At 34.8% G+C, this 72,089-nt stretch overlaps 4 protein-coding genes, 1 long non-coding RNA gene and 1 other non-coding gene across 52 annotated transcripts in view; 4 read left to right on the top strand and 2 right to left on the bottom strand.

Annotated features, from left to right (window-relative positions):
• Window positions 1-10,516, top strand: part of LOC133781654 (uncharacterized) — an 11,578-nt gene extending 1,062 nt beyond the window's left edge. For 6 of the 47 annotated variants that reach the window (XR_009870198.1, XR_009870187.1, XR_009870190.1 and 3 more), the window contains one exon: window positions 1-3,654. This exon is cut by the window's left edge. Coding sequence is in view for 4 of the 47 variants with exons in the window: in XM_062220709.1 (XP_062076693.1) it covers window positions 832-889; window positions 2,391-2,575 (243 nt within the window). In the remaining 43 variants the exon portion in view is untranslated. Of the gene's footprint in view, window positions 3,655-7,574; window positions 7,847-10,239 lie in introns of those variants that run through there. The other 41 variants (XR_009870202.1, XR_009870194.1, XR_009870195.1 and 38 more) reach the window with 30 other exon arrangements.
• LOC133787355 (small nucleolar RNA R71) lies at window positions 4,930-5,036 on the bottom strand. Its single transcript, XR_009872382.1, has one exon. It is a non-coding gene; the product is annotated as a small nucleolar RNA R71 (small nucleolar RNA).
• An 18,161-nt stretch (window positions 10,517-28,677) lies between the features above and the next one.
• On the bottom strand, window positions 28,678-29,599 carry LOC133783795 (uncharacterized). The gene is made up of 2 exons (XM_062223418.1): window positions 29,486-29,599; window positions 28,678-29,403 (listed from the first exon to the last, which is right to left on the bottom strand). Exons 1-2 carry the CDS (start codon window positions 29,576-29,578, stop codon window positions 28,678-28,680), a joined length of 819 nt encoding a protein of 272 aa, XP_062079402.1. The 5' UTR covers window positions 29,579-29,599.
• A 2,245-nt stretch (window positions 29,600-31,844) lies between these two features.
• On the top strand, window positions 31,845-58,005 carry LOC133784695 (receptor-like protein 7). The gene is made up of 5 exons (XM_062223982.1): window positions 31,845-33,795; window positions 33,939-34,188; window positions 36,030-36,116; window positions 57,626-57,905; window positions 57,997-58,005. The coding sequence occupies exons 1-5, from the start codon at window positions 31,845-31,847 to the stop codon at window positions 58,003-58,005; spliced, it is 2,577 nt and encodes an 858-aa protein (XP_062079966.1).
• A 9-nt stretch (window positions 58,006-58,014) lies between these two features.
• On the top strand, window positions 58,015-58,546 carry LOC133783794 (uncharacterized). The gene is made up of 2 exons (XM_062223417.1): window positions 58,015-58,238; window positions 58,326-58,546. The coding sequence occupies exons 1-2, from the start codon at window positions 58,044-58,046 to the stop codon at window positions 58,536-58,538; spliced, it is 408 nt and encodes a 135-aa protein (XP_062079401.1). The 5' UTR covers window positions 58,015-58,043; the 3' UTR covers window positions 58,539-58,546.
• A 1,069-nt stretch (window positions 58,547-59,615) lies between these two features.
• LOC133783793 (uncharacterized) lies at window positions 59,616-60,382 on the top strand. The gene is made up of 3 exons (XR_009870964.1): window positions 59,616-59,806; window positions 59,927-59,993; window positions 60,224-60,382. It is a non-coding gene; the product is annotated as an uncharacterized LOC133783793 (long non-coding RNA).
• Window positions 60,383-72,089: the final 11,707 nt, after the last annotated feature.

The following is a 72,089-nucleotide window of genomic DNA, read 5'->3' as shown; positions in this document are numbered from 1 at the left end:
TTTGCAAAAGAAATTTGCTAGGAAAACTATGAACAAGCTCACTCTCTGTTTCTTTGTCTATCTTCTGAAATTTGGGCAAATTATCAACTAGAGAATATATCTAAATATAATTAGTATTAGTAGTAATTAAGTTCTAGTAGCTTCAGTAATACCGATTCATGTCATTTATTTTTTTATTAGTGTTTGGGTGGAAGGATTATTATATGCATATATCTCTCTTATCTTTTAGTTTAGTTCTAATTGACCTACATATGTTTATATATATAAAGGTATGTACATACATATATATATATATTTCTTTGGCTTAGTGATACTAAAAGTACGGTATATAAGTTATTATCCTTGCTTGTTTGAAACTCTTTGTATATGTTTCTTTATTAAGATTTTTTAAAGGATATGACATTGGGTGCTGGGAGATGTTATTCCTTGTAAGGATATGACTACTCAGGCTCAATAAAGTAATTATCAGTATTTGTTTTCTTTTATGCTCAATAAAGTAATTATCAGTATTTGTTTTCTTTTATTGATTAAGTAGCATTTATTATTGAGTTCTTGTATCTCTAATGAGATTCATTGGACCAATTTTGACTTTTATGCTCTTCCATCTTTCCTCTACCTCTCATATCTCTCCATGAACGCAAACCCATTTCAGCTCAAGATCTGTTCCATTTTCAAGTTTGTATTTTTTTTCTACATTTTTATTTCTACTCTCTTTGTCTCTCTCGGCTTCCTCTCTCTCTATCTCTCACTCTTCTCTTTTTTGCATTTCTTAACTATATTTACTTTTTTTTTTTTTGTATTAACTTGTTCTCTGTTTTTCTTATGTGAAAGGGGAAAGCTTTTGGTGAAAATAGCTTCTCTCTCAGATGCTCTATCTCTCTCATATCAGGTATGTACGTATGTGTGTTTTGGGATGGGCGGTGCGGGTTTTGACAGAATAAGTTCATTAATTCATTTATTTGTGTTATAAGCTTATAAGGTTGAGTTTATGTCTGATCTTCATTCCAACCATTTGTTGAGAAAGTTTTAGAGTTTGATTTAATTTTTTGATCTGTATTGTGATTTGGAAAATATTTTTTAAAAATAAAATAAAATTTATATATGGTTGTTTCTTGATATAATGTTACACTTGATGAGTACGACTTCTATTGTTGGGATTTTAATGAGACAATTATAGAACCTGGCTTCACATTTATGACTGCTAATTTTGATGGAATACTTGGACTTGGATTTCAAGAGATCTTGGTTGGAAATGTTGTTTAGGTAAATCTATCTATCTCAACCTCTAAACATGCCGTAAAACTTCAATTGAATCTTCAATCCATGTTGTAAAATGTTTAATGAGATTTATAACCTCCTAATGATAAATTATTATAACTTAACTTGTGGATTTTTCTTAGCAGTTAATTGCCCTATTTCTCTCTTTTGTTAAATGAGATTTATAACCATTTATTTAGACTTATCTTTTGTTTTGCAATAGGAAAGGGGTGACTAAAGTGTGATAAGTGCTTTTATGAGTGCTTTTTCTATATACACATATTAGGTCTACTTGCACCCACCATTTAATGTCAAATTAATGATATAAATTATTTACTCTTATTATAGCTGACATCTAACATATAGTATTGTAATTGATTCTCTTTGCAAAATGGAGAAAACTTAAAGAGTTATATGAACTGATGTTATCGAACAGGGTTCTACCAGATTCACTTTGATCAAAGGCTATATGAAGGTTGATAAAACACAAGTGTTAATACTGAGTTCTCATCATATAGTTTATGTTCCATAATTAGCATTATACAAATTAGGTAATAAGTGGTTGCATTACCCAGTTTGATTGTGTTGTGTGTACCAAGACATGAGAATTCAAGTACAACAAAGGATAACATATATACTGAGTTCTTAACTTAGATTGATTGATCAACATAATTAGTCCTTAGTTAATTTAATTATTTTTGTTAGGTGGCTATACTCACATATTTGAATGTACATCAAAGCTGCCCATTTACACTTAAATGTGCAATTTTCATTTCGAACTCCCATGTAAGTAATAGTCCAGGTCCTCTAAATAATACTCTATTGAATTATGTTCTCTATAGATTAGCTTGTGTACATGAATGAAAGACAACATATTATTAAATATATTTAGGTGCGATTCTAGTAGGTTAATGAAATTTTTAATATATATTATGATTTTTAATTAAGAACTGAATTATTTTGAGAAGCACGAGAACTGGAAGTTGTACAGTATTAGAATTTTTTCTTTCTACATATACATATGTGAAACAGCTACATCTACTTGTTGTAGTATCATAAGGAAGAATAAATAGTAAGTTTCTTTTTCTTGTGTGATGGTTTTGATTGCTGGTTTTGATTCCATGTCAGTTTAGCTGCTGAAGCTGAACATGGTGATGCTTTTAGAAAGGAAAGGTCCTTAGTTCAAGGTGTAGAAAAGGTAATTAATACCAAACATGTTTCATGTAATTTGAAATTGATTGCAGTTTTACTTTCATATATTTTAAAGATTTTTATTAGAGCTTATCTGAGTTTGAATTATAAAAACATAGTTTCCTAGTTGAGTTAAGACTTCCTATTTATGGCTATTTGTCAAATACTTTTGTACTTAGTGGATTTTGAATATCTTAGATATTCATCCGTAGCTCTTGATATCTATTTTTAAACTTAGAGTGGATAATGTCTTATTCTGAGTTTGTCTCTTAACAATAGAACTAGTAATTGATTGGGTAATTATGTTTCCTGTTAGGTTCATTTTAGGTTTGTTTTAGAGGTCGTTTTAGGTTGTGTTTTTAGTTATTTAGGATTGTTTAGTGCAGATTTATGCTTGTTTTCTTTTTGTTTCAGGTTTTAATGGTCAATTACATAATATGGAGTGAAATGAGAAGAAACAAGTTAAATATGATAAATACGATGGATTTTGTGTTGATTGTGGAGTTTCAAGACATTATGTGTGAAAAATAATACATTGAAGATGCTCAACACACGTCATTTATGCTCTATAACGCAAGTCTGAAACTTCAAGCCACATTTTTACCATGATGTATTCACTTTCTGGAAACACTTCTAGAAATAAAAGTTGTAGATATTTCTCTTAGATTTCCATATCTTTTTTAATCATTCAATTCGGAGTTATATCGAAGGAGTTATGATCAAAATACTATGAGCTAACGCTGCAGGCTGTTCGAACCGAGTTTTGTCAATTCTGACTTTAGCGATACAGCGCCATAATAAGAGCGCTACAGCGCTAGTGCACCAGATTTTGAGGTATTTTGCCACTGTTAATAGCGCTACAACGCTCCAGAAGTAGCGCTACAGCGCTAGAGACGCGATTTTCACAGATCTGATCATTTTTTGATGGGCAATTTGGTCCTTTCACTTGGAATTTGGTAGGGATTTTTGGAGAAACATAGTGTGCGACTAGGGAGGCTAAACGGAGGAGACGACGGCTGAGAGTGGAGAACCCCATTGGAGGATTCATTCTTGTGTTTTTCATCATCTTCTTCAATTTTTATGTTTGTAATTGAATTCTCTTATTGCCAGAATGAATATTATGGGCTAATTTCTTCTTTAGGGCTATTATGTGAATCTTTTGGAAACCCTTTTTATAGTTTAATGCAGAATTGATGTTCTTCTTCATCTCTTTCAATTCCTTACAATTTGTGTTACTTGTACAATTATTGATTGATCACCTCTAATTGTTATTTCATGAATCAAATTGAAATCTGAAAAGTGAAATTTGATATGCTTTGATTGTTTAGATGCAAATTCAATTTAGAACGAAAGTATCTAAATTGTTTGCCTATTTTTCTGAGTTGCGTGTTTAAGGTCTTCTTCATGATTCAACTTACCATAGAAATATAGGAAGTTTTCATTTAGATTGAATTTTGTAAATCTTAACCAGATTATGAATTGTTTTTGCAACTTGTTCTTGAATAGGGAGAAGGGGATATAATTCTTGCATTAGGAAATAAAAGGGTGGAAAATAGAGGATCATAATTTTCCTAATTTCATTCTCTCTGTTATTTTGTTTAAATTTTCATTGTGCTTCGTTATTATTCTTCTTTGTTTGAAATCTCTGAAATTGTTTAATCAAATAGAATTAAAAAGATTGATTGATTGGTAATTGATAAATCAGTCATTGAGGACGATACTTGGTTTTTACCATTTTATTACAAATTGCGACTGTGTGCATTTGCATAGCAAAAATATCGCAACAAGTTTTTGGCGCCGTTGCCGGGGACTGAAAATAATTATCAATATCAGTCTAATTAATTTTTATTCTAATTTGATTTTAATTTCTCTTGTTTCTAATCTGTTTAGTTGCTTAATTTGTCTATCTCAGGTGAACTGTGTTATATGCGTAGCAGAAGAGGAAAAGACAATCTGGTTCCTTTGAATCCTGAGATTGAAAAGTCGTGCAAGCAAAACAGAAAGAACAAGAGGGAGGCCCAGAAATATGTGAAGATGGCACAGAATGAAGGGGATGGCAGGAATGCTTTAATTCCTGGAATTGTACAAGGGGGTCAGGCTCAGAATAATGTTGAGAGGAGCCTGAGAGATTATGTACTGTACACTCTGACGGGAGTACAAAACAGTATACGTCCACCAGCTGTAGATGCCAACAATTTTGAAATCAAGCCAGCTATTATACAAATGGTGCAATCCTTTGTGCAATTTAATGGGTTGCCTTCTGAAGATCCTCACACCCATTTATCTAATTTTCTGGAATTGTGCGGAACCTTCAGATACAATGGGGTGAGTGATGACGGAATTAAGCTTAGGCTTTTCCCATTCTCTCTGAGGGACAGAGCTAAAAGTTGGCTGAACTCGTTGCAACCAAACTCTATTGTCACCTGGCAAGATTTAGCTCAGAAATTTTTGTCTAAATTCTTCCCTCCGTCCAAAGCTGCTAAATTGAGGGGAGAGATTAATAACTTTTGCCAGAATGACGGAGAGTCATTGTATGAAGCTTGGGAACGATTTAAGGAACTCATGAGAAGATGTCCTCATCATGGCATTGAACAGTGGATGCTAGTATAGAATTTTTACAATGGTTTATGTCCTACAACCAGAACTATTATTGATGCTGCAGCGGGTGGTACTTTTATGAGCAAGTGTGCAACTGGTGCTTATGAGCTGCTAGAGGACATGGCCACAAACAATCATCAGTGGTCTGAGGAAAGATCATCAGGAGTCAGAAAGGTAGCTGGGGTGCATGAGCTGGATGCTATTACTGCTTTAACAGCTCAGGTAGCTACACTCACTAAACAATTACAGCAGAGCACTGTATCTGCTAATGCGGTTCAAATGGCAGCCAGGTAAGAAATCTGTGGTGTTCCTCATTTTTTTTATCAGTGTCCTACCAATGTTAATAATAACATTCCGATGGATCAAGCTCAGGTTCAAGCGGTGGGAAACTTTCAGAGGCCAGTAAATAATCCTTTCGCCAATTCTTACAATCCTGGATGGAAAAATCATCCTAATTTTTCTTAGAGGAATAATCAGGGCCAGCAACCTCAGTTTTAGGGCCAATTTCAGAATAATATGCCTCAGTAACCTATGCATCAAGCCTCTTCCTCACAACAGCCTAGGCCTCAACAATCAATGAATCAAGCTCCACCTAAAAGGCCTAATGAATTACAAGCTGCATTATTGACTCTCACCAACACTCAAACACAGTTTATGACAGAAACTCGCTCTTCCATCAGGAATCTTGAGATGCAAGTTGGTCAATTGGCAAACATGTTACAAAATAGGCCTCAAGGAAATTTGCCAAGTAATACAGAGGTGAATCCTAAAGAGCAGTGCAATGCAATCTCTTTGAGGAGTGGGAAGAAGTTGGAAGAGCCAGTTAAGAAGTCTATACCTGCACCAAAAGTTGAAGCTGAGAATGAGGGTAAGGTAGAAGAAGAGGTTATTGAAGACCTTGAGAAGAATCATTCACCAGTGAGTTATGAGCACCACATCAAGATTCCATACCCTCAGCGACTTCAAAAGATGTAGAGTCCAAGAACTTTACTTAGCTAATTGTTTAGTAGTATTATAGTATGTTTAGTATTATCTTTGTAACTGTGGATTTTTGGTTCAGACCGGGAATTATTTGGACACTCATAGTAGTACTTATAGATTTTCTAAGTTTAACCTATAGTTTAAGAATATTAAGTATAACCTAAGGTTTGGTTATATGACTGATAATTAAGGATTATATTTATTATACTATAAGGTTTAGATATCAACCAATAGGATTTTAAGCACATGTTATGAATGGTGATTAAGGATTAAGTATTTTTTAGGATTAAATTTAATAAGGAGTAAAGTTTGAATGTTATAGGGTCAGTCAGCAGCTTTGAATACGTTGAGGGCTTAGTCAAGGCTGTTTACTCCATTCAAACTTAGCTAAGAATGTGTAATTTCGTGTTTAAATATTCAGCGTGTGCCGATATATCGCAGCTATAGGGGGCGATATATCGCAGCACGTTGATACGGAAAACACGAATCGATGCACGGTCGCCTCAGGAACAATGGTCCAGGCGATATATCGCCTATAGGGGGCGATATATCGCCTCCTCCAGCATAAATTCAAACATTTTTGAATTCTTTTCCTTTCAGCCATTCAAACTTCTTCAAAAGTCCAGCATCTTTTGAACGAGTCTTCAGCCTCTGCTGAACGATTATTCAAATGATTTTCACCTAAAAAGCCATTATTTTTATTCAAGTAAAATCAAGATACTTTCATTCCCAAACTCTATAAATAGGACCTAGTACCCAGCCATTATTCACCTTTTGCTCTAAGTTCAGAAGCTGCTAGTGCTAAGTGAGTGTGAGAGTGTAAACACCTGGTTTGGGAAATCATAAGCTTAAACATCATAAGCTTATCAAACACTTTGGGAAGTGAGGTTCTATAATATTTCAGTTGTGGTATAGATTGGTCTTTCAAGTCTTTGAGGTAAACCAAAACTTTAGTTCATTTGCTTTATGTTATTTCCTCTTTCATAACCTTCTACTCAGTCCCCTAACCTCATTCTTATTTTGGTTAGGGAATCCAAGTTCTTAAGCACATAAGTTTCGGTAAGTATGTTTTTCAATGGTTTAGTCTTTCCATCCTTTTCATTTCTTCTTCTTCATAAAGACTCACTCTTTCTCATATGGTTTTAGGAGTGTTCCAAAAAGTCCCAACTTAGTCCACATATCCCGGTAACTCTGGTAAGAAAAATAGGATAGAATCTATATGTGTATTGCTTATGTTATCTTATGTATATGTTATGAAATATGATATAAATGTGTATGTTTGTAGGCTTGGGCTTATGCCCTATTTGACTAACAAGACCCCAAAAAGATTATGGGCATATGCCTACTTAGCTAGTAGGACCCCACTAATCTCATAGGCATAAGCTTGTTTAGTCTATGGGACCCCAAGTAATAATGGCCATTATAATAAGTGTATGTATTAAGTGTTATGATATGTCTTTACGTTTATTATGAAATTTATGTGTATGACTATGTGTTAGATTTTCCTTGCTGGGCATTAGGCTCATTCCTTTTTGTTTTATGTGCAGGAAAATAGCTTTAGAGGCGGTAAGATTCGTGACGCTTAGAGGATGTGTATCGATGGTGAATGGAGTCAAGGGGCCGAGCGTTATTCGATTCGAGGATGTAGTCTCATTTTATCTTTTATGGTTTTACATGTATTTTCCGCATTTTCTATGTAACTCTTTTCACTTTAAGTTATTTTTGTTTTAAAGACAATGGGTACCCATATCCTACTTATTTTTATGAAAGTAACCTTTGTTTCTACAAGTTTATAATAAATTATGGTATTTTCGCAAAATGTATGTTTTAGTAAGAATTTGTATGTATAGTTTGATAATGGTCCAAAAGTCTAGATTAGTGGGTCATTACAAAAGAAGACTCTTGACAAACAATTTTCGAAGTTTCTAGATATTTTTCGAAAGCTCCACATTAACATACCTTTTGCCGAGGCACTTGAACAAATGCCAAGTTATGTGAAGTTTATGAAGGAAATACTGTCCAAGAAGAGGAAGATGGAGGACTATGAGACGGTGGCACTCACTGAAGAGTGCAGCGCCATTCTGTAAAGGAACCTTCCTCAGAAACTGAGAGATCCATGGAGTTTCACAATACCCTGCACTATTGGGAATTTTGAGAGCATGAATGCTCTATGTGATTTGGGGGCGAGCATTAATCTAATGCCGCTTTCTGTGTTCAAAATATTGAAGCTTGGGGAAGCAAGACCTACAACAGTGACTCTTCAGTTGGCAGACAGATCAATAGCACATCCTCGGGGTATTATTGAAGATGTTTTGGTAAAAGTGGACAAGTTCATCTTCCCAGCAGACTTTATTGTACTTGATATGGAGGAGGATGCCAATGTCCCAATCATTCTTGGAAGACCATTCTTAGCCACTGGACGAGCTTTAATTGACGTACAAAAGGGGGAGTTAAGGTTGCGAGTCCAAAATGAGGAAATAAGTTTTAATGTTTTTGCAGCAACTGCAATTCCTACCTGTTGTAGAGTTGATGTGGTGAATGATGGTCAAGATTCAATTGGTAAGAAGAAGAAGAAGGCCAAAGAACGATTTTGAACAGTTCGACGTCGTATGAAAATATTATTGTGTGGCAAGTTTGAAGGTTTCGATGACATTGGGGATAATTTCAATATTCTCAACAGTGGAAAGGAATTCTCTTCGTATGGCACGATGGCTCTTAAGGATGCAAGGGGTGGCCACCACCTCTGCCATCCCGAACTCAAGCCCCCATCTCCTCCGCCATACTGATGTGGCGTCAGGTAAGTTCTCTTCCCTCGTTCTTTTCTTTATCACATTGGGGACAATGTGCATCTTAAGTTTGGGGGGGAGCTTATTTTGTTTTGTGCGTTGTTTAGTTTAGCTCTTAGTCTTTTGTGTTATTTTCTGTGGTTGTTTAGTGTAACTGTTAAGCCGTCATTCTTGTCTGTTTTTTCTTTGTCTTGCTCGTGAAAAGGAAATTGAATTCAACTGTGTGCTTGGTTAAATTGTTTTAGAGTTTAATTTAAAGGTTTTGTGGGAAATTTTAATATGTTTTGAAAATGCAACATTTTGGATTTTATTATATATGTTTGACTAGGGTTGGTGGTATGACAATTTGAATTTGATAGAACTTGCATTATTTGGCATTTGAGGCGAAATCCTTGATGACATGCGTTTTGAAAAGTGATTTAGGCAATTTTATTGGATCGATTGTGCTTTTCAAGCAAACCTTGACTTAATTTTCCCTAGATATCCTCTTTGAGCCTAAAAGTTCACCCTTTATTGTTAAACACTTGTTTTGAGCTTAACCGAATACCTTATTATTTTTCCATTCCTAGATTTGCACCATGAGCTTATAAAATCTAATAGGGGATTGATTTATAATCGGTGTTACTCTTGTGTATTGGTGTTGGCAATAGAAAATAATTCAAGAAAAGATTGAGAAATAATAATAATAATAAAAAAAAGAGATTTGAGAGAAGCTACTTTTCTTTTGTTGTCCCCATTAAAATGCATAAGTTTGGGGGAAAGGTAGTATAGATTAAAAAAAAAAAACTCTCTAGTGTTTAAATTTCTCAATCTTTGGAAATAAAGAGGATCTTTGGGTTGTGTTAAATTGTGTTGTGAATATCAAGATTGGGTGTAAAGTTTATATGCTTATGGTAATGATTGAGCCTAAATGACAATTTCATCTACCCTTGCCTAAACCTAACGCTATAACCTGTGAAAGCCCTTTTGATTTCAAAACACGTGTTATTGACATTAGTGGAGAAGGTTAAGTAGTGAAAGCATATTGAAAAATTGGTTTGTGGAATTGTCTGGATTGAGTTGAGCATATATGATAGAGTCCAAGTGTTGCAGTCATTTTCATGATATATTATTGATTTCCCTAATTGAACTTTACAAATTGGACTTTAAGGCAATTGAGCTAAAATTCTGGTTACTATTATTGCAATTGAGATTTCACGAGTTTTGGCAAAGCAGTGTAGATGGTAATGATGGTTTAGCTTGTTCATTTTGTGTTTGTTTATTTTTGTTAGTTTAACTTGGTCTTTACTCGAGGGTGAGTAAAAGTTAAGTTTGGGGGAATTTTTTAGGTTCATTTTAGGTTTGTTTTAGAGATCGTTTTAGGTTGTGTTTTTAGTTATTTAGGATTGTTTAGTGCAGATTTATGCTTGTTTTCTTTTTGTTTCAGGTTTTAATGGTCAATTACATAATATGGAGTGAAATGAGAAGAAACATGTTAAATATGATAAATACTATGGATTTTGTGTTGATTGTGGAGTTTCAAGACATTATGTGTGAAAAATAATACATTGAAGATGCTCAACACACGTCATTTATGCTCTATAACGCAAGTCTGAAACTTCAAGCCGCATTTTTACCATGATGTATTCAATTTCTGGAAACACTTCTATAAATAGAAGTTGTAGATATTTCTCTTAGCTTTCCATATCGTTTTGAATCATTCAATTCGGAGTTATATCGAAGGAGTTATGATCAAAATACGATGAGTTGACGCTGCAGGATGTTCGAACCGAGTTTTGTCAATTCTGACTTTAGCGCTACAGCGCCATAATAAGAGCGCTACAGCGCTAGTGCACCATATTTTGAGGTATTTTTCCACTGTTAATAGCGCTACAGCGCTCCAGAAGTAGCGCTACATCGCTAGAGACGCGATTTTCACAGATCCGATCATTTTTTGATGGGCAATTTGGTCCTTTCACTTGGAATTTGGTAGGGATTTTTGGAGAAACATAGTGTGCGACTAAGGGGGATAAACAGAGGAGACGACGGCTGAGAGTGGAGAACCCCATTGGAGGATTCATTCTTGTATTTTTCATCATCTTCTTCAATTTTTATGTTTGTAATTGAATTCTCTTATTGCTAGAATGAATATTATGAGCTAATTTCTTCTTTAGGGCTATTATGTGAATCTTTTGGAAACCCTTTTTATAGTTTAATGCAGAATTGATGTTCTTCTTCATCTCTTTCAATTCCTTACAATCTGTGTTACTTGTGCAATTATTGATTGATCACCTCTAATTGTTATTTCATGAATCAAATTGAAATCTGAAAAGTGAAATTTGATATGCTAGGAGAGTGTGAGAGTGTAAACACTTGGGTTGGGAATCATAAGCTTATCAAACACTTGGGAAGTAAGGTTTTATAGCATTTCGGTTCAAGGTTTAGATTGGTCTTACAAGTCTCCAAGGTATTTCCACACTCTAGTTCATTGGTATTATTTTATTTAAGTTCTCAGTCTTCTACCCAGCCTTCTAACCTTATTCTTTATTTTGGTTAGGAAATCTAAGAACTTGAACATAAGTTTTTGGTATGTATATTCTCAATGGTATAGTCCTTCCATTCTTTTCATCCCTTTTCTTCAATTTACTCACCCTATTATAAATGGTTTTTAGGAGTGTTCCAAAGTCCCAACTCTGTCCTCATATCCCGGTATTTTGGTAAGGAAAATAGGATAGAATTTATATGTTATATGTTTTTATATGTTATCTTATGATTTTTATGTTATGAAATATGCTATGTTAAGTATGTTTGTAGGCTTGGGCATATGACCTATATGACTAACAAGCCCCAAATAGATTATGGGCATATGACTTGCTTAGCTAGCAAGACCCCACTAATATAATGGGTATATGACTTGTTTCGTCTATGGGACCCCAAGTAATAATGGCCATTATAGTATGTATGTGATATAAGTGTTATGTTATGTTTTTATGTTTTTTTTATGAAATTTATGTATATGGACTATGTGTTAGATTTTTCCTTACTGGGCATTAGGCTCATTCCTTTTTGTTTTTATGTGCAGGAAAATAGTCTTACTGGCGGGAAAGGGTCTTGGAAGCTTGGAGAATGTGTATTGAGGCGGAATGGATTCAAGAGCCGAGCGTTTCGATTCGAGGATGTAGTTTTGTTTCTTATGGTTTTTACATGTATTTTTCCGCATTTTATTATGTAAATCTCTTTTTAATTATGTCATGTTTTGATTTTAAAACAATGGGATCCCATATCCTACTTGATATTTTATGTAAGTTTAACTTTTTTTTTTCAAGTTTCTTAATAAAGTTATGGTCTTTTCACTTGTAAAGTTTTATTAAGGATTAGTGTTTATGTATAGTTTTCGTTAATGATCCAAAAGTCTAGAGTAGTTGGGTCATTACAATACTGGAGCCTGCACTTCCCAAGCTCAGACTGTTTAATTCAAAGACAATCGATAACGGATGTATCCCGACGTCATGTCATTTCGAACTCAGAAAGAATCCCGTGGTTACACATCTTCGAGGTCGTCATTTTGCTTCGGAGATCTTACAGTTGGACCATACAATGTATTTCATACTTTTTGAGCTCACACTTGACGAGTCCAGTTTTCGAGGTCATAACCTCTGGTCTCGAAATCTGGGTGTAACAACAATGTAAAGGTCTTGGATAACCAGGGCCCTACAAGATAAGCCCGTAAAGAAATTTGGGGTTGTTCTTGCACGAAGCAAAAAAAAAAAAAATATATATATATATATCTAAAGAATGGTTGAGAAAAACAAAGTTGGTAGAAACAAATTCAAATTAACAAATAAAATATACCAAACTTTGGAGAGACATTTATTTCCCTTGAATTAAGTTTAAATAGAATTTTATGACACTCTCTTACTTTGTTGTCATGTCTTATCCTTTCTTTTAAAGCCAAAACCTGAGCCTAACGTTACAACCTTTAAAAGGAATTTTGATCCTTATTATTGTCTATGCCTGCATTAGTGGAGAAAAGAATGAAAATCAAGCCTATGGAGTCATATAAGAAAAAATAATTGAGAATGATTTTTTTTTTACCATGCTATAAAGATCTTATGTCATTAAATGTCTACAAAAACCTAGTCAGGTAATGAAAGTGACTCTGTATGAAATGCACACACAATTTAGGATTTCAACAGGATTGTCAAGAAAGTGTATGAAGCGATATTCTGACTGTTGTAGCATTTGTTTGATCAAGAACCATATACATTATGCAATCTTTGAGGCATGTTTTTGGAAAACTCTTTTCTTTATTTTTACTTTTGTTTGCTCATGAGACTAGCAAACCTTTAAGTTTGGGGATATTTGATATCATATGTTGACACTGTAATTTCATACCTTATAATTTATTGTTTGCTAATATTTTGGTGTTTACTTAATTTATGTGTGTTTTGTAATTTGGTGGGTCATTGGAACAAGCAAAAGATATACAAGAACAATTGAAGAAAAAACAAAAAAAAAATTATGCAAAAGCAACAGTTAGTGTCATGACATAGATCAAAAATTTAAAATGCGGGAAACTACTTGATTTGCATACTTTTCTTTTAAGTTTAGACCTAGGCTATACAGGGTGACGAAGAGGCCAACTATACACACTTTTAGAGTGAGAAACTAAATCACAAAGCCTAGAGTAAGAATGAGAAAGAGGAGAATCAAGATTTGAAGATTGGAGGAGTGTCTAACCAAGAGTTTTAATCTCTAAAATACTCCTTTTTTTACTTTTCCTTGTAAATTAACTGCATGATGTTGAATTTAATTGTGATATTTTATATGGTTTAAACTATTCTTTGTTATATTATTTTATAATATAATATTTTAGATTAAATAAATGTGACAAAGAGTGTCACATATTGTAACATATAATAGAGAGTTACATTATTTAGATATATATGTGAAATATCCAAATATGTAACATATTTGGTGTTACAAATTCAATCACAAATTTGTAACTTCCAAATATTACCCATTATTGTGTAGATTTGTTTTTACACAATATTGAGATGAATTTCTTAAAGCCACATGTGAAATGGTTGTTAGAGATGTGATTTTAACTCCCATAATATATATAGAAGTTACAAAATCAAGTGGGAATGAATTTGGAATGTTTTGGCAAATTTAGAAAATTGGTTGCTAAAAAAATGTCTTGGGTCGCGGCTTGAGTTTTTCAGGCTGCGGCCCAAGAGGCAGAAAACATCATGTGCCGCGACCTGAGTGGCTGACAACATTTTCCAAACTTCGGTTTTATCCAATTTTGAACGTTTCCAACAGCCAAGTAACTCCCAAATCTCTATTTTAATTCTATAAACATCTAATTAATCATTGGTAACAACCATAGGGGTTGGTGGAATTTAAAATTCAAAGGGTGTCTCAAAACTCTATAAATAAGAGTTTATTGCTCACTTGAAAGACAACTTTTCTATCCACTAGAGCACTTGGCTAGAAACACCATGAGGCTTGATTATTCCATAAAGCATTTCCAAAATCTGTGAGAGATCCCTTAGTGCTTGAGTTGGGGGTAAATAAGTCTTGGACAAAGGTTTCAAACCTTGTTCAAGTTGGTGATCCCCAACACTCTTCACTTTGGTTGTGTGAGTGAGAGTTTTCTTGTTGTTTTGTAATTGTTCTTATTTTTCTTCTATTGCTTCTCTTCTCATTATTCTTGTTATATTTACTTGTATATTTGTTTAGAGTTGTAATCTTTATTTATCTGGTTTCAAACCCTTCACTTTATTTGGATCTTTTGCTTAGAGTTGTATTTCACTATTCTCTACTTCTGTTTCTTCTTTTTGTTTACTTGTATTTTCAGTTATAGAGTTGTAACACTTTATTTTACCAATCCTTGTCTATTGCATTTTTGCATAAAGTTGTAAATTTCTTACCATTTCCATTGAGGCAAATATATATTTCCCTAACATTCAAAAGCTTATCCCTTGTTTGTTTCAATGGAAGGTGAGACTATCAAGATCATGAATCCAGACCTAGTGAGGTTAGATAGGTTTGATGGATCCAATTAAACTAGGTGGTAAGACAATGTAAGTGTAATTGTATACACTAATTTATATAATAGTGATGAAATTTATTTCATGTATTAGCATGTTTTCAAATGTTGATATATGAATAATAGTGTAGATGTTAACATGTTAATACAATATGAGATACATTGTAACAGAGGTGGCAAATCTATTTGTGAAAGTTAATGTGTAATTCTTAAAAGTAAACTTTTGACAACCTCTAGATATTGTCGGGATTGTTAATCTTATGTGAGACAGTAGTACATACATTTGACATGAAAATTATGTTTTGAGAATTTATAAAGCATGATAATTAGGTAGTTTTACATGCCTATATATTGATTTTATGAATCAATAGTATATATCAATAGTATATATCAATATGTGGATATGTGAATTATTGTATGATATTTGTGATATACTTACAATATAATAATGAGATTCAAAATGCATGCGAATATGATGGATATATGTTGACATTATGTGAAATTTCTTTGAGACATAATTATGTTAATATATAAAAGTATTTTGAAATATACATGAGAATTATCATGATTATTATGGTGTTCCATATAATATGATTGTTAAGGTGATAATAATATAAATATGTTTTATCCTCTATTATTGCAATGTGATGAGTTACCATTTATTTGGTAAATAAAGAGAATTATTTGAGAAATTAGAATTTCTCATTTAAGTGTTGATCATCTCAACTTATGAGATAAGAAAAGATGAACCTAGGGGGTCACATCTTTTGATATGTGTCTTGCTATTGCAAGAAAAAGGATTAAGGGGATTCAAAATTATGGGATGACATATTGACCTATAGGCTTGGAGACTAAAAGTGTAGTCAAAAGAGAAAACATTTGAGAATTATTTAGTGACAATAATTCTCAAATATTCAATGTCTCCATGAGGTGACATTAAAAAATTGGAGAAGCAATTTTGAATCTTTATACCAATAGTGAATAAGGTTGAAGAGAATTTTATTCATTATTGTTAAAGATTGTGATATGTTTTAAATTGGTCTCAATGAGGAGATAATGTTAAACCAAAGCATTAGAAATCAAAGTGTTTAAATAAATCATTGATGGTTTATTTTCTTTGATTTAAGTATTTAAAATTGACATCTTCAAATTGATTTTGACGAGAAAATCAATGGATGTCAAAATGATGTTTTCAAAAGAATGTCAAAGAGACTCTTAGAAAACGCACAGAAGTTGTTTAAGTGACTTTGAGATAATTTAGACAACTAAAAGTGAAATTAGTGATTATTTGCTTGAGAAATTTTCACATGGTATTTATATCTCCATATGAGTTATGGAAAGGAAGAAAACCCAACATAGGGTACTTCAAAGTGTGGGAGTGTCTTGCATATAGCAAGAAAAACGAACCTAATAGAACAAAGTTAGGTTCAAGAGCCATAAAGTGTGCTTTTGTTGGTTATGCCAACAATAGTAAAGCTTATAGGCTATTAGACTTAGAGTCTAATATTGTGATTGAATCTAGAGAAGTTGAATTTTTTAAGAACATGTTATGTGACAAAAATTCTCAAGCTTCAACATCACTAAAGGATAATTTGTTATATCAAAACAATTCTCAAGCTTCTACATCCATAAATGATTCTCAAGAGGAGAATTCTCAAAAGAATGTAAAGCAACCCTTTGAACTTAGAAGAAGTCAAAGGCTTAAAAATGAGAAAAGTCTAGTAGTGGATGAGATAGATGCTCAACGAATTTTATTCTACATGGTAGAAGGAAATAAAGAGGAAGTCATTAGGAAAATTCCTATTGTACTTCTTGTTGAGGATGATCCTAAGACTTATAGAGAAGCTATGCAATAAAGAGATATTGCATTTTGGAAAAAAGCTATCAATGATGAGATAGATTCCATTCTTTCCAACAACACTTGGGAATTGGTAGACCTCCCACCAGGGTCTAAGCCAATTGGGTGTAAGTGGGTATTTAGGAGAAAATACCACACTGATGGTACTATCCAAACCTTTAACGCTAGATTAGTAGCTAAAGGGTTTAGGCAAAAAGAGGGTATCGATTATTTCGATACCTATGCGCCTGTTGCAAGAACAACTTCTATAAGAATTATGTTCGCCTTTGCTTCTACACACAACTTGTATGTTCATCAAATGGATGTCAAAACGGCATTCCTTAATGGTGACCTCAATGAGGAGGTCTATATGGAACAACCCGAAGGATTTGTCCTACCAAAATATTAACATAAAGTATGTAGACTTGTAAAATCCTCCTATGGATTAAAACAAGTTCCTAAGCAATGACATGAGAAATTTGATCAAGCCATCATGTCTAATGGGTTTAGACATAACAATGGAGACATGATAACTCTACAAAATAGAGTTATTTTACCACTTTTTATGTGCTAATTGTTGCTTAGTTCTTGAGTTTTTAATTGATTTATTAAGTTTTTAAGTAATTTTGAATTTATTGGGTTCATTTTGATTTTATATATTTTTGTATGTTTTTATAGTTATTTTGTTGTAAAATATTGTAGTTAATTATTTGAATTATTGTTGTTTAATTTGAGGGGGAAAATGTTGTATTATTGAGCTTAAATGTTAAATATAAATTAAGTTATAATTAATATTTTCAAAAATTAACTTGATTTATTTTATAGTGGAAATATTTAATTATGATTTATTTTATGTTTATTTTGTTAGGGAATTTTGTGTATTTTTGTGCTTGAAAGACAATGATAGGAAGCTAAAAAATAAAGGAAAAAGTGGCATTTTCAAGGAAAAGAATTGAAAAGCTTGGCATTTATGAAAGGCCTTCAGCCTTCCCACCTCCTTCGAGCCCGAGCCCAGCACCAAGGCCTACGAAGCTTCTCCCAGCATCTGGCCGCATGTCACCCATGCCAGCCATCTCTTTCTCTTACCGAAGGCCCAATGCCAAGCTCCATGCCCAGCCATACACCACCTGACCCCCTCTTCAGCATCACGCCTCATCTCCATTCGGCCAGCTCCAGCACAAGCCCAGCCATCCCATGTGCCCAACTGCCTAGCCATTTCCTCCTGCCAGCCCAGCAAACAAAGGAAAAAATGTGTCCTGAGCCCAACAAAAGCACCTTTGTCCCCTTTGTCTATAAATGCCACATTTGTTTACCCCACTTTCTTACAAATTTTACTCCAAAAACATCATTACACCTAGAATTTACCCCTACTTACCTTATTATTCTTCATTTCAAATTTAATTTAATCAATTTAATTAATTTAAATTGATTATTTTAAACACTTTTTTGGCTATAAATATGGAGTTGGGTGTGCTAATTTTGGAGGAGGTTACACTTACCACGTTTCAAACCTCTCTATTTTCTTCTTCTTCTTTTTGGTTAATTTTCTATGTATTTTTAGAAGAATAATTTGGGGGTTTTCCCCCAAATTTTCCTAGTTATGTTTGTAATTTTTTTGTTTGTATTTTCTATTCTAGTTATGAGTTTCTAATCTTTTCAAGATTATTAAGGTGATGATAAAACAATATGTAACTAGATAATGTTTATTTTGTATGTTGATTTCTCATTTTGTGCAATAAAGTTTATGGGTTTTCTTTTTCAAATATTTTCTTTCGTCTTAAATATCATGTATTTTTTATTGTTAGCTCATATTTACACCTTCATTAGTGCAAAAACATAATATTTTTTGTGTAAGATGTGTCATTAAATTGTACACATCCAATGCTTAGAACAAAAATATTATGTTTTGCCTTATAAATAATGTTCATTGATTTATTTGTTATTTCAATAGATTGATTTACATTAAATACTTTGAAATTATAATTTTATAAGTAAAGATAAATCCTATATTTTTATAAAAATTTGTGCTGAAATAGAATATCTAATTTGAATAAGTGATGGTTTGATTAATTTCTACTATCACTAGAACTTGGGAATCAATGTACTTTTAAATATTATTGAACTTATATTTTGTGGATTCTATTATCTTAATAATCTTTATTTTACTATCTTGATTTCTACTTTTAATTTAGTTATATATATTGTCTTTAATATCTTTATTATTATCTTTTATTTTATTTTAATTATACAAAAATTTCATCAATCTTTGGGGTTAGGTTAGAATTTATTAATTTTGATTTAAAATAGTTATATTTTTTTATTTTAGACAACTCATTTGGGTTCGACATCCTTGCTTACACGATCACTATTCTATATGAACGATTCGTGCGCTTGCGATATAAATATTTAAAACATACATGTTTTGGGTCCATCAAGACAAGTGTTTGTATTCCAAAACTTGTAAGGGATATGTGATCATTGCTTGCTTATATGTGGATGACATGCTTATTCTAAGTGATAGCATGAAAGGGATAGAAAAAACGAAGAGGTTTCTATCATCAACCTTCAAGATGAAAGATCATGGAGAAGTTGTCACCATACTTGGTATCAAAGTAAATAAACATAGTGGGGGTTTTGCGTCAGGGCAAGCCTACTATGTTGAGAAAGTATTGAACAAATTTAAGCATCTCAAGGTTAAAGATGCCAATACTCCATTCGATCATAGTGTAAAACTAGAGAAGAATGAAGGAAGAGTGGTGGCTCAATTGGAGTATGCTAGTGCTATAGGGAGTCTAATGTACGCTACCCAATGTACTAGACCTGATATAGCATTTGCGGTGAGTAAACTTAGTAGGTTTACAAGTAATTCAAGTGTGGATCACTGGAAGGCGATTAGAAGAGTCCTAGGTTATCTCAAGAAAACCAAAGGACTAAGCCTTCATTACTCCAAATTTCCTTCAATCTTAGAAGGATATACAGATGCAAGCTGGATATCCAATCTTGGGGACAACTTGTCGACAACTGGTTGGGTATTTACACTTAGTGGGGGTGCAATTTCTTGGGGTTCCAAGAAACAAACATGTATATCTCATTCCACTATGGAAGCAGAGTTTATAACTCTAGCTACTACCGGCAAAGAGGCCAAATGGTTAAGGGATCTGGTGGTAGAGATACCCCTAATCAAAGAGAATGTATCCACTATATCGATACATTGTGATAGCAAAGCGACATTGGCTAGAGCATACAGGGGAGTGTATAATGGGAAGTCTAGACACATTAGTCTAAGACATGGATATGTAAGAGAATTGATTCAAAGAGGAATCATCTCAATATCCTATGTGAGAACAAGTGAAAATATGGCAGATCCTTTTACAATGCCACTAACGAGAGACTTAGTAGCTGCAGCATCTCGAGGGATGGGACTTAAACTTCCTAAAGAGATTTACGATTGATGGTAACCTATCTTAACACGAGTTATTTAACTAGTGTTAGGTTCAATAGGCAACAACAAGTCAATCAAGTGAATATTAAGTACTTAAAACAAGTCCCATCTGAGATGTTGAGCACTTGTGAGTTACCAAGTTGAGGATTAAAACAGAAAGATTTTTTAATAGAATTAAGTTTTGTGAAGACAAGTATTTTTGGAAATAAAATATTGTAAGAATTCTACATATATGGACCCAGGGGTGGTGCCACCTCTCATGAGAATTGGGAGTATTCTCAAAAACATCCACGAATGGAAAGTACACAGGGCCATTAACGGTGCAAAGCGAGACATAGAGGTCTTAAGTGAATATCGCAATGGTGTGTGTGTTATCACCGATTTGTTATCATGAAAAGATGGTTCAATGCCTAGTGCAACCAAATTTTTGACAAATTTTGTGATAATTAAACTATAGTAAAGTTTAAGTTGAAAAACACTTTATTTTATGCACCAATGCAATGACTCCTATAAGAGAGAGTTCTTATTTAATCAAGTGGAGGATATGTTATATTTTAAAATATAATGATTGATTAAATATGTGTTACAATAAATAACTATGTAATCTAGTGAGGGAATGTTGTATTATTTTATAATATAATGTAATATTATATTATAATATAATGTTTTAGATTAAATAAATGTGACAAAGAGTTTCACATATTGTAACATATAATAGAGAGTTCAATTATTTAGATATATGTGAAATATCCAAATATGTAACATATTTGGTGTTACAAATTCATTCACAAATTTGTAACTTCCAAATATTACCCATTATTGTGTAGATTTGTTGTTACACAATATTGAGATGAATTTCTTCGAATCATATGTGAAATGGCTGTTAGAGATGTGATTTTAACTCCCATAATGTGGGAAGTTACAAAATCAAGTGGGAATGAATTTGGAACGTTTTTGGCAAATTTGGAAAATTGGTCGCTGAAAAAACATCTTGGGCCATGGCCTAAGTTTTTCAGGCCGTGGTCCAAGATGCATAAAACATTGTAGGGCGCGACCCATGTTATTTATGTCGCGGCCTACACGGCTGACATCATTTTCCAAACTTCGGTTCTATCCAATTTTGAACGTTTCCAACAGCCAAGTAACTCCCAAATCTCTATTTTAATTTCATAAACATCCAATTAATCATTGGTAACAACCATTGGGGTTGGTGGAATTTGAAATTCAAATGGTGTCTCAAAACTCTATAAATTGGAGCATATTGCTCACTTAAAAGATAAATTTTCTATCCATTAGAGCACTTGGCTATAAACACCTTGAGGCTTGATTATTCCAGAAAGCATTTCCAAAATCTATGAGAGATCCCTTAGTGTTTGAGTTAGGGGGAAATAAGCTTTTGGACAAATGTTTCAAACTTTGTTCAAGTTGGTGATCCCCAACACTCTTCACTTTGGTTGTGTGAGTGAGATTTTTCGTATTGTTTTGTTCTTGTTCTTATTTTTCTTCCATTGCTTCTCTTCTCATTATTCTTTTTATATTTACTTGTATCTTTGTTTAGAGTTTTAATCTTTATTTCTTTTGTTTCAAACCCTTCACTTTATTTGTATCTTTTGCTTAGAGTTGTATTTCACTATTCTCTACTTATATTTCTTCTTTTTGTTTACTTGTATTTTCAGTTGTAGAGTTGTTACACTCTATTTAATCAATCCTTGTCTATTGCATTTTTGCATAGAGTTGTAAATTTCTTACCATTTCCATTGAGGCAAATATATATTTTCTTGACATTCTTATGATGAGCTAATTTCTCATTTTAAGAATGCAATTGGAACTCAATATGTATAGCTTGAATTTATTAATTGATCTTCAGTCTAAAATCAATATTAAGTTGGTCATTTTATTCTATGCTAATTGCTTTTGATTAATTGGTCATTAATTAGGTTGATTAGAAAAACCTTAAAGAAATTGGGAATTTATAACTACTAAATAATCGTGTGCATAATGAATTTTATGCTAATTTGATTATTATAGGAATATAAAAATAATTGATTAGATATAAGATATTTTTTCATCACAAGAGGCTTGTGAATATTTGTGGATGCTTAGCTAACATAGAATTAAGTAAAAATAATTATGTTGAAGTTAAATATTGAGTGGACATTGTTTCTATTATGTCATATGTGCCATGTGTCACGGGCTGACATTTTGACAGCGGAAATGCCCATGCCGCACCTTGACTTCTTTGAGCCAAGGTCAGCCTTCCAACCATTCGAATAACAATGGGCACATTTTTCGCACAACCGTGTGCCTCGCACACTTTTGTCTCTCGAACAACTCTCACTGAGTCATGCTCTCAAGCATCTATGAGTGCAACCATGCATCAAGGCTATCTAGCCAAGATACTCACACGGTCCATAGGTTCTCATTTATGGCAATGCAAATCCCAAAACCGATGCTCACCCAAACATTCGCAAGCCAAGGTACCATGTGTGGCCAAGAGCCAACACCAAGCTGACGTGCCAACACCTCTCCTCATGCCCCATTCGATACTATTCGATTAGCTCACGTCTCAGACCAAGGACTCCTATACGTCCATGGTCCAATCCTCAAGGCACCATGCCTTCACGCATGTTGGCAGGCCCTCGAAACTAGCTACCAGACTAGTAGCACACACTGGACCTCTGTCCTACTCAAGCATAGTGCACCCTCCAATGCTTGCATGCTAAAGTCCCATGAATGACTTCCCATGCTATCTCATGTCGAGACTCATGGCCATGGTGCACCACGACGTCTCTCGAAGGTTTGGGACACGTTCCATGCAAGCGGCATCCCTCCAAGCCAAGGGAACCATACCCCTAAACCTCTGGCAGCACACTTTGACGCACTACTGGAGCGGCCCGATAATGTCCATGAGTACTCCAAGTCATGGAGACATATGAGTCCCCTCGTGGTCCTCATATGCCTGCCCCTACTAGTCCTCCCAACTAGTAGTAGCTCACTTGACACACCTGCGCCAGGGGGTGGTGGGAGCAGACACCAGGTGCTCCCCCTACAAAGAGCCTTCTGAGCTTTTAGCCTTCTACGAGGAACATATATGATTTTTGCTTGGGAGACATATTTGGCTCTCAACTCGCCAATTCTTTGAATCTCCCAAATCTGATCTCACCATTGCGTTCATTGACCCTTCAATATAGAACCTACCAAGTCCCGTCAATTTTTGGGCAATATTGAAGATATTTACGAAAATGCCACTGTTGTACAAACTAGGCATCGACATGCTCTCTAGCCTGCACCCTCGCGTGCGCATCTGACCGAGCACCAACCTAGCTTGTAACATTCCCTTAAGGTCGGCATGTTACACCATGCAACAATCTAAAATCTTTCCAATTAGGCATGAGAAAGACATTCCGTGATTTCGACTCCGGCTCAACATCACAAATGGGACAAGTCGGTGAGGAGGATAGAACAACATGACCATGAAGACTCTCCCTAATTTTGTAGAAATTAATTTTGTTTATTATAATAAGTTTTCGTGTTAAATTAAAAGTAACTTTTTCTTTCTTTCTTTTTAAATAGACAGCAAAACGAAAAGAATTTAAGAAGAAAAGCCTTTTCTTTTCTAAATCACTATTAATCTTTTACAATTTAGTATTTGTGGCTACAAGCTTTGTACATATTTTGATCGTTAAATCTTATATCCAAATTAAATTTTTGCTTTAAAGAAAATTATTTTATCACCTCAGTCATAGTCAATTTTCCAAAGCATAAATTAGTGCGATACTAATACTTTAGAGAAGAAAAAGATTGACTGGTGAAATAAAAGTTTACGAAGCTTTATAATCACTACGATACTTCTTTTTTAAAAAAATGTTACAACGTAAAAGATAATCCCATCTCTTTTTGACCAGTCATCCTTGAACATATTCCCCAACAAACAAAGATATTTGTGACAACTTTTCAAGAAATTTGTATTTAATTTTTAATAATTTAAATTTATTCGTATACTTTTAAAGATTAAAACTTATAATACGTTTGAGACAGGATATAAAGTGCGATACTTTTAAAAAGGAAAAGTTATAGTGAGACATGCATATTCCGAACAAACAGAAAATGGACTCATTTCAATGCTCTTTTTTGACTCCTTTACATTATGTAAATACCATCACAACAACCCAAATTTGACTCATTCTTTTTTTATTTTCTATTTTTTTTGCTTTAACAGGCTATTTTGTTATTGCATTATGTTTGGTAGAGAGAAAACAAAGTTAGAACATTTTATAACTATTTTTATACTTTTAAAATTATTCTTTTAATCCCTCAAAAAAATTATTCTTTAAATAATTTAAAAATGATATATTCTTTAAATAATTTAATATTATCTTCTATTTAAAAAAATTAATTCTACTCATTTTTTTCCTAATTTAAAGAATAAAAATATGGTAGGACCCACTTCATTTTTTTTCCACTCCCTTTTCTATTCTACTTACTCTCTTTTCTCTCACACTAAATGTATATATTTTTTTCCTTTCTCTCCACTTTTTTTCTTCAAATTTTTCTTTCCTCTATCTGATTTTCGCTTATTTAACTCTAGTTCATCTGAATCTATAGTTCTCAAACTTAAACAATAAAAGTGATCGACTTGTGAACGTAAGTCAAATTTTAGGTCAAACTATTATATTATTTTATAAATAATATAGTATTTTGATTAAATGAATTATGTGACAAATAATAGAGTGTGAAAAATGTTATTTTGTCAATAGTAACATATACTGTGGAATTACAATTTGAGAAATGATGATCATAATAAGTTTTGTAACATATAGAGTGGAGTTACAATTCCTAAGAAATGATGATCATAAGTTTTGTAACTCTCACAAATATTCATCAATTGATGTGTAAAAGGAGTTACACATCTTGAATTTGATTTTCATTAGCTATAATATTTTATAGTTGTTGTGTTCATGTTTTCTAACTCCCAATGGGGTTGGATGGCATTAGAACATCAAATGGTGGATGATAATTCTATACATAGAAACAATTTTGCTCACTTAGATGTAATGTGTGAATGTGAAAAAACACACTACATAAATCAAAATACTTGTGATGACATGCTCATCTTTAGAACACTATGATGAGTATGAGAGAATGCTTGATAAATCCTTAGAATTATTTCTAGAGACTATTCCTAAAGTGTTCTTATGATGGAGGAAATAGCTTTTAGGACAAAGGTTTAGAACATTGTTTAAGCCTTGTGTTGTTCTTAAGATCTTCATCTTCTACCTTCTATTCTTATGTTGATTTACATAAGTTATGTAATCTCTTCTCATCTTTTTCCTTCACTTATGTAATATCATTTATTAATATTATTTATATATATGTTGTGTCATTTTGATTGTAATCATCTCCTTTGTTTATATATTTCCAACACAAACCACATAAAATCTTCTCCTGGTAATTATTTCTATATATTTTCCCGGTGGCAAAGTATTTATGCATAAGGTCCATTATATTCATTTTTTGACAACATTATTCTTTTTAAGAACGTTTCTTTACAACCCTTCTCTAATAGCTGAACATAGTAGTCCACAAAGTACAAATTGTAATCGGACTATTTTATGTGAGTTAGCATAACTAATTAGTAAATCATTCTAATGTCATAATATAAGCACTATCTAATAGAAAACTTTTTTTTTTTATATAAATGAGTATACATATTAAATATGTGTCATAATTGTTAACGCCGTTTTTCGTCAACAGTGAAAGAAGAGCACGTAAACAATAATTAGTAATGGCCAATAAAAATATGATAATACAAACACGATTTTTTATGTGGTTCAGCAGTTAAATCTGCCTAGTCCACGAGTCTTTCTTATTAAGACTTAAGAATATCTCTGAAAATCCTTCAAGGATGAATTCTCCAGAGTTTTCCTTAAGCTCACAAAAGTTCTGTCCTCTACAATGGTACACGACCTCTCTATTTATAGAGAAGATTGCAGAATACTATCCCACATATTTTGGGTAGTTACTCTTTATATGCAAATAGATTAAATGCCTGCAATCCGATGTAAAAGGAAACGTCCCCTGAAGACCGGGGGGCATGTAACTAATCAAATAATATCCCCTGATTGTAGGGGATTTTCAGTAATAAATGTAGACCGCGTCTTGTTCTTGATGACTCATTAGGATATTCAAAGTTATTATCCTATATCACCAAGGCCATATTCTCCCAGGTTTCTTCCTTTCGTGTTATAACATATCCCGAGGCCACATGGCTTCGAGCTCGTACGCGCATCAGGCTCGGAGCCCTGATCCGAGGTCATCCCAGAGAACAGATGCACCTCGGGGCCTATCCTTAGAGCTCGTGAGGATTTCGAGGTTACCATCTTCGAAGTCGTCTCTGTTTCGTAGGCTTGTTGTTTAGATTTCGAACATATTCCAGATTTTACGAGTTCACTCATTATGAATCCAGCTTTCGAGGTCACAATCCTCATGGCTCGAAATCTGGGTATAACAATAATAAAATAGAGATATTGTTGTTTACTCAATTGAATAGTAAGAGGCTTAAATAAGTTTACTCTCACTCGTAATATTTTAATTAGTTGAATGGCACTATACCAAAAATGGTCTTTAGTGTTACTTTTTAGCGTCGATCAACACAAAAACTGATGTCGTTGACCGAATTGAGCTATAATTTAAACAGACGCTAATTTATGTGAATAACTTCGATGCAAAAGCTAATGCTAATAATAAACTTTTTTAGCGTTGGTTTTGAACCGATGCTAATGAGCTTATTAAAAATATAATAATAAGACAAACGGGCTTCAGCCCCTTTACTTCATTAACCCTAATTCCCCTCCCTTTATCATTCTTTCTCACTAGGTGATCGGGATCAATGACAAAGTAGTTTTGGGTGTTTGTGGGTCTAGACATCAACAGTTGGGTTGGTTGGGGTTTCGTGGGTGTGTCGTGTGGGTTCCATCTCTAACTCGATCTCTCTCACTCCCACTTTCCCCTTCTCTCCATCTTTCTCTCTCTTTGTCTTACGTTCACTCAGACTCTCTTTTCCCTTTTTTTTTTCTATTTTCCAATGGTGGTGGTTTGGGGTAGGAGGTGGCTCGACATCCACTTATTGTAAGTTCACTCTTTCTCACTTGATCTTTCTCTTAATCAGAGTTCGTGATGTTGGTGATTCATGGTGATGAAAATGGGGATACATATAAGATTTGGGGGTCTTTTTTAATCAAACTTCAGATATGATTCTTTAATATTTTTTGTGTTTTTTGTTTGTATAAATATCATATTTGGTTCAAAACATATTGATTTGTAATTTGGATAGAATATTTTTCACATTATTTTTGGGCATATAATGAGATTGTGATTGAGTTATTGGTGTTAAAACTCTTATTTGATTTGTTTCAATATATGTTCCTTTTGATATGTTAAGTGTATTTAATATTGTTGATGCCAGTAATAGCTAAAAATTGATATGGTATATTGTTTATTTTTTTTATGGACAGTTCAAAATCGATGATATTGAGGTTAATAGTGTCGATTCTGAACCAATTAAAATATCTAACTACACCAATTGGGTTGCTAGAAAAAATATCGATTCTTCAACCGATGCTAAAAGTATTGGCTTCAATTCTAAATCCACACCAAAAGAGGTTTTTTGTGGATATCTAATTGTATCATAGAAATTTACAAAATATACTTAATTTTGCTAAAAAATTACATTTTTACGGACTGACAGTTTTTTTCTTCAATTTTACAATTTTAAGGAAATTTTTACAGTTTTATGGTTTTGCCTATTTTTTGTTTTTTGTGTTGTTTTTTAGTTGCTTTTGTGTTGTTTAGGGTTATGTACACTTGTTTTCATATATTTTTTAGTTGTTTAAGTTTATGTATAATTGTTCTATTGTTGTGTTGATATATAATTGTTATTTAATTGTTTTAAGATATATTTTAATTTTTTTTTTAAATGTGTTAGGATGCAATAGGTTGATCACTTCTAGTTGTTGTCCAATTGTTGTTTTTTAATGTGTTAGGCCATATGCAATCAGACGGTATTACGACAATATATGTCGTGGAGAGCACAAATCCATCTCCAACCCAACTCCAAAAATGCCCCCATTTACCCGTTGATGAACAGTGCCACGGCATATATTCCGTGCACTGTTCACACGGCATTTTTTTTTTTATTAAGATAAATATATTTATATATATAAACATATGAGTATTATGTGGGTTTATATTTTATGTTGGGTTTTTTAAATTATAAATACACATATAATTTAATTTTTTAAATAAAATTTCAAATATTTCATAATTAATTTTTTATATAATTTATTTTAATTTGTGTGAAAATTCTTACTCTACACTATAAGAAAATAAAATTAACATTGAAATTGATTAAATATATAAAAGATAATTAAAATATTACAAACTTACATTCTAATATTAAAATGAAATACACCAAACATAAAATGGAAAACAATATATATATATATATATATATATAGAACACAAGACAAACTAAGACATACTTCTAATAATTTTAAAAATTATTCCCAGTTCCGCCAAGATAGTCATAATATTGACTATAATATTGTGAAGGATTTTGAGATCGTTGATGTTCATCTTCAGCTACTTCTCTGTGTTCTTCTTCATATTGAGATCTTTGGAACTGAGATGCTCGATATTGAGATCCCTGATATTGAGATCCTTCTCCTTGTTCTCCATGTTCGGATGTTTGTGCTCTTGATCTGTAAATTTTTCTCCTTTCTCTTTGAATAAATTGGCGAAACTCTGGATCGGATATAGAATTCATATCCGTAAATAAAATTTTATTCTCTTCTCTCATTCTAGCCACATCAACCTTTTGTCTCAGAAGTTCATTTCTTTCAAAGTTACCCTTTTCTATAACGTTAACAAGTTTTTGACTTTGTTCCATTAATTTCTTAAATTGTTCATCACTTTTTTGTTTTCCTTTTGCTTTTTTCACACCGATAGGTCTTTCAGATAAATTAATAGGAACTTCCTCATCATTCATATTAAGATCAAATGAACTCATACCGGTGGGTGCTGAAGTCGGTGATTCGAAGCCAGAAGAACAAGATTGGGGGGAATTGAAACTACGACCTTGTTGTTGGAATCTAGCTGGTGAATTGGTGTTGTCATTTGTAAATTTCTCACAATCTTTAAGAATGGACCACACATGAGCAAATTTGAACCCTCTTAGGTACTTTGGATCTTCTGCTAATAGCATCTTCGCTTGATTTAACTATTGAATAATAAATAAATATTGTCAATAAAATTAAAAATAAGTTACTAACTAAAAATAAACTGTAACAATATATACTCACAATATCTTCTTGAGAAGCACCACTTGGATTTTTATTTTCAATTTGGTTGACGCATCCCCTCAATTTTGAAATTGCCGCAAGAATGGTCGTCATTCGAGTTTGCAAAGATCTTCTCGGTCGATGTTGACTACTAAACTGTCCAGAGTGATATGCTAATTCAACTCTTGCCCACATCTGATCTCTGGATTGGTTAATTCCTATTATTGGATTTTGAGAAATGTCAAGATACACATGACACAAGTGCACATCTTCTTCAATTGAGTATGAAGAAGTTCGAATAGAAGTCATTTTGAAAGAGAAAGAAGTTGGTTTAGAACTATGTTGAAGAGGTGTGGTCATCTTATGTGAAAAATATGCCATTATATAGGGATGTTGAAGCTAGATTTCTTAAGACAAAATAATTTGAAATCTGAAGACAAAATACGATGTGACAATACAATGCTACGGGTATCTTTTCTAAAGACAAAATATGATGTGACAATACAATGCTACGGGTATCTTTTCTTAAGACAAAATAATTTGAAATCTGAAGACAAAATACGATGTGACAATACAATGCTACGGGTATCAAAATATGATGTGACAATACAATGCTACGGGTATCTTTTCTTAAGACAAAATATGATGTGACAATACAATGCTACGGGTATCTTTTCTTAAGACAAAATAATTTGAATCTGAAGACAAAATATGATGTGACAATACAATGTTACGGGTATCTTTTCTTAAGACAAAATAATTTGAAATCTGAAGATAGTGAATTTCTAGCTCGACATAGAAAAATCAAAGATAAGGATGCTCACATTGCACTTCGAAATACATTAATTGAACACTTGTGGGACGAATATAGTATCGGAAAATTAGTTTAATTTAATTAATATTTCAAGAGTGTGTTATGTTTTAGGGTTAATTAAATATATTTTATTGTAGTAGTGTAATATTTAAATAGGAAAATGTAATGTGTTATTATAATTTTCAAGTTTTAATATTTATGAAATAAGTTTCATGTAATTAATAATGACATTTTTACTTAATTGATTAATTAAATAATAAAATAATAAAAAGAATATTCTATTTTATTAAAAAATAATATAATAATAAATAATATATTTTTTGGTGTAATTTTTGGTGTTGTGATTGGAATGGAAAAAAAATATGGTGTTAAGATTCTTTAGTTTTGGTGTTGGTGCAACACCATAATGGGGTAATGGGTTGGAGATGCTCTTAGTATGCATCAAGTTAATATTTAATTGATTTTTTGAAACAATATTTTTTTAAATAAAATATTTTGAAAATTTAAGATAGTATTTCTGAAAAAAAAAATCAAGTACAGGAAAAAAAAAAAAAAAAAACCCATATTTAATTGCATGACAAAATCTAAAAAAATGTGTATTATTAATTAATTAATAACATTTCTCTTATTACAATTGATTTTTTTCTTTTTCTTTTAATAATTTATTTCTACCGTTTCCTCCACTCCTCTGCATGTGTGAATGTGGGGTAATATAAAGGTACCACATCAAGACTTTTATGTGGCAATCACCTTGACGTAAATAGGAATTATATATCAATGGCATATATATTTATATATATATATATATTAATATGAGTAATGATTTGTTAACTTAAAATATACATTCAAATATTAGACACAAGTAGCAGTTTAGCCTTGCCAATCACATCATTGTTTAGACTAGCTAATCACATTTATAAAAGAGGAACTCACTGTTTTAAAAAATAGTGACACATAATTGTGTGTAATATTTAAGTGCATATTTTATATTTTGAAAGTACGTATCATTACTTCCAAAAGAATAAGACTATCAAAAGAATGGGCCTGGCTTCACTACTTGACTTGGAATATACACTTTTTTTTGTTGGATGGAATATACATTTTTCATTTTTACATATATACACGTCATAGCTTTATAAAAAGCTTTGCCCACATTGTAAAAGTAAATAAAGTGTGCATATGTTACGGACGGAGGGAAGATTGGTGGCAATTACAGTTTTCATATGATCATTTTCTTCCCATAAATATTATAGCAGAATTCGAGTATGTATGACAAATTCGCTCATCTTTTAAGCTAATTCTTGAGAGAGAGAGTAGCCATTATTATATGATGGGATCTTCAATGCATTGCTTCAACTTCACAAGCTTTGTTTGTAATCTCATATATATCCATCTCTTTCTGACTTTACCATGCTTCTCTTTCTCGCAGCCAATTTGTCACGATGAGGAAAGGTCTTCGTTGTTGTTGTTTAAGGAAAGTTTTATTATTAACAAGTCTGTTTCCACTTATAATACTATGGTTACTCGAAGGTAACATCCTGGAAACACAAAGCACAGAATTGTTGCATGTGGGATGGTGTTGAGTGTGATGAGCTCACAGGTCATGTGATCGGCCTTGATCTCAAGAGCAGCTTTCTCTATGGTTCCATTGACTCAAATAGCAGCCTTTTCAACCTGCTTCACCTCCAGTTCCTTGATCTTTTCGACAATCATTTTAATTACTCTCAAATACCCCCTGCTATCAGGCGGCTTTCCAAGCTCACCTATCTCAACCTACAAGCCTCTGTCTTTTCCGGCCAAATTCCTTCAGAAATTTCACAGCTATCAAAATTGTCACATCTTTACTTGTCCGGTAGCGTTGATCCAGTTTCTAAAGAAAATCTATTGGAACTCAAAAGACAGGATTTGGAGAGCTTGCTTTTGAACTTGACAAACCTTGAGGATCTTGGTCTCAGCTATGTGGACATAAAATCAACACTGCCTGACTCGTTGGCAAATTTGTCTTCTTTGACAACCCTGGCCATGAAGAACTGTAAGCTGAAAGGTGAATTCCCAGTCAATATTTTTCAACTTCCAAACTTACAGCTTCTCACTGTGCGATTCAATGAAGATTTGAGTGGAAGATTGCCTGAAGTACTTAACCAGAATAGTTCTCTTGAGATATTGTTGCTGTCAGGCACATATTTTTCTGGGGATCTACCTACATCAATTGAAAATCTTGCTTCTTTGATTCAGTTGGAAGCTAAGGGCTGCAACTTTTCAGGGGTGATTCCAAGTTCCATAGGTAAGCTAAACCAACTCATTGAATTAGACCTCTCTAAAAATAAATTTACTGGAAAAATCACTTCTAACTTGGCAAACTTAACTCAACTCACTGCTTTAGATCTTTCTTCAAATCATCTTAGTGGATCAATTCCTTCTGCATTATCAAAGCTAAAAAATCTAGAATCGCTGATCCTAAGTGGTAATGATTTGAGTGGCACTGTGGATTTTGACATGTTTAGTGGCCTACAATACCTCTATTTTCTTGACCTAAGTCGAAACAAACTTTCACTGGTTGTTAGTTCTAGGACAAATCATAGTTTTCCACAATTTAAAGTACTGAAATTGTCTGACTGCAATTTAAAAAAGTTTCCCGACTTTCTTAGGCATCAAAAAAGAATGGGGGTTTTATCTATTGGGCGTAACCCTATTGGTGGTCAAATACAAGAATGGATGTTGAACATAAGTAGAGAAACATTGTCCACCATTTTTTTTTCTGGAAACTCTTTCACAGGGGAACTATCACCAAAAATATGCAATCTTAGTTCCCTTCAAGTCCTTGATTTTTCAAACAATGAGTTAGTTGGTAAGCTTCCACAGTGTTTTGGGAATTTTAGTAAGTCGTTGTCAATTATAACACTCACAAACAACTCTTTTTCTGGAAATATCCCTGAATTTACTATAGGGAACCAACTACAAATTATTCATTTAGGTTATAATCTATTTGAAGGGAAACTATCCAAGTCACTTACAAATTGTAGGATGCTTGGATTCCTCGATGTAGAAAGCAATAACCTCAATGATGTATTTCCGCATTGGTTGGGCTCTCTTCCAGAGTTAGAAGTTCTTATGTTGCGAGCAAATGAATTTCATGGAGCTATAAAGGAGCCCAAAACAAACCTTGTTAACTTCCCAAAGTTACGGATAATTGACGCATCTTACAATAATTTCATCGACAAACTACCGTTGAAATACATCCAGAGCTGGGAAGCCATGAAAAGTACAAGTGTTGAGGGCTTTGATTATATGTGGACGCCAGGCTTCAATCACCTATACGAGGGCACCATTATTCCTACGAGATACACCTTTTCAATTACAACCGAAATCAAAGGCATGTATAGAAGTTTTCCGAAGATCCAAAATATTATTGCAATCATAAATCTCTCCAACAATAAATTTGATGGAGAGATTTCTGAAATCATTGGAAACATAAAGGGGCTCTATTCTCTTGATTTATCCAACAATCGTCTCAAAGGTGCCATACCATCATCACTAGGGAATCTAGCAAATCTTGAATCCTTAGACCTATCACAAAATGCACTTTCAGGGGGATCCCTAATGAATTAGATAGACTTTCTTTCCTTCAATACTTCAATGTTTCACACAACCAACTCTCAGGAACTATACCACAATACCATCTAAGCAGCTTTGAGAGTAGTTCTTACGAGGGAAACTTGGGACTATGTGGTATTCCATTGCAAAACCTGTGTGAAAAATCTAATTCGTTGAAACCAGCACTTCCAGTTGCGAAACAAGTGTCAAGCTCTCCATTTCAATTTGATTGGAAAGTTGTGGTGATAGGATATGCATGTGGATTCTTTGTTGGATTGTTCATTGGGGAGATTGTGATTGCGAGAAAGCCAACCTGGTTAGTGATGACATTTGGGATGAGAAGCTGAAGCAAGAAGGAACCAAAGGATGTGACTGCCCTTGGTTGGTTCTCAACTCTATATTTCTATAGTTAGATAAATCATGTGGTTGTGTTGTTCTATTGTGGTGATTATATGTTTAGTTTATGTTTTTGAAAATTCATTACATTTCCTAATACGTATTTGAGTTTCTTTTAATGAAATAGTATGTACCTTATATATTTAATAAAAATCAGTCATTGGTTTAATTTCCCTGCGTTTCTATAATATGTTCCAATGTAGCCTTTATTTTATGCTTTAAATCTTTTGTTACTTTTCTTTATTTTCCTGGAATAATTTTAATTAGTTAATTAATTAAACATTACTTTGTTTTTTCTTTAGCTTTCTATCAATTCTCTCATTCATCTTTTGATAAATAATTCTAGGAACAAGTGATTTTCATATGATATACTAATGTTTATAATGTACTTGAAGCACCATATTGTGACAAATGGTTTTCCAGAATTGATTTTTTCAAGCTTGAAAGAGAGGGAAAATAAAGATAAAAGGATTAAAGAGCAGTATTAGTGACAATTTTTCCTTTCCACTTAAGATATATTAATGACAATCAAAATTGTTAATTGCTAAAGATAAATGAGTTGTGTTTAAGAGGAAATTTGTGACAACTTTTTAATATTTTTAATGACTGCTGAATTTTTATTTTATAATATTACAGTAATAAACATTATAAGTTTTGATTTGTTGTAACTAAAAGTAAAATTTAATGAGCTGGAGCAACAATGATAACCATTAAAGTTGTAATTATATATATACTAGATACAAAATGCGTTTGTTTAGTTTTGTTTATAGAATTTATTAATTATATTTATTATTTTGTATCATTATCAAATAAATAAATAATAATATATAGAAGAATGACATAAACATGAAAAATTAAACCAAAATATTTTTTAAGATTTTTTTAAATATATATATATATAATAAGATAACTCTTTAAACATAAATAATAATTTTTCTAATAAAACTTAAGATTATGTATTATATATTACGATAATGATATTTTATAATATTTAAATTTATATTAACATACGTATTCATTATCTAGTCTTGTTTTAAATATTATAATAATAATAATAATAATTTATAATATTTGAATTCATATTAATATAATTAGTAAAAAATTAAGATTATATATTATTATCATAATAACACTACAAGAAACGGCATTTTTGCCGGCGCAATTCAGAATTGCGCCGCCAAAAAAGACTTTCACCGGCGCATTTGGTGAATTGCGCCGGCAAAAGTCATTGTTTTTGCCGGCGTAATTTTGCGCCGAAAAAGGTGACTTTTGCCGACGCAATTCACCAAATGCGCCGGTAAAAGTTTAATAATTAATTACGAAGGGACTTTTGCCGGCGCAATTCACCCAACGCACCGGCAAAAGTGAACGTGGATTTAATGATGTGCACGTTTCCAAGGAGGTAGGTGGCCAGACTTTTGCCAACGTGTTTCGTTGTGCTGGAAAAAGTATGCTTATTAAAACAGCGTCGTTTTGAACTAGGGTTTCTCTGATACACTTATGCCGGCGCAATTTTTTACTTTTGCCAGCACAACGAAACGCGCCGGCAAAAATCATAACATTATATCACAGCTGCCAGAGTCTTCTTCTCCATTTTTTTTTTCAGTTTCTCTCATTTCTCTCATTTCTTCCCTCTCTTCTCTCATTTTTTTTTCAGACACTCTCTTCTTCAACGGCTCCATCTCTCTCAAGGGTAAGTTGTTTTATTTTTTTGTTTGTTTTGCCCATAAATTTTCTTCTCATCTCATTTTTTTTTCTCAGTTTTAGGACGCCGCCGCCGACGGGACCACTCCGCCACACCTTGCCGACCGAACCACCGCGCCACCACCGGACCACCACGCTGCACAGGTATATGCCGATATATATATTTATATATGTTATATATTATATATATAAACTGATATATATTATATATAATTTGATATATATATTATATATTATATAATCTGATATATATATATATGTTATACCCAGATTTCGAGCCATGAGAAGTGTAACCTCGAAAGCTGGATGCATAATAAATGAACTCGTAAAGTCTGGAGTATGTTCCAAAACTAAACATCGAGCCTGCAAAGCTGAGATGAGTTCGAAGATGGTGGCCTCGAAATCCCCATGAGCTCGAAAGGTAGGCTCCGAGGTGCATCTATTCTCAGGGGATGACCTCGGATCATGGGCTCCGAGCCTGACGCGCCCACAATCTCAGAGTCATGTGGCCTCGGGAGATGTTATTAGCTCGAAAAGTCAATAGGAAACCTGGGAGAATAGGGCCTTGGTGATATAGGATAATAACCTTGAATATCCTAATGAGTTGTCTATAAGAGACGTGATCTACATTTATTACTGTAAATCCCCTACAATCATGGGATATTATTTGATCAGTTATACGCCCCCTGGTCTTCAGGGGATGTTTCCTTTTATATCCGATTACAGGCATTTAAGGCCATTTAATTTATTTGCATAAAAAGAGTAACTACCCAAAATGTGTGGGAGAGTATTCAGAAATCTTCTCTATAAATAGAGAAGATATGCACCATTGTAAATGACCGAATTTTTGTGATCTTGAGAGAAAACTCTGAAGAATTCATCGTTGAAGAATTTTCAGAGATCATCTTGAGTTTAATAACAAAGACTCGTGGACTAGGCAGATTTAACTGCTGAACCACGTAAAAAATCGTGTTTTGTATTATCGTATTTTTATTGGCCATTACTGTTTATTGTTTACGTGCCCTTCTTTCACTGTTGACGAAAAACGGCGTCAACAGTTTGGTGCTTTCATTGAGAGCCTTAAGCATTTAGTCCCTGAGTAATTCATGGCCACTAATAATCAGAACGCTACTGAAGAAAATTACCCAAGACGTACTGGGAAACAACCAATGGAAAACCCAGATGTCGAAGAAAGGAGCGGATCTTCCGATTCCCGGGGACCACCTGCTCCACCAAGGGATGAGGATATGTATTACAATCCTGAGCGGTACGTTCCCATTGTGGAACTTGAAAACCGACAGCTGAAGCAGCAGTTGGCAGAGGCCAACAAACGGAATGAGGAGTTGGCAAGGATAGCCACAGAGGCGCAGGTGGCTCAACCCCCGCCTCCGCGTGAAAACCAAGTCCCTCCTCCAAGGGACGTACACGTTCCTCCACGGAGTACTCGGGCGCCCACGGAAAGATGCTGCCACAAGAAGACCGGCTCAACCTCCGGCACCAGCAGAGCCATCCGCTCCCCATAGGCCTCAGAGAAGTACTCGAGCTAGGGCGCCGGTTAATCCACCTATGGAAGTACCTGCGGGAACTGAGAACAATCGAACCCCTGCAGAGGCTCGGACTCAAATCCCTGGGAGCGCACCAAATGCGACCGACCCATCTCGGGCAAACTCCAGACCGTCTAGGCCACGAAATGGGTGGCAGCCACCGTCACCCATACGATTCCCTCCATCACCTATAAGATACCCTTCGCCCCCTCGCAGGAATGCTCAACCAGTTCAAGATCAGGGTGAAAGGCGTGCGGGAGGAAGACAAGGAAACGGGGAAGCTTTCTAGGAGCAGAGAGGCGCCCCATCTGAAAAAAGTCAAACATCTCAGTCTCGCATGGCGGAGACGAGGCGGCATGGAAAGAATCCATCTCGACATAACCATGCGACAAGTTTTACCAGTGACAACTCTGGAGATACCAGGTCGGTCAGCAAGCATGACCGAGGTCGTAAGAAAACTGGAAGTCGCCGAGATCGCCCCGACCTACGAGAACACCTGAATCAAGGACGGGGTAATGTTGACCCAATAAATCCAAACCTGAGGGATCGCTTGAATAGGCGAAGAGATCCCTTGCAGAGGCGTGAGCCCGGAATTATGGTCGATGACAACCGATTCCAGACAGTACCCCTTGCGGACCCAGTCTAAGAAAGAATCGATCAGCTTGAAAAGGCTTTTAGGCTTTTGAAAAATGAGCGGGAGAATGATTGATATGAAGATTCTGACGAGGAGCTCGAGCCGTTTGCTCCCCATATTTCCAATACTCCATTCCCTCAAGGGTTTCAGATCCCTCACGTCCCAACGTTCGAAGGAAAGACCGACCCATATAGGCATCTGAGCACGTTCAACACCATAATGAGAGCCAGTAACGTGGGTTACGAGCTCCGATGCATGTTTTTTCCAGCATCATTGACAGGACCAGCCAAAAGCTGGTTCGAAAAATATAAGAGGCACTTGATAACTTCTTGGGAGCAGTTGTCAAAAGACTTTAAGAAGCAGTTCAGAGCAATGATGGGGGTCAGACCAGAGGCATCAACCTTAACTAACGTTCGACAACAACCGGGCGAAACGTTAAAAAGTTACCTAACAAGGTTTAATCTGGAAGTCGCCCGAGCTCGGAACGTAGATGACAGTGGACACCTAATAGCTGTCCAAGCCGGCGTAATGCCAGGAAATGCCCTCTGGGACGACATGCAAAGAAAACCGGTGAGGTCCATAACCAAGTTCAACAGACGAGCGCAGAGGTTTGTCAATGTAGAGGAAGCGAGGTCGACACTTAATGTGACTACCCAGCCCGAAAGTACAACGATAAACGTCAACTCTGCCTCAACCTCGCCGGACCCAGCAGCTGCAAAGCCTGTTGCGGAAAACCCCTCCAAGAGGAAAAAGAACGAAGGGAGTAACCCCGAGGCCGAGGGAGGAAAGAAAAAGAAAGGGGAGAGATATTTCTCCGTGCATAGAGTATACACCGAGCTCAATGAGTCTCGGGAAAACATATACCTGGCCAATGAAAACCAGGTCCCCTTTAGGCGTCCGGACCCGATGAGAAATAAAAAGTCCAAGAGGGACTCCAGTAAGTATTTCTGATTCCACAGAGACACCAGGCATACAACCGATGAATGTCGACAACTGAAGGACGAGATCGAAGGATTGATCTCGAGAGGTTACTTCAGGCAATATGTCAAAAACCAGAGTACTAGTCAGGCGGTCGCGAGCCAGAAAGTAGCCGCACCTCCGACCGCACAAAACAATAATTCTCGAGCTCGGGAAGAAGATAGGCCCCCGCTGATAGATGGAGAGGATGTAATAACCATCTCGGGAGGGCCTCATCCCGCAGGAGTGGGCAGGAATGCCCAAAAGAGATACGTTAACGAGCTGAAGACTGGGGATGGGTCTCCTTATGAACCCGAACCTAGGGCTCCTAAAAGCCAAAGGATTGAAACACAACCAATAACCTTCACTGAGGAAGACGCGTCCCATGTCCAGTTTCCTCACCATGATCCACTAGTCATCACTCTCCAGCTGGCCAATAAAAGGGTCCACCGAGTTCTCGTGGACAATGGGAGCTCAGTCAATATTCTCTATAAAGCAACCCTTGAGAAGATGGGACTCTCCCTTCGCGACCTGAAAGCATGTGCAACTACTCTGTACGGCTTTTCAGGGGAAGGGACCACCTGCATGGGATCCATCGAGCTCCCCGTGACCTTGGGTGACTACCCAATCTCGGTAACCAAGAAGATGGAGTTCGTGGTAGTAGACTTACTATCAGCCTACAATGTGCTGCTCGGGAGACCCGCCCTGGTCGGGCTGGGGGCAGTTTCATCAGTAATGCATCTGGCCCTTAAGTTCCCGACCCCTAGCGGTGTCGGAACATTGAAGGGAGATCAATTAGCAGCGAGGGAATGCTACAGCATCTCCTTGAGAGGAAAGAAACAGACGAGCGCACAAGCGCTCGCCATCATTCAAAACAAAAACGGAACGGTCTTAGTGATTGACGAAGAGATCGATCCAAGGATTGAGGAGAAAGTTGACCTCGAACCCTTTGAAGAGCTTGAAGAAATTCAGCTCGAAGAAGCCGATCCCTCGAAATGGGTGAAAGTTGGAAAACACCTCCAAGACGAGAAAAAATAGCAATTAATTTGCTTTTTGAAGAAAAACCAGGATGTCTTCGTGTGGTCGCACTCGAACATGGTGGGAATAAGTTCGAATATAGCAAGCCACACACTTAATATAGACAAAAGCTTCCCCCTGAAACAACAAAAACGAAGACAGCTGGACAAAGACAGAAAGAAAGCTCTAAAGGAGGAGGTTGACAGGTTAAAGGCAAACCGATTCATTAGGGATGTCTTTTACCTAGGGATGTCTTTTACCCTGACTGGGTAGCCGATCCGGTGTTGGTCCCAAAGCCCAATGGGACGTGGCGAACCTGTATTGATTACTCAGATCTCAACAAAGCTTGCCCGAAAGACTGTTTTCCGTTACCAAGGATTGACCAGCTCGTGGATGCCACAGCGGGGTATGGCCTGATGTCCTTCATGGATGCCTATTCGATATAACCAGATTCCCATACATGCCCCCGACCAAGAACACACGAGCTTCATAACGGATAAGGGGCTATACTGCTATAATGTCATGCCATTCGGGCTCAAGAATGCTGGGGCCACATACCAGCGGCTCGTGAACATGATGTTTTCAGAACAAATAGGGAGCAACATGGAAGTTTATATTGATGACATGCTTGTCAAGTCTCAGCTCAACACGAACCATGTTGATGACCTCGAAGAGTGCTTCGGCGTACTCCGAAAGTATAAAATGAAGCTAAATCCTCAAAAGTGCACTTTTGGGGTGTCTTCAGGAAAATTCCTGGGCTTTATTGTGAACTCTCGTGGAATTGAGGCCAACCCCGACAAGATCAAGGCCTTGATTGACATGCCCTTACCTCGAAGGCACAAAGATGTCCAAAGTTTGACTGGCAGGATGGCAGCCCTAAGCAGATTCATCTCGAAATCTACAGACCGTGGTCTTCCATTTTTCAACCTATTGAGAGGAGGTAAGAAATTTGAATGGACGGAGGAGTGCGAGCTGGCCTTTCAGGAGCTCAAAAAGCACCTTGCGGAACCACCCATCCTGTCAAAACCTGAAACGGGAGAAACTATGTACCTATACCTCTCAACCACCGAACACGCAATAAGCGCAGTGCTCGTTCGAGAAGAAGAGAAGGTACAAAGACTCGTTTACTACATCAGTAAAAGATTACTGGGGGTAGAGTCAAGATACCACCTGATGGAGAAGCTGGCGCTTAGTCTAATTCATTCGTCTCGTAAACTCCGCCCCTACTTCCAAGCGCATCCCATCCATGTGTTGACTGATCAACCACTTAGGGAAGTCTTGTCTAAACCAGAAGCTTCAGGTCGACTTCTTAAATGGGCAGTTGAGCTCGGACAGTTCGAGATCACCTACCACCCAAGGACGACCATTAGGACACAGGCGTTGGCGGACTTTATAGTGGAATGTACTGGCATAGCCGACGACGAAGTGATAACCCCGGCCCACGAGCTGTGGAAACTTTACGTCGACGGCTCATCAAATGAAAATGGAGCGGGGGCAGGGATCATTTTGGTTACCCCCGCAGGGAGCAGATTTCATTCTGCCTTAAGATTTGGCTTCAAAGCGTCGAATAATAAGGCCGAATACGAGGCTTTACTCGCGGGACTTCTTATAGCAAAAGAGCTCAAAGCTAGAGCTATACATTGCTAAAGTGACTCCCAGCTCGTGGTTAATCAAATCTTGGGAGAATACCAGGCTCGCGGCACGAGAATGGCAGCTTATTTGGAGAAGGAAAAATCCGCATTGGAGTGTTTCGAATTTTACACAATCGAACAGGTTCCCCGCGAGCGAAACTCAAATGCAGATGCCTTAGCTCGGCTCGCCACATCCGCTGAAAATGAAGAACTGAACGTTGTGCCCATAGAACACCTATCGGCACTTAGCATTAATGAGCCAGAGGAGGAAGATGTGTGTATGATCGATACAGAACCTACCTGGATGACCCCAATAGTTGAATATCTCGAGAACGGAGTCCTTCCAAGAGATCGGAACCAGGCTCGAAAGTTGATGTATCAACTTCCCCGTTACACCATTTTGGACGGAAAGCTATACAGACGGGGATATTCCATGCCGTTACTTTGGTGCGTAACCCCACCCGAGGCTAAGAAGATCATTGAAGAAATTCATGAAGGGTTCTGCAGAGATCACACCGGGGGGCATAGCCTATCAAAGAAGATCATACGCCAAGGATATTTCTAGCCAACTATTAAAGCAGATTCTTTCGAGTACGTGAAGAAATACGAAAAATGCCAGAGATTCGCCACGATTCCCTGGGCTCCACCATCCGAGCTGACCATGTTGACTTCCCCATGGCCTTTCGCGGTGTGGGGCATCGATCTCATAGGCTCTCTCCCGTCTGGCAAAGGCAGAGTAAAATATGCTGTAGTCTCCGTGGATTACTTCACAAAGTGGACGGAGGCTGAGCCATTGGCAACAATAACTTCAAAAAAGATCCTTGATTTCGTAGTAAAGAACATTGTATGCCGATATGGGGTGCCGAGGAAGATTGTGTCCGACAACGGAACCCAGTTCGATTGCGACTTGTTCACCAACTTTTGTGAAAAGAACGGCATAAGAAAGAGTTTTTCATCAGTAGCTCACCCTCAAGCGAATGGCCAAGTCGAGGCTGTGAACAAAACCCTCAAGATTTCTCTAAAGAAAAAGTTGGAGGAGGCGAAGGGACGATGGCCCGAAGAATTGCCTCAAGTCCTATGGGGATATAAGACCACAACTCGAACATCAACAGGGAATACTCCGTTATCCCTAGCATACGGCTGCGAGGCAATGTTTCCCATCGAGGTTGAAATCCCAACAATTCGAACTCAGATTTATGATCAAAATTCAAACCACACTCAGCTCGAGGAAACCTTAGACTTGATTGAAGAAAAGAGAGAAGAGGCTCAGCTGAGAAACGCTGCCTACCAACAACGAACCACCAGGTATTTCAACAAGAGGGTTCGAGATTGAAAGTTCTGAATGGGAGATCTGGTGTTGAGACACATTTTTTTGGCAACATGAGATCCGACAGCTGGAGTGCTCGGGCCGAATTGGGAAGGACCGTATCAGATAGAGACAGTCATCTAGCCCGGTGTGTACAAACTTGCGAGATTGGACGGGAGCCTGGTACCGCGAGCATGGAATGGCGAACACCTTAGACCTTACTATCAAGTGTTGCCTGTAACCATGATTTTCTATCTGTATTAGTTTGTCTGCTTTTGAATTCCATCAAATAAAGATCTATTTCGTTCAATATGTTATCTTTTTTTTATTTTTGCAATCTCTCTTAATTTAATAACCTATGGTAACACTCATAGGATATTAAGGGGGCATCATTGGTATATATACCATCAGCTTAAAAAATAAAATAACATACACGAAAAACTTACAAGTAATTGGATATAACCAGATACGCGAGCTTAGATAGTTTGGACATAGCTTAGATAGTTTGGACATAACCGAATTATCAAAAACTTATAAGTATTTGGATGTAACCAGATACGCGAGCTTAGATAGTTTGGACATAACTAAATTATCAAAAACTTCACAAGTATTTGGATGTAACCAGATACGCAAGCTTAGATAGTTTGGACAACCAAATTATCAAAAGATAATAACGTTTGGATTTAACCAGATGTGCAAACTTAATAGGTTTGGAACAAACCAGCTAAAACTAATCGACGAGTTGGAATTTAAACCTACTTCGAGATAAGTCGAGATCGAGGCTGGAATATCTTAAAGAAAAATAGTTTCGAACTCATAACCTTGGGAAGATAACCGAGGATGAGGAAAAGTAACTAAGCAATAAGATATAACTAAACCATTCACATTACATACCATACAAGTACTTTCGAGTTCATGGTTAAAGTAATATCTGACCTTGATGAATAACAAGATCGGAAGCGGATAATTCGAACAAACAATGCGTGGATGCATCGAGTTTCGAGCCTAAATCCCAACTATGTTTGTATGAAGAAATAAACATAAAAAACTCATTCATATAAAATATGCAAAATATTTCGAGGCAAAAAGTGTAAAGCATATATGGGTAAAAATAAAAATAAATTGTATCAGCCCTGTGGGCATAAATTAAAGTAATTACAAAAATAAGGGGACGCAGCCCCAAGATAAGATTTCCCCGAGATCAGATTCAAGAAGGAGGAATCTCCTTGGCCTTCTCAGCATCAGCAGCACTAGACCCCTCAGGACGAATAGCATGACTATCCTTCCGAGCTCCCTCGGAGGCGACCTCCCGAGCAGCCTCTTCCGCCTCAAGCCGAGCATTCCACTTTACAAGAAGCTTCACCTCGAGAAGGCCTAAGAAGCTGGTATCCAGGTCTTCATTGTTGGCCCACATTCTGTACATGGCCGAATCAACCGCTTGGTCCTTCTTCTCTTTATACTCAGCAAGGAGACGAGCCTTTTCACCCTCAATAATATCAAAGGTGGCGGCCTTATCTTCTTTGAGCTTTTTGTTGACCTCCTGGAGCCGAGCGTTCTCCTTCTCAAGCTCCTCGAGCCTAGTTTTCAGCTTCCCAAGCTTGGATGCCTTGCCCTCGAGCTCCTTAGCTCCTGCCTCAAGCTTTGCATTTTCTGTCTTCAGGTCATCACTTGCTTTGAGGTGGAGATCCTTGACCTCCTGAGCATGAGACTTGCTCGAATGGATCTCGTTGTTCAACCTATAGTTGAGCTAGGCAGTAAAGGCAAGAGATTGACAAAAGAAAGAATTGTCATTAGCGCCAGGACTGTGTGATTATAACTAAGAAATAAAAGAAAACTTACCGCGGCAGCGAGCTCGATACTCTTCTCATAGAGGGCAGTACAGTCTCGGACATCGTTCAAGTATTGCCACTGAGGAGCTTCGAGACTGCTAAAGCTCTGGCCGATTCGGGACATAACATCCGAGCCCAGCGTAGACCCATGGGACCCAGCTGCATTGTCAATTACATACTCCTCCATGTGGGTAGAAACTGACAACTTCTGAGTTCGAGAAGCAGAAGGCTTTCTAGGAAGTGGACCGAGTGTAGGCCGAACCACTACAGGAAGTTGGGGCCCGGTCATGATAGAGGCATTGACCTGCGAAGTCGGTGTCACAGTTGAGGCACCGACCTACGAAGACGGCGCCATGGTGGAACTGGTAACAGGCAGAGCCGGGGGAGGAGGTGTCTTCTCGGTCCTCTTGGGGACTTTGGTAGGCCGATCCACCTTTCGCGACCCCGCCTTGGGACGCTTGCTCCTTTTGGCGCCACCACTCTCGATGATATTATCGAGGTCGGAGTCCATGGCACCTGCACAGTTCCAATCGAAGTTAGACATAATGATAATAAGGTTGGATAATAAAAAAGAAAAAAACCAAGTAAAGAAAGACTTAACTGGAACTCTCCCCCGAACTAGAGCTCGGGGACCATGAAATTCCCCCATCTTCAGAAGAGGCGGGGGGAGTACCTACCCAATAGGTGGACGTCAACCTCGAAAGGTCCCTATAGTCTTTTGTCCCATATTGGACGGCTATCCCATCCCACACTTCATTCAAACTATACATGGAGTCATACTTCCCGAGCCAACTATCAAACCTATGAACTCGGTCATCTACCCAAGTCCAAATATAGAAGTGGTCCCTATCATCTGGGCACAAGACTAACCTATCGGGTTTGTATTTTAGTAAGGTGGGGGACCACATTCTCGAGCTAAGGATGACTTTACCTTCTTCATCCGAGTCTGAGCTCGAGGCTTCATCATTAGCCTCATTCCCCGACGGCGGACTCCTTCTACGAACTGGAGGTGGGGGCCTCACCTCTCTCCTTGGAGGGAGGATGCCTGTGGGCAAAGGCACCTGCTCCCAATGTTCATACTTTTTATTGGACCAGTCAAAGGTGGACTGGCCCTCTCCCAAAAGTCCACAATCTTGGAGCTTATCCTCGTCCAAAAGGTACAAGAGAGACCTCCTGCCATGAGGGAGTTGGAGCAAGGTTTCTCTATGCTCCTTCATTGCCTCGTCGGGAGTAGGACGCTGAAAATTGGCTGGAAAGCAAGACACATTTCAACTAAATACAGATCTTACAGTTAAAATCCTGAGCACAGAGATAAAGAAGGTTGGAATACTTACGAATCTGCCTGAATGAGTAGCATCGAGACAGAGATAAGCCATTTGTCCAGAAGAAGGCTTTCTTAAAATTGGGTGGATGATTAGGGTGATCCTCAAACACTTTTTTTTCCTTGAGATAGCTCGAAAGGTAGTAAAAGCCTTCTCCTCCCCGAGCTCGGGAGGGATTTCTTTTCAGGCAAAAGAGATATAAAATCTCCTGCGGCGAAGGCCCCTTCCACTTCAGCTCGTGGTATAGCGACCTCAGGGCAGACAGAACCCTGTAAGAATTGGTGTTGAGCTAGAACGGAGCCAACCCAAAAAAATCCGTGAAGTCCTTGAAAAAAGACTTCAAAGGCAATAGCGCTCCTGCCTTCATGTGTTCCTGAGTCCATGCCGCGTACCTCAGTCTGTTGTCACGGTCCCCGGTGGCGTAGCAGCTTCGTTCGTGAGCGGCTGGAGCTCGACACCTCAAGGAACTTGACAACCTGAGGCCATGGAGGGCCAGAATGTCAGTTATCTGACTTGTCGAGGTAACCGAGCTCCAATAGTGCTCGGCCTCGAAGATTTCTCTCCTCGGTTGCGAGGTAGAAGGCTCCCCCATAAGTGAAAATTGGAGCTCTCCCGGGTTGTACGCAACAGTCACAGTCAGATTAGGGTCTAGTGGGATCGGCCTGGGCCCTGAGTTATATTCTGGGTAAATAGCCTCTCGAAGGATCCTCCTTTTCTTCTCTATGACCTCCTCAATTTGGCGGCGATAATGAGCTCGAATATCCTCTCGTTCGCGTGCGAGATCGTACTCGTGAATTCGACGTTGATTTCGAGCAAACAACGATTCCGGGCTCGGGGTTTTGGGCGAATAAGGGATTGTCATCAACGACCCCCACCGACTTTCCAGATTCTATGACATCTAGCGAGAAAGAAAAAATGGTGAGGGCCATGCATACAAGAATTACGAGCTTGACAGGACAAGCTCGGAGTTTAAGAACAAAACAAGCTCGATACTAAGACCCTTATTAAAGAGTCAGAACGTGTGTCCCACGAGAAAAGGAGGAGAGTGGACAATTTTTTGAAAATCCCAAAAATCAGGGGAAAAAGAGTGGCGGATAACCAGAAAAGGTAATCTTGAGTATCGTGCATTCGTCAAGGCCAAGGGTTTATACCCGATATCTTGGTATACAAGAAATGTCTTTTAAAATTTTAAAGCCCAGAAAAAAGAGATCTTGCTCAAACATCAAAACTGGGTATGAACCAGTGATGTAAACCTAGTATGGAAACTTAAAACATGAAAGCCTATCGGACAAAAATTCCCTAACGTATTGTACTAAGAAAATAAACTAGTACATTCACAGAAATAACAAGAACAGTATGAACAAAAATTGGGATAAGGGAAAACAAAGATTGGACACTTACACAATAATGGCGATTGCAGAGAAATCGTTGACTGAAGGAGAGGCTGCAGATATGAGCTCACGGTCTCGAACAAACTGGCGGTCCTCTATTTCTTCGGTTGAGAAAACATGCACAAGAAGAAATTCTCAGGGATAGTCTCTGGTTTTGTTCTTTTCTTGCTTCTGATGAACGAAAATAAAAAAGAAGATGATGAGAGAGGTCTTATATATAGATGGAAAAAGGGGATTAATCTGGGGCGTTGAATAAAATCCTTGCAAGATCCAACGGTCAGGGATCGATGACATGATAGTACCGAAAAGGTGGCAGACGAATGATCGTGGGCAGATTTCCAAGGTACTCGAGTACCATGAATAAGCAATGCCCAACTGATGTGTGTCCATTCTTAAGTTTGTGACGGTACGGTTCCCGAAAAAATTAGTTCAAAAGTTTCCTTCTCTTAGGATTCGAACAAATACTTTTGAGGGGGCAAAATGTTATACCCAGATTTCGAGCCATGAGAAGTGTAACCTCGAAAGCTGGATGCATAATAAATGAACTCGTAAAGTCTGGAGTATGTTCCAAAACTAAACATCGAGCCTGCAAAGCTGAGATGAGTTCGAAGATGGTGGCCTCGAAATCCCCACGAGCTCGAAAGGTAGGCTCCGAGGTGCATCTGTTATCAGGGGATGACCTCGGATCATGGGCTCTGAGCCTGACGCGCCCACGATCTCGGAGTCATGTGGCCTCGGGAGATGTTATTAGCTCGAAAAGTCAATAGGAGACCTGGGAGAATAGGGCCTTGGTGATATAGGATAATAACCTTGAATATCCTAATGAGTTGTCTATAAGAGACGTGGTCTACATTTGTTACTGTAAATCCCCTACAATCATGGGATATTATTTGATCAGTTATACGCCCCCTGGTCTTCAGGGGACGTTTCCTTTTATATCGGATTACAGGCATTTAAGGCCATTTAATTTATTTGCATAAAAAGAGTAACTACCCAAAATGTGTGGGAGAGTATTCAGAAATCTTCTCTATAAATAGAGAAGATATGCACCATTGTAAAGGACCGAATTTTTGTGATCTTGAGAGAAAACTCTGAAGAATTCATCTTTGAAGAATTTTCGGAGATCATCTTGAGTTTAATAACAAAGACTCGTGGACTAGGCAGATTTAACTGCTGAACCACGTAAAAAATCGTGTTTTGTATTATCGTATTTTTATTGGCCATTATTGTTTATTGTTTACGTGCTCTTCTTTCACTGTTGATGAAAAACAGCGTCAACAATATATATTATATATTTAAACTAATATATATTTAAACCGAAAAATGTATTGGTTATATTTATATTTATGTTTTTTTTCTGTTTTGTATTTTCTTATTTTTTATTTATTTATTTTTATTTTATTTATTTATTTCTGTTTATATATGATTTAATTTTTGTTTTTTTTTTATTTTTATTTTCTGTTTTAAATTTTAGAAAAAGAGGTACATGAAAAAATCAAATTTTATGTTGTGCATGATAGTATAGTAAAAATCATTACATTAGATGATCTAATATAATCTCATAATTAGAAATTAATTTAATTAGTGTTCGATTAATCTTAAGATTATGAGATTAGATTTGGTATTATAATAAGATTAAATTTTAGCAATTAAAAATCAAATTTTAAACTATTTTAGAAATTTTAAGTAAATATGCATTTATGTTGTGCATGCTCTGGGAATATTCTGTATATTGATATAGTAATATTATGTATATTTTTGTGTGTAGTTTGCAGGTTTTATAAAATTTTGGGATAGTTTAAAATATAGTTGTTATGGTGCCCAAATTTTCTTAGTCTTAGGAAAATTAACATTAATTACAAAAAATATAGCCGTTAACATTAATTTTTATTTTAATGCTTTATATGTATTTGTTTCTCTTAATAACAACTATATTTAAGTTACTTTTATAATATATGTTTTTTGTATTTATTAATTTTTTTTGTAAAATTTAAAAAACAGATTTGAATATGTATTTTTTTTTTAATGTGTTATATGTATTTGTTTAATTTTGCTTGTTAATATTTATTATATTGTATTTTGCGATACGTATTTTAGTTAAAGTATGAACTTAAAAAAACCAGATTAATAATGTATGTTTATATTTTTAAATTGTTTTATATTAAATGTGATATTTTTGTAAATATGTATTTAATAATTTTGTTTGTATTGATAAAAAAATCAGTTTTGGTATATGTTTTTTTGTGGTTAAATATTTGTATATATGTAAATTGATGTATTTGTTAATGTATATATATGTTTTGTATGATATGGGAATATTCTGGGTATATATGTGTTTAATTTGTAGGTTTTTCAATTTTTGGGATAGTTTGAAATATTGTCGTTATGCTGCCCAAATTTTGTTAGAGTTAGTAAAATTAATAAAAGTTTAATAATTAATTAAATAAAAATTTAAGTATAATTAAAAATTCATCAAAAATACTTTTTAACTATAATTTAAATAAAATAAAATTACCAATCATAATAATTAATTTTAACATTAATATTAGATGTTTTGTAATTGAAAAAAAGTTAAAAATATAAATGATTTAATAAAATATAATTAAGTAAAATATAAATATAATAAATTTGTTATTGATTAAGTAAATAATCCAATACAAATTGAAGAATTTAATAAAAAATTACAAAATGAAATTAATGTATAATTAAATTAATTTTAAAATAAAAGTAATAAATAAGTAAATGTTAAAGTTGACTAGTCAAAGGACACATGACACTACATGATTTGTCCACATTGTTATTATTCTTAAAGTAATTTTCAATTTATTTTTCAATTTAACAAAAAATAAAATTTACATTTTTTTAATAAAAAAATCAAACTTTTTTTCAATTTAAGATTAAGTATGAAAAATACATTTTTTTTTAAATTTAATTTTTTATTGTTAATATCCTCAAATTTTTTAATTTATTATTATTATTATTAAAATCTTCCTATTTATCATTTTGTCTACTTTTTTTCAATTAAAGATTAAGTAATTTTGTTTAAAATCCAAGCAATAATTTAAGATTAAATATTTTTTTACTTAATCTTAAATAATTGATTAAAAGCAACAGATTTGATATTTTTTTTTTTTAAAATGAGAAAAAATTATTTTTTGTTACTTTTAAATTGAAAAACAATAAATTGGATTTTTTTTTTTAAAATGAAAAATATAAAATGATTTTTTTTATGAAAAATTATTTAAAATAATAATAATAATAATGTGTACCAATCATGTGGTGCCACGTGTCATTTAAGTGTTAGTAAGTTGTAAGTTTGAGTAATTTAGCCGCAAATATCCCTATAAATAATTATTTTTGCCAGAGATAGGATATTATTATCAGTTAGTGATAATTAGGGAGACAAATAGTCTTGAAATACTTTGACTATCATTTCCCTCATTTTAAGACAATTATTAATATTTTCTTAATTATTTCGCTTAAAGATGGCGAGCGACAGAAGCTGGATGAGTGCGAGGAATCGTTTGTCTCTAGAGTATAGAAATGGTGTTAAGGAGTTCTTCGATATCGCCAAAAATAAGTTGAACGATCAGGGTTTGGTTCGCTGTCCGTGCAAGAAATGTGGGAATGTTAAGTTCCAGCCTACAAAAGCAATTTCGATGCATTTATTCAACAATGGAATCGTACAGTCCTACAAAGTGTGGCATTACCATGGAGAGGCGTTGCCGTCGCCACCAGCTATGGTACGAGATCATGATAGAGATGAGATAGCGGATATGCTGGAGGATGTTTACGCTGAAGATGACGTTCCCGCTGGAAACTATAATGATCCTCCCCAAGATGATCCTCAACATCGCGACAAGTATGACAATTTATTTAAGGAGATGTCAAGTGAACTGTACCCGGGTTGCCGAAAGTATTTCGCGTTGAACTTCTTGGTGAAGCTGATGCATCTGAAAGTTATTAACAAGTGCAGCAATCATTACTTTGATGGTTTGCTGGAATTTTTAGTCGAAGCTATGCCTGACGGAACAATTTTACCTAAGTCTAACTATGAGGCGAAGGCAAAGTTGTGGAGTATTGGATTGGGATATGAGTCCATCGATGCTTGCAAGCATGACTGTGCACTGTTTTGGAAGGAGAATGCGAATTTGGAATTCGTTCCGGTTTGTTGTCAGTGTCGCTGGCAAGATAATCGTGGGAACGGGAAGAAAGTGGCCCATAAGGTCATGTGGTACTTTCCGTTGACGCCGAGATTGAAAAGGCTTTACAGTTCCAGATATACTGCAGAGGATATGAGATGACACTATTCTAAAAGGTCAAGGGAAGATGGTGTGATGAGGCACCCCGTTGACAGTAAGGCGTGGAAGCACCTTGATGAGTTGTACCCATCTTTCGCAGCCGAACCTCGAAATGTTAGGCTTGGATTGGCTACAGATGGTTTCAATCCTTTTGGGAACATGAGCAACTCTTAGAGCATGTGGCCTGTGATACTTGTCCCATACAACTTGCCGCCGTGGAAGTGCATGAAACCACAGTCATTAATGTTGTCTATTCTAATTCCAGGTCCTTCTTCACCTGGAAAAGATATCGATGTCTATATGAGACCTTTGCTTGACGAGTTGAAGGAGTTATGGGTGAATGGTGTCGAGACACGAGATGCATACAATAGTACCTTGTTCAATATGCGTGCAGCAATCTTGTGGACCATTAACGACTACCCAGCTTATGCTATGATGTCTGGGTGGAGCACAAAAGGGTACAAGGTGTGTCCCACATGCAATGAAGAAACTCCCTCTGTAGGGATTAGAAGTAAAATTGCATACATTGGCCATAGGAGGTTTCTTGATATGGATCATGAATGGAGGAGCAAACGAGCACTATTCGACGGTAACAAGGAACTCAAGCCACCACCGAAAGATTACTCTGGTGATGATGTGTTGAAGCAATTAGAGAATTTGCTGATTAGACATCCTGGGAAACACAAAGAATTTGGTGGTGTGAAACGCAAAAGGGCTCCGATTGAACTTAATTGGTCGAAGAAGAGCATATTTTTCGAGCTTGATTATTGGAAGGAGTTATTGTTGAGGCATAACTTGGACGTAATGCACATTGAGAATAATGTTTGCGACAGTGTCTTGGGAACTTTGTTGAACTTAGAGGGAAAATCTAAAGACACTGACAAGGTAAGACTTGATCTAGCAGACATGAAAATTAGGGAAAAACTCCACCTCCCCAAAGAGGGAAACAAGTGGAAGAAACCGCACACCAGTTACACCCTCAGTGTCCTGGAGCGTCGAGTTTTCTGTGAATTTGTGAAGTCAGTTGAATTCCCGGACGGTTTTGCTGCAAACCTTTCAAAGAATGTCAATGTCAATGATGGCAAGATAACTGGGCTGAAATCACACGATTGCCACGTGTTGTTTCAGCAGTTGTTGCCCGCTGCAATTAGGTCGTTTTTGGTTCCTGAAGTTCAGAAGCCAATTATTGAGTTGTGCGGTTTTTTCAAAAAACTTTGTGCACGGAATTTGAATGTGAAAGACCTTGAGAAAATGGAGACAGACATTATCACCATTTTATGCAAGTTGGAAATGATATTTCCTCCAGCATTTTTCGACATTATGGTGCATTTGGTTTTGCATCTTCCGAAAGAGGCAATTCTTGGCGGTCCTGTGCACTTTAGGTAGATGTATCCCATTGAACGTTCGATGGCAGTTTATAAACAGTATGTAAGAAATTGTGCACGTCCGGAAGGTTCAATCGCAGAAGCTTACGTGGTGAACGAGGCCTTAACCTTTTGCTCAATGTACCTTCGAGGGGTTGAGACTCGATTCAATCGACCTGAGAGGAATGACGATCGCGTTGAATCCCAACCAAATCGGGAATATTCTATTTATAAGACTGTTGGTTGTCCATTTGGTAAGAAATCAAGTATGCTCCTCAATCCGCAGTTAAAGCAAAAGGCTGAGTGGTATATCTTGAACAATTGTGCCGAAATTAAGGAGTACCTTAGGTGTGTTTCCTAGTCTTTTTTCAATAATGATGTTTGGTTTATATACCGAGTAAATGCCAAAATCATAATATTGTTGTCCATTTGTAGTGAGCATATGGATGAGTTAAGAAGACGGGGGGCTTGAATCTTGAAGTTCAACAAGAAACTGATTTTCCTCAGTAGTTCAAAGAAAGGGTATGTATATTAGTCAATTCTTTTCCGAAACCCCACTTAGTCAATCCAAAACTAACTTTCAATGTTATTGTTGATAGGTGAACAGTTTGCATGAGTCAGCACCTACTGAAGTGAATAATGAATTGTATGCTCTCGCAAACAAATCAAGCGGCACCGTGTACTCATATCCAGGGATGATAGTGAATGGTGTGAAATTTGTGACTCGTGGTCGTGATATGAAGCTTAAAACACAAAATTGCGGTGTAATGGTGCCAAGTGAGGAAGGAGTGAACTACTAGGGATTTTTGGAAGAAGTAATTGAATTGTCCTACTTGATGGGTTACAGTGTTGTCCTATTCAGGTGTAGATGATTTAATACAAGTAGAATTAAAATGGAATCCAATTTTACGATTGTATATGTGAAGGAAGAATGTTATAAAGATGATCATTTCGTTTTCGCATCTCAAGAGAAGTTGGTGTATTATCTTCGAGATGTGAAAAATGGGGATGATTGGAGGCTCGTTAATGAATACATTCCGAGGAATGTATGGGATTTCTCAAATTCCGATGTTGATGATACTGAGACCACAAATGATATACCAATATTGGAAGAAGTTAATTCTTTTTCATTTCAGTTGTGGGTAGAATTTCCAATTTTTGATAATCTTCAGTATGATCGAGTTGATGTCAACGCTACTGAAGTGTACAACGTCGATGATTTGGTTGGCGAAGGTTCAGATGAATTTGTTGTCAATGATGAAGTTGAATTTGAAGACGACACGTTGGCCGAGTATGAAGACGATGATGATGACGATAATGTTCTAGTCGATAGTGATAGTGATAGTGATGTTCGTAATGATGTTGTAGTTAGTGATGATGAGGACAGTGATATGTAATTTAAACAAGTGTATGTAACTTTTTATTTAATTCAATGAAAACTTTATTTATTATCATTAATTAATGATAGTATCAGATATAGGTACACACGCACATATTGGATGCTTTGGGGATAGTCAATGTATTCATGTACTGGTACTCATTTTTTCAAGATATTTGATTAAATATATTGAAAAAATGGGTAGTCGCACATGTCTGCTTACTATCTCCAAGGGATCTACTAGGTCGGAATATGGTAGGTTGGGAAAGACATTAAGTAATAAAATGTTATTTCAATAACAAAAAACAATAGTGATGCACCTAGTAAATGCCTTGGGGATAGTCAATGTATTCATGTGCTGATACTCATTTTTTCAAGATGTTTGAGAAACATCTTGAAAAAATGGGTAGTCGCACATGTCTGCTTACTATCTCCAAGGGATTTACTAGGTCGGAATATGGTAGGTTGGGAAAGACAATAATTAATAAAATGTTAATTTTATAACAAAAAACAATAGTGATGCACCTAGTGGATGCCTTGGGGATAATTAATGTATTCATGTAGTGGTTCTCATTTTTTCAAGATGTTTGAGAAACATCTTGAAGAAATGAGAATGACTACATGACTGCTTACTATCTCCAAGAGATCCACTAGGTCGGAATAGGGTAAGTTGGGAAAGACAATAAGTAATAAAATATTAATTTTATAACAAAAAATAATAGTGATACACCTAGTGGATGCCTTGGGGATAGCCAATGTATCCATGTACTGCTCCTCATTTTTTTAAAATGTTTGAGAAACATTTTTAAAAAATGAGAAGAAGTACATGACTCCTTACTATCTCTGACATTATTCAAATTTATTAGAGGTGTAATATTTTCAGTTTTATTCCCCAATTGATACTTGATTTATTCCCCACAGTTTCTTAGTAAATAAGATGAGGGTAGAAGTTGACTGGTTTAATCTCGTTAACTAGTAATATTATGATAGTTTCTGCTGATCATACCTCATTTTGTTTCGGTTACAGTAGCATATGCTAGTTTTCTGGTTGTATTGTGGGACATACTCTTTTGTAACTATGCATCCCGTTCTCTTCCTTCTCTGTATTTAGAGTTCAAATTATTCGTGGATAAAGTGTGACCAGACGGACTCACAATATTTCTTGTAATTGCCTTATCATATAAAATATATGAACCTTTGGCAATATTTTCTGTTCTGTTGAGGTAGTTAGTCTGCTTTTGCTGCTGATTTTATTTGATGGATTTGGTGGATATGAATCAACTCCTCTTATTTTTAATCTCTAAATAAATATCATGGATTTTCAAGGCTTAAAATATTGATTTCCACTGTTCTGTTATTAACTGGTTTGTCTTTTTTCTTTAGCTTGTCTCATTTTTTAGTACTATTTCTATATAAATATACGGTGTGATTTGAAAAATAATTTGGGAATTGAATAATACCCATCATAAGGAACTATAAATTATCATGTGTTTAAAAATGATGTTTGTTTTTATCTACTTGCTATGATGAGATCAGGAAGTGATGAAAGTTAAACTTATTTGCTTTATGAGTCGTTATCCTGAGCGGTTACCACAAGGTTCTCCAGAACCACAGTTTCTTAGTAGATAAGATGAGGGTAGAACGCTGTTTCATGTCTATTGTTATGCTTGTTGTTTGTTGATATATACACATGCATACTGACATGTCAGCACTTCATGAAAGCTTGTTAATTTGGTATAGAAAGCTTGTTAATTCTTTTCCTGATAAACAATAAATGATCTCTGTTTGACTAAATTCTTGCTACTAACAACACCAAGTTTAGAAAGTTACTTGGTTAGAGAGACATATCTTTAAAAACAAATAGATTGTTCCTAGCTAAGCTCGGGTTTAGATTTTCCTAAGTGTGAATCACAAACTCGACCAAAGATAATGTTACTCAATTAATCAAACTTTTTTAGTATATTACCCAAAGTATTAAATTAATTATGTATATTCCCGTTGAAAATATATATGGTCTATGATTGATACTTAGGCTGAACAAGATCTTCAAAAAATTACTACTATAGTTTATCGTTCTCAACTAACTTTCTAAACTTGGTGTTGTTAGTAGCAAGAATTTAGTCAAATAGTCTTTACAGAGATACACCTATGACATTTAAATTACCATTTATTCTTTATTTATACATTCAAGTTTAGTACATCGATCACGTCTCTCTTGATATATTCTTTTTTATGTAAAATTTGTGAGATGTTAAAAAAACTAGCAAAATGCATCATATTTCAATATCTTAAACTAATATAGATAAACTAATGTAGATTTATATATATATTTATATTTATATATTTATATATACATAGTCTTTTATTACTAATGATCGATCCAACATGCATGCATTGCTAGCTTATGGGAATGTTCTCTTTTTCATCATGAGTTGCCAACAATCAAAGAAAAGTAGCCTGGCTAGAACCATTATTGTCTCCCAAATTCTATTTCTTTAAATTTAAGCCTTTGACAATAATATATAGCTAAACAAGTATTCTACTCAAGAGAACATGATTCATCCAATTGGTATGTGGTGTTGAGAGCACCTCCGAGAGGATTTTATGAGTTAGAGAAGTATGATGAAAATGAGTATATGAGTACAATTGCTCAACAGGTAGAAGAAAGGGTTGATACTTATCTTGAAGATACAAGTGAAGATGATCCATATGTGAGAGAGGATTGTGAGGGCATATTAGTTTGAGCAATATGCAGAATCATTTTGAGTTTGTATTTCAATTATGTAGAACAATTTCAAGATTATATTTCAATTATGATAGAACTTTTTCGAGATTACATTTCAATTTATTCTATTGGTTATTTATCTTATTTTCATTTCTACAGTGATATTTGATTCCTCAAGTGGTAGATGATGCTTTTATCTTTTGCATTAAATTATACTATTCATGACTAATTATGTTGCATTGTTATTTAAATAGGTTGACACCCATGGCAAATGAAAGGAATAGAAAGTTTTCAAGGATCGAAGAACGAAGAGAGAATGAGTCTCTTGCACCTTTGAAGCACAAGCGAAAGCGTAGACTTCAAATCATTGAGGATTCTCCAGAACTTGAAAAGTCAACTCATGTCAAGGACAAGCCAAAGCGTAGGCTTCGAATCATTGAGGATTCTCCTGAACTTGAAAATTCAACGCATGTTAAGGACAAGCCAAAGCGTAGACTTCGAATCTTTGAGGAATCTCCTGAACCTGAAAATTCAGTGCATGCCATAGACTCCCCTGCAACAAACACTAGGGGATCTTTGAGAAGGAGGTCTATAGGCACCTCACCAATACTTGGAAATGTTGCAGGGCCTTTAGAAGAATATGTGGGAAAGAAGAAAAGAGGTCCAACAAAAATGAAAAAAATTGCTACAAGTAGTGATGGTCGATTAGAAGTCAAATTCAATGCATTGGGCCAGCCAATTGGAGATGCATCGATAGGTTTATCTTCATTTCTTGGACCACTTGTGAGGGAAATTGTACCAGCAACTATAACTGATTGGAGAAAGATTACTCCTGGGATGAAAGAGGTTTTGTGGAAATCAGTTCAGGTATTGTGCTTAATTGCTTTTACTTATTCAATTAATTTTAAAAGTATTTACTTATATTACCGAGGTTTTTATGTTTTAATTTCTTAGGCAAGATATTTGGTTGAAAAAGATTGGGAGAAAAGCTATATATTTAAAGCCATGACTGATCTTTGGAGAGCTTCTAAATCAAGGCTGGTTGCTAAAATAAGCAAGGCACCAAACGAACAAGAAAGAATTAAACTGCGGCCTGATAATATCAAATCTGAAGTTGAGTGGAGAGCTTTTGTTAGAGAAAAAACTAGCTCTGAATTCAAGGTTTGAAATCTAACATTTTCATACATTTATATGTAGGTTATTATGTGGCTGTTTTTAACTTATAAATTGAGACATATTTGATATTTAGATTATTGCTTATAACATTAACTTAAAATTTGTTTTAATTTTTTTAGGCTAAAAGTGATAAGTACAAAGAGATAAGAAACAAATGACTCCCTCACACTTGTAGCCACAAAGGATATGCTCGATTGATTGATGATATGGTAAATTATGATTTTTATCAAGTCTTTTATATCAATAATAACTATTATTATACATTTATACAGATGTTTTCTTTCTGTATAGACAAATAGTAGTACAAGTAAAGAAGCACCTTCTAGGGTTGATGTCTGGACTAAGGCGCACACAAAGAAAAATGGGGAACCTATCAATTCAAATGTTGCTGAAACTTTTGTATGCACTGCTAATTTCCATTTAAATTTTGATATTATTTCAATATAGTTATTTGAAATTTGAATATGATTATATGTTATTTGTATCTGGTTATTTTGTTAGGATATGTTGAATGATTCGTCATTATCTTCAAAAACTCCAAAAGAAAAAGGAGATCTTCTTTCAAATATAATAGGTCCTGAAAAAGGTTGTTATTTGAGAGCTTATGGCAAAGGAGTTACTAAAACAAAGTTGGCAATTGCATCTGAGAAAGATGATCATATAATTCGAATGAAAAACGATTATAAAGAGTTGAAGGAAAAAGTGGCAGTTATGGAGCAGCTGATTCACTCTTTCATGAATCCCAAGGTAAATTTATTCATTCTTATTGACATTTACTTTGCATGCACCTTATTTGTTGTATCTAATATTTTGTTTGTGATGGTTATAGTCTCAATCTGGTTTGAGCGGAGAGCAATCCAATGCACATAGTCCTACTTTGGTAAGATTCCAATATTATCAATTTGCTTATAAATTGTCAAGTTAATTAATTACTTTTGAACTCTCATAATATTTTTGTCATTTGGAATTTTTGTGGTTGGATGATGATTACAGAGTGGAAGTGTTGGAACTCAAGGCCAAAGATGTAAACTTTTGGATTGGAATGGTTCTGGGAATATTGTTGCTTATGGATATTTCATTTCAAATTATCCAAAAGATTTAGTTCTTGATGTCCCTATTGGACCATTTTCCATGAAGGTTGGTATTGATTTTGCAAGAGAGCCTGATGCATTTTTGTGGAGGCCTACTTCAGGGATAACTTGTATTGAAGAAAGTGTAGGAAGTGTTATTGCTTGGCCAGCCGACAAAGTCATAATGAGGTAAAGATTGATTTTACATATTATAATGAGTTGTATCATATTGTTTTTGGAACCGACCATTATGCTTATTGGTTAAGAAGATAACATGTGGGTTTCGTTTTCTTATTGCGTTTTTTTTAGGGATAACTAGTATCGAAGATAGTGTTGGAAGTGTTACTGCTTGGCTTGCCGACAAAGTTATAATGAGGTAAAGATTGATCTTACCTATAATAATGAGTTGTATCATATTGTTTCTGGAACTGTTATGTGAAAATCTGAGATTTAATTGCAGGTTTCAAAATTTAGGTTTTGTTGAAAAATAAATGTTATGCTGCCGATTTGTTTTTAGAAAAATAATAACCAACTCATATGCGTATTGCTTATGATAATAACATGAGTATTGTTTTCTTATTGCATTTTTTTCTCTATGTTATTTAGGTGATGAAGATAGCAACACGGGAATTGGATGCTTGCAATTAATAAAGAGATAGTATTGGACAAATGTTACAATTTGCCTTTTATTAGACTTATTAGACATATTATTTCTAAGCATAAACTTTTATTATGGTATTTTGCACTTGAATTTTTTTTCATTTGTGACACTGTGTTGGATATTTTGGTTCATAAAAAAATACATTTAGACTTTATCAAATTCAAATTACATTATTAAATAATAAATTTCTTTATCAAATAAATGTAATTAAAAATAATTTAATTACATTTTGAAAATGTAATTAAAGATAATAAGATTACATCTTGAAAATGTAATCAAAGATAATTAGATTACATCTTGAAAATGTAATCAAAGATAATTAGATTACATCTTGAAAATGTAATATAAGATAATTAGATTACATCTTTAAAATGTAATGAAAGATAATTAGATTACATCTTGAAAATGTAATCAAAGATAATTAGATTACATCTTTAAAATGTAATCAAATATAATAAGATTAAATTTTGAAAATGTAATCAAAGATAATTAGATTACATCTTTAAAATGTAATCAAAGATAATTAGATAACATCTTGAAAATGTAATTAAATGACAAAATATAATTAACATAAAGAATCATAACATCTAGATAATGTTACTATTGACAATATATAACACCGAAACAATGTTATAATAGTCTATTTAATAACATGAAAAAAAAATGTAATCAAATGGCAAGACTTTTAATAACATGGGCAGACTTAACACTTGCTAAAGTGTTATAAATTGCATTTGATAACACTTTTTGAGAGTTATCGTAAATGTTTTTTCTTGTAGTGACATTAAACACTTAAACAAAAGAAAACAATAAACACGAAACACATAAACATAAATACACATAAACACATAAATATATATACACATGCATATACACATATACACATAAGCAAAAAAAAACTAAACAAAAAATTAAATAAACAAACACTAAACACATAAACAAAAAGAAACTAAACATTAAACACATAAAAAACAAAGCAAACAAACATTATATGCTAAACACATAAATAAATATACACATGCATATACACATAAGCAAAAAAAAAAGACTAAACATTAAACACAAACAAAAAATAAAATAGACAAACATTGAACACATATACACATAAACAAAAAAAAAAAACATTAAACATAAATTTATTATATAATTATATATATTAATCAATTTAGTACATGCTCCCAAATTTCTTCACCTTTCACAAGAAACAAAAACCAAAAAAATAATTAGTAAAATGATAACAAAAACACATATATTAATCAATTTAGTATATAAACTAATTTAATAATTATTAATTTAAACATAAGTATAATCAACATATTTATACTAAATTTACATATATCACATATTAGGTGATGAATGCAGTCACACATCCACCACTTTTGTAGACCGGTCCCATAGCATATATTAATTGTAGAGTCCCAGAATATTTACTTAGCTAGTTATATAGTAGTAGTAGTAGTAGTTGTAAGTTTAACCTATAGTTTAAGAATATTAATCATTACATAAGGTTTGATTAATATTGATTTTCCTAGAAATATATTTATTATAACCTAAGGTTTAGATAGAACCATTAAGAGCATGACACTTGTCATAATCATGTTTATTTAAGGATTTAAGTATTTTTAAATAAAAGAAAGATCTAGAAACTCTAGAACCTTCTAGAACCATTAAGAGCATGGGGCTTGTCATAATCATGTTTATTTAAGGATTTAAGTATTTTTAAATAAAAGAAAGATCTAGAAACTCTAGAACCTTCCAGAACCATTAAGAGCATGACACTTGTCATAGTCATGTTTATTTAAGGATTTAAGTATTTTTTTTAATAGGATAGTTTCACTCCTCAAACTTTACAAATAGGACCTAGTACTTAGCCATTTTCTTCATTCTTCAAGCTGTGTTCAGAGCCTTCAAGCTGCTAGGATTTCTATAGAGAGATACACTTGGGTTTTGGGATAAAAGCTTTATTATCTTATGTTTTATAAACACTTAGGTAGTGAGATAAATTATGGTTTCGATATTGAAGTGTAGATCAGTTCTAATACATCCAAGGTATTTAAGTTCTTTGAACTTAAGGTTTTTTTTCGGAGTGTTCCAAATCCCATCCTTGTTCTCAAATATCCTGGTGTTGGTAAGGAAAATGGGATAGTTTTTATATGCTTATATGTTATGATATGTTTATGTATAATATGTTTTGTTATGATATATATGAAAAAAAAATTATGTTGCTTAGGGGCTCATAGTTGCTTAGCTAGCAAACCTCAATGTATTTTGAGGCTTATAGTTGCTTAGCTAGCAAACCCCAATGTTTTTATGTTACTTAGGGCTCATAGTTGCTTACCTATCAAACCCCAATGTTTTTATGTTGCTTGGGGCTCATAGTTGCTTACCTAGCAGACCTCAATGTATTTTGAGGGTTATAGTTGCTTAGCTAGCAAACCCCAATGTTTTTATGTTGCTTGGGGCTCATAGTTGCATAGCTAGCAAACCTCAATGTATTTTGAGGCTTATAGTTGCTTAGCTATCAAACCTCAAAGTTTACCATCTTCATGTGTTAGAGTTATGATATATGTTTTATAGTATATGTTTATGATATAGTCTTATGTATATGATTTATGTTATATGTTGTTAGTAGATTTTCCTTGCTGGACATTAGGCTCACTCCTTTATTTTTAGTGTGATGCCGGAAAATAGATATGGAGGCGGGAGGATTCTTGGAAGATTGGCGTGTGTGTTGAAGATGAACGGATTGAGTGGACTGCGTGTCGATCAAGGATGACGTTTATTTTAGTCTTTTGTAATTATGCATCTAGTTTTTGAACAATTGATTTAAAGCTATGTTTTTATGTTTTATTAAACAATGGGTACCCATACCACATTTTATATTTTACTTTGTAATTTGCTCAATATTTATGTTGGAGTTTTAATAAAGTTATTATTATTTCTTTTGTATGTTTTTTTCAAAGTAGTAGCTATGTCTAGTAGTTTTAATGGTCCAAGGTCTTAGAAATAGTTGGGTCGTTACATTAATAAAATAACATGATAAATCAATATATATATGTGTGTATGTGTGTGTGTGTGATCTATTAAACTAATGGTTTATTTTTCTGACACTGGTACAAAGTCTCAACTCACATGTATTTGCATGTGAAACTTACCTGCTATAGACAGTTTTTATTACCGGCTGTGTTGGCATCAATCCATTATATTAGTTAATAGGTGGGCAATTTAGTCAATTCATGACATTTGGGTAAGGATAAAAATGTAATGTTAATATTCAAAAGTTAATGAACTACTTTACTAGGTGAATATGGACCTTCAACAAGTAATTTACTTATATTTAGACACAATAATATAACTAAATTAAGTAATGAGTTATATCCAGAGTAAACGTGATTATTACTTGAGCAATATTGTTTGTAGTAGAGTTTCACATGAATGACTTATTATTTTACATTGTAAATATTGTACCACTTTAATATTATGACTTATTATTTTACATTGTAAATTTTGTACCACTTTAATATTTGTTGATAGTTGGGCAATTTAATCAAATCATGTCATATGCATAGATGATATTATAATTAATTAATTTGGGGCATCCTTAATTTGATTGTTGTAAAAAATTAAATCAAATTATCTCTCTATTACAAATATTGAAAAATGGTGGCATTTATCTGTTGAGAAAAAAGTTTCAAAAAACTCAATAATGGTCTATGAAAATAACAGTCAAGAGCATATAAACTAATTCTAGAAACTTTCAAATACAAAAGTATGTAAAGTGGTCACAGATGGTTGCATGTAGCTGTTGAGAAAAATGTTTCAAAATACTAAATAATGGTCCATGAAAATAACAGTCAAGAGCATATAAACTAAATCCAGAAACTTGAAATAGAAAAATGAACTAAAGTGGTGAGAAATGGTTGATGCAAGTCATACTAACTAGATTGGAAGGAGTCTTGTATCGATAGAGTTGGAAAGTTTGTGTCATTCCTTGTGTAAGATGATGTTCCTACCCGAGCTGTAGATGCCATTTCAGACCTCAAGTGACACGTTCACCTATTATGGTCCCGACCTTCACAAAGTACACACTGCTGACCGCCTGGCACTACAAAAAACGTGACTTTTGCACCGGCAAAAGCCCCCTAGGCTTTACCGACACACTTTTGTGTCAGCAAAAAGTGACAGCGTACATCTGTCGATAATGTGACTTTTGCCGACGCAAAATGAACTGTGCCAGAAATTGTTTCTTTTAGCAACGAAAAAATGTGCCGATAAAAATAAGGATACACTGATGAAAAAATTTGTTGCGGGATCGTTGAAAACACTTTTAGCGGCGCAAATTTGCGTCGACAAAGATATTTCTTTTAGTGGCGCAATATTGCGCCGACAAAGATGTTTCTTTTAGTGGCGCAATATTATGCCGGCAAAAGAAGTTGTTTTTAGTGGCCCATTTTTGCCAGGGTAAAGGTTGAAACTTTTACCGACATAAATTTGCGTCAATAAAATAATTTTTTAAATAAATTATTTTGATAATATTACAAATTTTATTTTCAATATATTAATATTGATTAATAAATTTTTATTTTAATATATTAATAATCATTTAATTTTTAGTAATACTATTTAATTAGAAATAAAATAAAAATTAAGATTTTATAAATAAATAAAAAAATTATAACTATTAATGTTTATTGTCTCTACCAAACATGAAAATATAAAAGTAGTTTGGTAAATTAAATCTCTAATCAATTAAACTTTAAATAAATAAAAAAGTTCTACAAGTGTGTACTGCCCTCCTCATCATCCCCGCCCACGTGAGCATCATCGTCCTCGTCCGAATCCTCTTCTGGTAAGTCGACAGTAAAACCGGGAGCCAATACACCAACCTGCTTCAACAAAGCACTGAGCATGACATCTTGACGTCGTTGGCGACTCTCAAGTTTAGTCGTATACTTCTTTAGGTTCTAATTTTCCTACATAATATCCTGAGTTTGCTACAAAATGGTATCCACTTCAGGTGGAAATTTCCCAGACATTTGAGAAGTTGATTAAGATGCTGCCCTCTTTGCGCCAATTGCCCTCAACCTATGCAACCCCCCAAACCCTTTCCTATAACGCGAGCGGGGCCCAAGGACATCTGTGACAATATCCATATCAGGCAGGAACTAACCGTCGACATTATCGCTGACACAAGAAACAGCAGATGATACAAGGGTCGTACTCTGCGATGCTCGATGCTCGGTCATCTCAGTCTGCACAATAAAAAACACGTATCTCGAATTCCAATATAACATTATTTGAAAACCTAACTTAGAAATTTTTATATAACTACATATAAAATATAACTTTATTATCTATCTGCCAACATCCTATCATTAATGACTGCAAACCAGTGATTGAAAAAGAATATAATTAATTTTGTTCCTGTATCAAGGAGCAAGTGGGCTAAAGTTAATTTGGTCATGAAAATCCATATCTAAATCACAATAATGAAGATATTGTTGATATATACAGTAAGAGTAGTTAATTCCATTAATGGGAAATTTACATCTCTAAACATATACATCAACAATATTTGTATGTTTGTGATTTAGATATGGATTTTCATGAACAAACAAACTTAGCCCACAAGCTCCCTGATACGGGGACAACCACTACACCAAATACCCATTTCCATAACACATAAATATAATACTAATGAAAAAGTATTATGGAAAATGTTATATATGTGGCAAATGAAAAAGGCGGTAATTTTTTGGGAGCCCGCCACTTATACATTTTTTTTAGAAAAAATCCTTCCAATTTCGGACTCACCATTTTCTTCTTCGGCTAAGCACAGTCCGAACTCTATCCAGCTTCGGTTTCATCATCCCTGCTTCAAATCTTAGCTCAAATCTCCTCCATCCCTCAAATCTCAGCTCAAGTCTCCTCCATCCCTCATATCTCCTCCATCTCTCTCTCGTCTTTCTCTATCTCTCTATCAATAGGTTTCCATTCGTTAGGTTGTTTCACTCCTTCTCTTCGGTCTTGGCAAGCCAGGTAAGGATATATAGTTTTAGGTGTTATTGGAAGCATTAACCTTAAAAGTTATCAGCATTTTCAAAATTAATTGTGGGTTTTGCAAATTGTTGCCAATTTTTCAATATCAGAGGCTAGAGTTCAATGAAATGATGAAACAAACATCAACCGCAGAAGTATGGGATGTCGAATCAGAGCAAGAGGAGCACTCTCTTTCACTTTCTCATAGTTCCTCTCCATCACTCTCTGATCAAGAACAGACCACGACTCAAAGAGCCGCTGATTCAGTTACTGGTTCTCAAGGATTTCATTTGTTCAAGAAACTAAATGAGACTCCAAGCAATGGTAAATCTCGTAATGCTTCAAGTAGACAAAAGGACTCCAAAAGATCACCTTTTGGGGGAATGTTAATCCCAGACAAATGGTCACATGGGTAGAAATAACACGAACTTCTCAACTATAGAACATAAGCTCTTGGATGCAGGGTCAAATCAGAGCCTGGTTAATTTCACTAGGCATTTAGTGTTCTTGTGCTCTCATAGCTATGTTATATATTTTCTTGTGTCTACTTCTAACTTATTCTTCTGGATTAGTTCTGCTTATGATATACGCCCTTTGTCCATAGATTGGTGCGGAGGTCCGAGGGAAAATTGATGGAGCATTCGACTCAGGTTATTTAATGACTGCAACTGTTAATGGAAAGCTATTCAGAGGAGTCTTGTTTGTACCAGTAAGCTTCAAAAACCCAGTGCCAGTTATATAATGTGTTCAAAGTTCGAATATGGGCAAGCTAGAAATCATTATCTATTTGCTTTAAACTTTTTTAAAGCAGGGACTTGGAGCCTTCCCCAGAGGACCAGTTCTCACTCAAAATCCACATTTGGCTGCAACTCAGCCATTTCCAAGCTCGGCTCATGGTGAACCACGCTTTAGGCTTTTCCAGCAGCTGATGAAGAACACAAGTCCAAGATCTGCTCAAAGCTTCCAGCCAACTCATCAAATGGCTAGGCCATTTCCTGTAGTGAGATCCACTCCTTCTTTGCCCAAAGAACCAACCCTTAGAAGTGATCTTCAAGGTGTGGTTTTAACATTAGGAGGGCCTGGAATAAGCCAACATTAGGTGAAATTTTTCATCTTTTTTGCTTCATTCAAGTTTTGTAAATCTTGAAATGCTTAGATTGTTACCACTTTAATTAATTTTAATTTTTTCAAAAAAAAAATATTGCTATCCATTTCAGAGGCTAGAGTTCACTGAAATAATGAAACGATGTTTATGTTTTTTCAACTTTACTAGTTTATGTTTATGTTTTATCGAGTTTTTATGTTGAGTTTTTCATCTTTCAGACTTTTTATGTTTTATGTTTTATCAACTTTAACAGTTTGTTTTGAGTTTTTATTTGGGCATTTACCAATTTATGTTTAAAGATCATATTTTGATTGCTATTTTGAACTGTTCTTGACACAAGATACTTTGATTGATTTTTGGCTCTGAAATATACTGGTATAAATGTTGGGAAAGATGGATTAGATCAGAGAGGCTTTAGTAGTTGCAATATAATATTCTCTAATTGTTCTTAGATTGCTTTCAATATCATATCTTTAGTCGATTTTATGGGGTCCATTGTCACCTAACACAATCACTGATCATCTTTTGTTATGCATACTCTGATATTTTGGTCTCCCATCACCACAGAAAACATGTTTAGACAACTTAGCTTACTTGGGATTAGAATGGAATCAAATTATTTCCGTGTTTTTTTGGCATGTTTTGAATTTAGCCAAGAATTGCTAGCAGCCCTAGTTGGAAAGGAAAAGAATAAAAATGAAAGATGCATGTTGCTTGTTCCAATGTATATAATCTATATGATAAAATGTATTTGATATAGATTGAAAAATTATGGACAATCTTATTGATATAACCCATGTTGTGACTATGAGGACCACCACGCTTGTTGTTTTGCTTATCTTTCTACTTTCTCTTAATTCCTTCCTGTAATGAAAAAACTATCCTGCAGTCTTGGAGAGTCTTTTTAATACTATATATTGTCCATTAGATAGCCTACCCTGAAGAAGCAGTACATGGAATAATATGCAAGGAGAATGAGTCAAATCTCAATCAAGATATTGATCAAATATCCTTTTGATATATAGTTCATAGAGTAATTTATTAAAACGTGTAGAGCCAAGACCAAAGATCACAACAACTTGCACAAACACAATTTCATCCAAAGAAACAGTCACAAGAACAAACCAGTTAGAAGAAACACACAAGAAATCAAACCAGTTAAAACACAACACTAAGAATTACGTGGTCCTAATTAGAGTCAAAACTTAGAACTCTAAGCTACATCTACGGGCAGCCACTTTTATTAGAACTTCCTTCTTCTTTAAGTACAAATCTCTCTTCTCCCAGTTACAGATTTTTTTACTGAATTGCAAGGAAAAGTTTCTAAAAAAACTATATGTAAAAGTATACAACTCAATAGTATATATAGTAGTAGTAAACATAACGAAACATAACTAACTGCTTTACAAGAATGGTTGTAAACATAAAAGATTGTTGACTGGACCAAAATAACTAACAAATTCTCCAACTCAACAGTATATATACCAGCCATATAGCTTCCTTGACAACTTTTGTTAAAGCTATATGTTCAGCTTCTGTAGTAGATAAAGCAACCATCTTTTGCAAACTGGCTCTCCAGCTAACAGCTGTACCAAAAACTGCCAAAACATAACCTGTAAGTGATTTTCTAATTTCTAGACAGTTTGCAAAATATGAGTCAACAAAACCTTCTATAGCAGCTGTCCTATATTCGTTTCCAGCTCCACCATAAACCAGAAATCTATACCCAAAATTAGTTTTGCAGCACCCAAATCTTTCATCTCAATTTCTTTTTTCAGTTTAGCCTTTACCCTTTCAATTTCTCTCTGTAACTTCAGCCAGAGTATATTCAGTATATACTCTGTAATTTCTATTAGAGTATAAATTTCCCCTAGAAAAAAAATTATTGGATAATAACATCTCAATCATCCCCGGAAAGAAAAAAATTCAATTATGGAAAAAGTACCATTTAATCCAATATATTTTGAAAACGATCAAAACCTATTGTTGTATTGTGTGAAATAGGTACACTCTCCTATCCATTTTTTCAAAATTTACTAAGTCATACTTAAAATGCCTTTAAAGTAAATGTGTGTATATATTTTATCCCCAAATTTTAAGATCGAATTAGATAAATTTTGGATTTCAAAGGTTGTTTTAATATCTATTGAGAAATTTTAATTTTGTATTAATCTTTTAGGTATTGATTATATTCTTTAGGTTGTGGATCGAATTGGCAAGGAGCATTGCAAAGTTAATTTGCAAGAGGTACGAAATTTGTTCTTTTAACTCTTATTATTAATATCTTAAAAATGTTAGAGGAGTTTGAATATCTTAAATATTCATCCATAGAGAAGTAGGTTCTGAGATTAAAATTGTGTGCTGCGATGATAACGGAAGGTTGAAAACTTGTGTGTATTAGAGAAGTAGGTTCTGGAAAATTTATTTGTGTGCTGCGGTGATATAAGGAAGAAAACTTATTGTGTGTTGTTTGAATTTTTTGACTTGGTATTGATAGATGGTTAGGTAAGCTTTTATATGTATAGATTAGATTTTTCATTATATGTATAGATTAGATTTTTCATTTAGTCATATTGTTTTCATTATTTCCATATGTATAGATTAGATTTAATTTCCATAACCCAAGCTAAAATCTTGTCTTTGATCCAAAGCCAATTAGTTAGTGGCTACCATTTTAGAATCTAATTTTTAAATTAAAAACAACACTAGAATCTCTCGAACTAGAGACTATTAAATAGATAGAAAATAAACCAGCAGAATTAACAAAAAATGCTGGTCAAGGCACAACATAGACCAGTGCCAAGTTACTTGTAGGGTTGGAAAACTATGATCTAATAATTTTGCATGTAAATATGGTTGTTGCTCACATGCAGTCTATCATAAAAAAACAATGAAATTCAGCCAAAACTTGAAACTGTATGGTTCGTGCATAGATAACTCAGACAGAACTTTCTTGTTTAGCTGAATGTTTTCTTTCATAAGCCCATGCATGAAGTTGCCATAATTAACCTGAAACAAAACATCAAGATTTTGTAATATGTTGCTAAGAAATGAAAGGCCACCAACGACAACAGGAAGCAGAGATGAGAGTAGAGTGAAACTGCTATTTCCTATCTTAAACATATATTAACAGCCAGTTTGAGCAAATATTAAGTAGACTGAAGTAAACAAGAGCTGCGAAGACAAATGGCAGGTGCTCATGCTGTCCAGCTAATTTTGCAAAGCCAACACAAGTTCAGAAAAATATTAACTAGATAAGCATTTAGATAAGCCTCCAATAAGAAAGACTTGTGTTAGAAGTTTTCTGGGCTGTTAGGTTGGGAAGATATTGGTGAGATTTACTTAGAGAATAATTTGGCAATCTTTAGGAAAGGGGAGCCTCTCAATCTAACTAAACCTTGTAATGTTTAGGGTTTTGGTCTATACCAACACTGTCTATTAATTAATAATGAGGAATTTCAGTAGTTCTCTCTAGTTTTTGGTTCCTAAAAAATTACTATAAGGTTTTCAATCAAAGGAAAATCTATCTAAAATAAGTGAAACTCACTCTGCCTTACTGATTTCAACAGAAATCTCCATAATAAAATGCAAACAAGCTTTCAAGCCACAAAAACAAAAGTAATTTACACATTCAGAAATTGTACACAATATTTTACTATTTATTATCTTTAATATTGATCTCAAAATGAATCCTTCTCTAATTCTTTAGTGCAGCTGAAGGAGAGCATTAACTAAACTATTTGTATAGTTTTTAGTTAAAAGAAACTGAATACAGAACTAAGACTTAGAGCAGGATTCATTCTGAGATCAATACTACAAAACTTACATAATAAGAAGACCAAAATCATCAGCAATCCCTTACAATCGTGTATAGACAGAGAATATAATATAAAATCTGACTCAAAATTACAAATCTATGAAACAAGTAATAGATAGTGTACCCCATATTGGTGACTGCCAGTGTTTATCCGCTGGATCCAGAGAGAACACATGTCTCGCTTCTTGTTCCGATGATCTTGATGGGAATACTGCAATGCCTTTTCCACCCTCTCTCTTGCTATTCTTATGCAATTCTTCGCCCTTCCGCGGAACCCCTCTGCTAGCTTAAAAATCTTACCCTTGTTCATTTTTGAAACTTCCTTTTACTGCAGAATCAAACACACAATCACTTCCTACAAATTAAAATCAGTCAAAAAGTCTGAAGTTCCTTAAGTAAGAACTTTGAGGCAGTTTCGCAATAGACTGCCGAACCAAACCAAAATGTATTCTGATGATCTATATAGCCTATAAGTAGGTCCAAAAAAAGTGAGTATAATAGATTGAATTTATAATGTATACTAATAGAAAATGGTCACACTAACAAACATATGGCTATGTATGCTTCTTAAATTTGCCCTGAATTGTGAGATATATGACACTTGTTTTGTTAAAAATGATGTTTAAATGCATGCTCATTTTACCTATGTCGTTATCATAGCCAATACGAAAGAAGAAGAAAAAATGGCAGCACATTTTAGTATAATTCTCATTTTCCATAAGAAACAAGGGCTGATATGATTAGTATAACAGAAACTAAATCTAAAAACAATATATCTTTGAAATTTTTTGTATTTAAAAGCATTCCAATATTTGACCCTGGCCCATAGAATCCAATTACCCCTCCACAT

Source organism: Humulus lupulus, chromosome 6, assembly GCF_963169125.1.
Source record: "Humulus lupulus chromosome 6, drHumLupu1.1, whole genome shotgun sequence".
Taxonomy (NCBI): domain Eukaryota; kingdom Viridiplantae; phylum Streptophyta; class Magnoliopsida; order Rosales; family Cannabaceae; genus Humulus; species Humulus lupulus.
The sequence above is the reverse complement of the archived record's forward strand: the minus strand, read 5'-3'. Positions and strand labels throughout refer to the sequence as shown.

Bases quoted from the DNA above. Each gene is read 5' to 3' on its own strand.
- LOC133783795 (XM_062223418.1), bottom strand. From the start codon at position 29,578: ATGACGACCATTCTTGCGGCAATTTCAAAATTGAGGGGATGCGTCAAC. The intron at 29,404-29,485 runs GTGAGTATATAT...ATTATTCAATAG, and splicing joins GTGCTTCTCAAGAAGATATT to TTAAATCAAGCGAAGATGCT.
- LOC133784695 (XM_062223982.1), top strand. From the start codon at position 31,845: ATGTGGGATGGTGTTGAGTGTGATGAGCTCACAGGTCATGTGATCGGC. The intron at 34,189-36,029 runs GTTAGTGATGAC...TTTTTTTCTCAG, and splicing joins ATTGCGAGAAAGCCAACCTG to TTTTAGGACGCCGCCGCCGA. The intron at 36,117-57,625 runs GTATATGCCGAT...TTATTTAAATAG, and splicing joins CGGACCACCACGCTGCACAG to GTTGACACCCATGGCAAATG.
- LOC133783794 (XM_062223417.1), top strand. From the start codon at position 58,044: ATGAAAAAAATTGCTACAAGTAGTGATGGTCGATTAGAAGTCAAATTC. The intron at 58,239-58,325 runs GTATTGTGCTTA...TTAATTTCTTAG, and splicing joins TTTTGTGGAAATCAGTTCAG to GCAAGATATTTGGTTGAAAA.